This window comes from Calliphora vicina, chromosome 4 (assembly GCF_958450345.1).
Source record: "Calliphora vicina chromosome 4, idCalVici1.1, whole genome shotgun sequence".
NCBI classification, from domain to species: Eukaryota; Metazoa; Arthropoda; class Insecta; order Diptera; family Calliphoridae; genus Calliphora; species Calliphora vicina.
In genome coordinates, this window is record NC_088783.1 from 51,016,587 (window position 1) to 51,088,675 (window position 72,089).

General features: G+C 32.2%; 1 protein-coding gene, 1 long non-coding RNA gene and 3 other non-coding genes across 5 annotated transcripts; 1 reads left to right on the forward strand and 4 right to left on the reverse strand.

Annotated features, from left to right (window-relative positions):
- Positions 1–16,783: 16,783 nt before the first annotated feature.
- LOC135958955 (uncharacterized) lies at positions 16,784–17,646 on the reverse strand. Its single transcript, XR_010576482.1, has 2 exons — positions 17,453–17,646; positions 16,784–17,393 (listed from the first exon to the last, which is right to left on the reverse strand). It is a non-coding gene; the product is annotated as an uncharacterized LOC135958955 (long non-coding RNA).
- Positions 17,647–18,262: 616 nt separating this feature from the next.
- On the forward strand, positions 18,263–21,994 carry LOC135958426 (uncharacterized). Its single transcript, XM_065509331.1, has 2 exons — positions 18,263–19,618; positions 19,799–21,994. The coding sequence occupies exons 1-2, from the start codon at positions 18,263–18,265 to the stop codon at positions 21,992–21,994; spliced, it is 3,552 nt and encodes a 1,183-aa protein (XP_065365403.1).
- A 16,238-nt stretch (positions 21,995–38,232) lies between these two features.
- Positions 38,233–38,304, reverse strand: TRNAG-UCC (transfer RNA glycine (anticodon UCC)). Its single transcript has one exon. It is a non-coding gene; the product is annotated as a tRNA-Gly (tRNA).
- A 6,355-nt stretch (positions 38,305–44,659) lies between these two features.
- Positions 44,660–44,731, reverse strand: TRNAG-UCC (transfer RNA glycine (anticodon UCC)). The gene has a single exon. It is a non-coding gene; the product is annotated as a tRNA-Gly (tRNA).
- Positions 44,732–47,130: 2,399 nt separating this feature from the next.
- TRNAS-CGA (transfer RNA serine (anticodon CGA)) lies at positions 47,131–47,212 on the reverse strand. Its single transcript has one exon. It is a non-coding gene; the product is annotated as a tRNA-Ser (tRNA).
- Positions 47,213–72,089: the final 24,877 nt, after the last annotated feature.

The following is a 72,089-nucleotide window of genomic DNA, read 5'->3' on the forward strand; positions in this document are numbered from 1 at the left end:
ACAACCCCATTTTTAGTCAATAACGCATCAAAAATATCCCAATATCAGCATTTTTTTTCCACATTTTTTACTGAAACTTGACTTTACACTTCAATAAATTTCAGCCATTTTGTATGTACATTAGGCTGGACCTTATTTTGCTCTTTTTAGATTTTCAATGCTCAAAATATAATCGGCAAATATTTGCTCAAAAAGACGTAATCACTTTTCTTAGCACAAATTTGTTTGACGTGTTTACTCTTACAATTGTTTTGTAAGATCAAACAGCATCAAATAAAATAAAACTAAATTTTTTGTTTTGAATCATCCTAGTAAAATAAGTTTTTGAAATAAATAATAAAATTCAAATATATTTTATTTAGTGGTTACGTCTTTTCCGTCAAATATTTGTCATGTGACTCTACCTTAACGTTTGGAGGTTACACATAAAGTTTTGAGTATTGAGCCATATTCAATTTCAAAATTAAATGATGAAAAAAATTCCAACTAAACATTATTTTTATAATTCACAAATATAATTATTTACTGACATCCATAATGCATTATAATTTGATACCAACAAAAAAATCATAAAATTTCATGCTCATGTCAAATAAAAACAAGTATATTGGGTTGTGCCGAACCTTATATTTTAAATTAAATTTTTAAATATTTTTAGGTAAACAAAATTAAATTTTTTCAAAATTGTTTCTAAAATTTGTTTTTTTTTAATTTATTTTAAAAAAGTATTTTCCAATTTTTTTTAAATTTTTTTCAAAATTTTTTTTTTAAATATTTTTTTTTAATTTTATTGAATAAAAATTTATAACAAAAAATTTTTTTTTTGTTGAAAAAAATTCTGGATAAAAAATATTTTTCCCGATTTTGACACATTATACGTCCAACTTACTTGGACTTTGAAATATCTATCAATGGATATTCATATTGTCTATATTAATGACATAGTAATCCAGATATAGATCAAAAATAATCAAGGTTATACCGGGTTTTTCATTATATATCAGCCATTTGTGGGCCGATTTCGTCGATTTTAAATAGCAACCGGGCTGAAGAATTGCCCACATATTGATGTATGAATCATGTATGTAGGTTATTTGCGGGCTGCGGAAAGTTGATTTCAACATACAGACGGACAGAAGGACATGGCTATATCGACATCGCTATCTATAACATTCCAGAATATCGAGCCCTTAGCGCCAAATTATCGTAAGCGACATTTTCTAATTTTTTTTTTTATTACAAAAATTTAAATTTTATGGACCGACTGATGTTTTAGCGTTCTCAGAATATCAAAATTGTTAATAACTTCAAAATTATACGGGGTAAGATTTTATCGTAAGTCAATGTTTACATTTTACAGTAAACGAATTTTATCGTAAGCGACACATAGTGCTATAGAAAAAAAGAGGAAAATAAATCTGTAACTTCTAAATGGTTAGATTGGTTTGAATGAAATTTCACATGCGCAAAGAAGAAGTGTTCTCGAGTTTATGTTCTGAAGGTGGACTTCATTTGCCCACCAGGGCCGCGACCAAGGGTCCTCAAAGTAGGACACCTCGGGTATATTACATTTTTAAATTGATTCTATTTCTTCGTTTGTGTTCCGATTTCAAAAAAATTGCACACATAAAATCTTTTCATCGAGTGCTACAAAAGACCTATCAATTGTCTCTTATAGCTTAGGAGATATTCGCATTTGAAAATTAAATTTTTACCCAACCTACTCCAGTTTTTTGATAACAGCGTATCCAAATATTTTCCGATTTTCTCCAGTCCTTCATTGGACTAACATCATACGTATGTGTCAAATAAGAAAAGAACTATTTAAAACTAATGACTAAGTCCATAGTGATATGCATTTGAATTTAAAACATTTTCAAAAGCCGAAATTATAATATATCGCATCATAAAATTCTTAATTCTATGTATAAATTTCAAAATAATCGAAAAAACCTTCTCCTGTAAAATTTGCTCGCCAAATGCGACTTTGTGGGGTCGCAAATGAAAAATGTAGAAATTACAAATTTAATCACAAAAAAAAAAACTATCAAGTAAGAGTGTTATATTCTTGAATGTGTCAAATTTCGTACCAACAAAGCATCATTTGCGGGAAGTTTTGTTTTACTTCTTTAATTTAAAAAAAAGTGCAGCTGAAGCACCCCGATTGCTCACCAAAGCTTATGGTGAATGCGTTTCATCCGTTTCAGAAATAATGATTTTGCCACGGAAGACAAAAATCGCCCAGGCCAGCCAAAAAAGTTTAAAGACCAATAATTGGAGGCATTACTCCATGCAGATTATTGTAAAACTCAACAAGAGCTTGCAAAGTCATTGGGACCTACTCAAACAGCAATTTCAAAACGGTTGCAAGCAGCAGAATTCATTCAAAAGCAGAGAAATTGGGCACAATACGAATTGAATTCGAGGGACTTTGAAAGATTTTGAATGTCCGAAGTTAACGCTATAAAATAAAATCATTTTTGCACCGAATCATTATTTGTAATGAAAAATGGATCCCTTACGATAACCCGAAGCGTAAGTGAAGCCCGATCAATCAGCAGAATCGACACCAAAGCCAAATCTCCATGGCGCTAAGGTAATTATCTGTACTTCGTGGGAGCAAAAGGGTAATATCTATTATGAGCTGGTGAAATTTGAAAATCAAAAGGGAACCTGTAGCGAACGCAACTGATTCGTTTGAGACCGAAAACCCACATGTTGCATTACCTGTTAAAAAGCTTTATAGTCCAGACCGTGCCTCTTTGGAATACGCTTCACTTCAGAACAAAGTATACGAAATTGGCTTGATTCGTTCTTGAACTCAAAAGATGATCAGTTCTTTTGGCTCGGTATCCATATGTTGCCAGAAAGATGGGAAATGGTTATAGCTAACAATGGCCAATGCTTTGAATAAATTTATATAGTACAAATGTTTCTAAATAAAAACTAAAAATGTGAAACAACTCTGAGGTGTTAAATAGTTCAAGGGTGTGGAACATTGTTAACCTAACCAGAAATAGTTTGCAATTATTTTTAGGTTATGGAACTTGATATTCTATATACTTGGTGGGAGCAAAAGGGTAATATCTATTATGAGCTGGTGAAATTTGTCATCAAAGTGAACCTGTACCGAATGCAACTGATTCATTTCAGGCAAGCATTGTCCGAAAAACGCTCAGAATATGCGGCCAAACCTGAAACCGTAATATTCCACAATGGCAACGCATTGTGGAACACACAAATACAAAAACTGAAAATATAAAGAAAAAGTCACACACCAGTGCTCTTGCGTATTCCTAGTTTTTCTCGTTAAGTGGACAACGACAACTAAAATGTAAGAGCATAAGAATACGTGTGATTTGATTTTCCACAATTGTGGTATGGGCTGCGCATCATTGATTTAGAATGAAGTGGTAGGGATGTTTTACCTCATCCGCTTTATAGTCTAGACCGTCTCCCGTCCGTCTGCTAGATGTTTCGATCAATGTAGAACGTTCTCTGTGGGATACGCTTCACTTTGGAACAGAGTATCCGATATTGGCTTGAGTCGGTCTTGGTCTCAAAAGATGAGTAGTTCTTTTCGATCGGGCTCCATATGTTTCTAGAAAGATGGGGAAAAGGTCATAACAATGGCGATTACTTTGCATAAAACTTGTGCACAAAATACAAATAAGAATTATGAAGATATTACGATAAACTTTACCACATGTGTTAATTTCGGCCCTAGAACGAAGCCTATTGAAACTGGTAAAAATCGCTTCATTATTTCACCTAGGCCCCATACAAATGTCTTCTCAATATAGAACTTTATCGTCCATAAACGCTTGATTTATATAGAAATTTTAAAATGTATAGAATGTCGAACATTTTTTTCAACAAATAAAACGAAAAGATATCCGATTTTGATAAAATTTTCAGCAATTGATTTTTAGATGATGTAAAACTATTTCAGACCTTGGCAGCATAAATAAATCCAAACAATTCAAAATAAGAGTCACCCTAATGTATATACTTACTTGAAGTGTAAGTAGACGCAGCCGTGGGTTTAGTGCTAAACATTTTTCTACAAAATCTTCTCATCAATAATGTGTCCTTTCGACGAAGACATTTCATAATATTCCTACATTGCTTATACGGCTGGTAGTACCGAAAGCAAAAACCTAAAAACAACTTTAATGCGCCAGCCAGCAGGAAGTTCACACACAAATACACTCACACGAACCTACTCAAACACAAATATCCTGATGATAAAACTGCTGTAATAAACGTAATGCGTTACGCTGCATTTTTGATAGACAAAAAACAAAAACTTACAGGGATACAAAAACATCTTACATACATTTATAGTATAGTACACTCATAAAAAGTGGCTAAAAATATCATTTATAATGTAAAATGCCAACACAAATACCCGCACAAACATATTTATACTTAAGAACAAAGGAAGTTCTTTAGTTGTTGTGAACATGGCATAATATTGCATTGTAACAGCCGCCATCATCAACCTCTGCCTTCGTCGCCACTCCCCTTCATCAGCATTTCCATCATAGTTACATTATTATAAGGCGACCACTATTTCTGCCTCAGTTCTCTATCTTTAAAATACACATTCGATACGTTTATGTAGTTTTTCGTGTTGGGTAAGCGTGTGTTTCAGAATTTTTAGTATTGGTCTGGTTATTATAACAACAAGGAATTTCGTTGATGCCTTAAAAACAAAGAAATCCTAAGGATGAAAAACGTTGCTTACTCAGCAACAGTACAAAAAAAAGGCTTTTTACCAAAATGCAACAACACTAACACTAACAACAACAGCAGCAACATCTTCATCAACATCATCACTCATGGTAGATCCTACACATCCCTAAAACTGTTTGGCTATAAAAACATACCCACTGCACATCTGATATATTTCTGAAAGATTTTCTTTCTTTTTTTTTTGTTGTTGCACAATAACCCAGTGAGACTTTAAGAGGATTGTTGATTTTCTCTGGAAACATTCTAGATGGGACATATAAAGTTCCATAACCTGTACATAACCTGGGTGTACACATAGCGCTCTAGATAAATTCATCTCAGTACCCCAACATTTTAGTCTATGCTTCCAGTTTCCTCTATGTAACACCTCAGAGTTTTCTAGTTGAAGCATGACTTAAAAATGCTTTATTAATTCACATTTTTAGCTTTTATTTTGAAGCATTTGTACAATATCAATTTAATCAAAGCATTGGTCATTGTTAGCTATGACATCTTCTAATCTTTCTGGCAACATATGGATTCCGAGCCACGAATCAAGCCAATTTCGTATACTTTGATCTGAAGTGAAGCGTATTCCAGAGAGAGCGTTCTGCATATATGGTCAGACGGGGCACGATCTGGACTATAAAGCTTTTTAACAGGTAATGCAACATGTGGCCTAGCATTATCGTGATAGAATATGACGCTTTCATGTTCTGGGCGAATCAGTTGCGTTTCGTACAGGATCCCTGGCCCATCGGTCCCTCCAAATACAGATAATTAGCTTAGCGCCATGGATATTTGACTTTGCTGTTGATTCGTCTGGTTTGCTCAGCTTCACATAGCATCTCTAACGCTTCGGGTTATCGTAATGCATCTATATTTCTGAAGCAATCGATGCTTCAGCGGCACTTTTTTCAAATTAGAGAAGAAAAACAAATCTTTCCACAGATTTTTTGGTTCAAAATTCCACATTTTCGAAGCAAAAAAAACTTTGTTGTTTAATGATAATTAATATTTACTATATTCGACCAAGAGCCGGATACCAACATAAATAGAGTTCAAAGTTTCCGCTTTCTCCGAATGTCCTATTAATCCAACCTAATGATACCTATCAACCTTTTCGGTAGCTATCTGCTCAAATTCAGGATGCTCTCCATTGTATTTGAATAGTCTGCTCAATGGCAGATTGTAATTATTTGCCAATTCCATGTGTTAATTTTTCAACTTCAAGAAAGGTTTACCATTTTGAAGGTTGAATGTTTCCATGGTCAGTCTGCCTATGATCCCATGGTAAGTTAGGATGCAAATGATTTCTAGGTTGGAATAGTTATGTTGAGTAGGCATTTATTTCCTTCTTGTCATATTTTTGGATGCCAATATAAACCCCTAGACCAGTTCCGTCATTCATTCTCGAGTCATCGTTAGAAATGTTGGTTCCTGAATTGTATGATGTGAAAATTCTTAGTTCCCCTTGATCGTTTTCGGATTACCATAATTCACTCACAAGTTTCTATTACAAGATGTTTAATATTTATGGTAGAAACTTTAAAACAGGTCAGTAATCATGTCTTACCTGTATATCGATTTGTAAAGTTGAGAGAATTGACTCAACGGTCTTTGTTTAGTCAGTGTTCATTGTTCCTCTAATGCCTACAAAATATTGTCTTTGTATCTATTAACCCAGTTGTAAGATATGTCTATATAGGAATATTCATTCCTTTTATTAGTATCGCAACGACGGGTTTGAAACTTTCATTGGAAATGGTTGTGGTGGTGATAGTATGTCATCCTGCGATGTGCCCTGATATATGTTATTTGCGTCTTTTATATGTCTCCTCCTTAACATATCCAGGTTAAGGTCAAATTGTTTAAGGGAATAGTAACAAATACATTATTGACATTAAGATCTATTTTAAGCAATTGTTGAAGATCATTATTAGTCTGTCTTTTATTAGGTGTACATTCCCTCCTAGAAGAAGAGAAGGAAATATTCCGTCTGGTTCTGCTGCTTTATAACAAGTGAAACTATTTACAACTTCTTTCACAATCTTTGTGGTTATGTAGTTTTTGGTCCTTCTTCGATCTCAACACTACCCATTTGAGCGTACAAACACTATTCCAGAACTAGCTCCATTGTTCCCATCCTATGTTACTTTTATAATGTAATTTTATGGGTGCTAATTTACAACCTATTACTAACAAAAGCTATGGTTGGATATCCGCATTATGTTGTAATCAAACCTAACAAAGGACAATTATATTGACTAAAACAATGAAAAGATTAAAAGAATATGTTATCCACCTCAACTGCTGAAATCAATAGCAATAAATTGCAATGCATATGACAAATTCTCCAGATAAAAGCCTTGAGAGTAGGTTGACGAGTAACCAGTAATAGCTTTTAGTTGCTAATACATTCGTGAATGTGGAACTAGTTTCAAGGAAAGCAGGATTGCTACTATTTATAATGCTTCCCTTGGATTTGGCAAAGGAATTGGTAATGCGGAACTGGTTTCAAGGATTGTTCCTATTTATAATGTTTGCCTTGGTTTTGGCAAAGGAGTTGGGGAGTGCCTTGTTATAAACAGAAATGTCTGCATATTGTTTCAATAGAATCTCTAAATTCATTCGTTTCAATTATTCAAATACTCACGCACTAAGACTGTGAACAAATAATGGAAATTCGGAAAAAGAATTATGAACAATATCAATAGTGCAAAGTCTAACCTAATAATATTCAATGTCTTTTCGAATGTAAGTTGTCGGGTAGTGTTTAAATGTGCCACAATTTATTGTATTCTTAAAGTTGCTTTGACATTACTTTCTACATTTGGCTGACTTGTATGGTGTTAAATGAATCCTATGCCAAATCTACAGGATCTAAACTGAAGATCTTAGAGAAGTTCAAAGGAATTGAGGAGTGCCGTTTTATAAAGCAGATATGTCTGCATATTGTTTCAATAGAATCTCTAAATTCATTCGTTTCAATTATCCAAATACTCACGCTATAAGACCGTGGACAAATAAGATAAATTTTTAGACAAATTAAGAACAATAGCAAAGTCTAATCTAATAATATTCAAGGTTTCGTAAGTTGTTAAATGTGCCAAAATTTACTTTAGTCTTAAAGTATCATTGACATTTATTTCTACGATAGTCTGGGTTATACAGAGTTGTATACATCCTGTGCCAATCTACAGCATCTATACTGGTGATCTTGGTGGGATCTTTAGTAATCGATAACATTGAATTTTAGAATATTATGAGCTTTACAACGTATTACACAGTGCAACACGAGTAAATCAGAGAGTATATCAAAATTCCAAACGGTTTGCATGATATGGCCTGAGGAAATTATCACTTTTTTTGCAAAAATGACACCGAGAACCCAAATCTTTGGGAGCCCAGAAAAAAGTGCATGACTTTGGGCAAAACTGGGAGACACTGGTCTTTTTTTTATTGGTCTTTTATCACGTAGTGGTATCCGAATATGGTTATATTTCCATTACTTAAAAAATTACATACAGTGCACAGTGGTATGAGAATAAAAAAAGAGGGAAATAAATCTGTAACTTCTAAACCGTTACTCCGATTTGAATGAAATTTCACATGCGCAAAGAGGAAGTGTAGTCGAGTTTAAGTTTTGAATTTGGACCTCATGACCCCACCTGGTGCGGGACCAGGGGTTCCCAAAGTAGGACACCTCGGGTATGTTCAATTTTTAAAATGATCGTATTTCTTCGTTTGTGTTCCGATTTAAAAAAATTAATCACACATACAGAATCTCCTCGTCGAGATATTCGCATTTGAAAATTTAATTTTCAACATTTTTACCCACCCTACAACAGTTTTTTAATGACCGCGGTTCCAAATATTCTCCGATTTTATCCATTTTTCTTTTGTAGGATTAACAATAGATGTATATATCAAACAAAGAAAGAAGTGTTTAAAAATCGTGACTGAGTCCAAAGTCACATGCATTTGAATTTAAAAAAATTTAAAAAGGCGATTTTTCGCAATTTTTTGGGGAAAAAGTACTTTTATTCCTTTTAAGTTATCTAAAAAATTTCTAAGAGGATGTATAATGAATTTATACTTTTTGAAAAGCTAACTTTACGTCAAATATTTTAAATTAAAAAAAATGTATACTTTTTGATACCTAGGGTACCAGGTCCATTAAAAAAATGACTATTTTTTATGTAAAATTCAACATTAGGGCAAAAATTCTCAAATCGCATACTCGATATCAAAATATAGTAACCTATTTTAGATGGCCCAATAAGTTTTTAATTATCTTGTAAAGGGTTCCGATAACCCCGCCCGTGGTATGGATATTATAACCAAAAACCGAAAAAATATCATTTTTGGAATTTTTCAATACTTTTTTGGGAATTGCGGGATTCCTGATTATAAATTTCAAAATTTGTTTTTATTTTTCAATTTTCAATAAAAAAATCTATATAAGTGTAAAATTTCATTAAAAAATATTCATAAATCAAAGTTTTATTTCTATTTGAAAAATTTGTATCTATGCAAAAACTCGATAAAAAGCTTTTTTTGTCATATTTTTCAAAAAAGTATTCCATGAATTTTTTAATTGTCAAAAGTTATAAACATTTTTGAAAAGTAGACAAAATCCCCTATCCATTGATATATAACATGTCTACCTTGTGTTTTTTACGTGTCAAATAAATTAGGGAAAACTTAACAACTCGCCGAGAATTTACCTATCACTGTTATTTACATTCATAAATATGGTGTTATGTAGGCAACATGCTTTTTTATGAATTTCTATGTTAGGTAAATAATCTGCGAGTTGTTAAGTTTTCCCTAATTTATTTGGGGCTCATGAGGTCCAAATTCAAAACTTAAACTCGGCTACACTTCCTCTTTGCGCATGTGAAATTTCATTCAAATCGGAAGTTACAGATTTATTTCTTTCTTTTTTTATTCTCATACCACTGTGCACTGTGTTGATTATAGGAGACCCTGCTTGAGCAACATCCCATAATATAACAAAAGCTCATTAGGTCTAAGTATGTTGGACTCTGTACTGACAGCTACCAATACTTATCCTAAACTTCCTCTTCTACTACAGACTAGGACTACATTATGGAGACATATCTGTCTATGAATTCAATATACCGCTTCCAATTTGCTTACCAGCCAGAAAAATTCGATCTAAAATACATTTTAATATTTCATCCTAATGAACTCGTTGACCACCCTAATGGACAACATTACTCACAAATCTGTTTACAATCTGCTTTGTATTTCTAATATTCTAGACTTTACTGGGTTACATAAAGCTCTTTTTTCTGGTTAAATATCTAAGGACTTCAACTATGACAAAAATTAATGGAAAATATTTTTTAGACTTTTTTACACATTCCCTTACTTTGCACACACACACACAGAGACTTTTGAACGAAATCTCCAAAAAAAAACAACAGCAAATTGACGTAGAAAAACGGCTTAAAAATGAAACTTTATTGCGTTTAAGGACCTTGAGTAAATCCCGTTTTACTCTTTCCCTCTCTCACACAAACACACACATTTGTGCTCTGGAGGATTTATATTTTAATACATACAAATTTATACGATTTCCCATGCAAGTGTGTATCTGTATGTAAGTGTAAAAGCATCTTAACAAACGCACTGAGAAAAAAAAAACAACTACTCTATTCTCAGCCTGTGCACAAATGCAACAATAACAACAAAAACTTTATCAGGAATAACAATAACAACATCATACAAATTTAGTACGTAAGGATGTAAAGGATCAAAAGGGGGCCATTGTAGGAATTCTCATCATGTTTGTTACATCGGCAATTTCGCAGTTGATTGCAATTTCTATGAGGCGTCTTTGAGTAAGTGTGTGTGTGTGCCTTTGTGTGTATGTATTGTTATTATTATAGTTTTTGTATTTTTTTCTATTTTGTTTTGTAGACTATTGAAATTTGACAACAGAGCAAAATGCATTTTTCATTACGTGACTGTAGACTTTAAAAATTGGTTGAAGTTGTTTGTTAAAAAACAAAATTTTGAGGAAAAATATAATCGAGATAAAATCGCAACTAATTTAATGGAATTTTAAAAGAGGCATTAATGTGAAGTTTAAGTAAATGGGATTTTTTAATTTCTAAAATAAGGTAAATTTTCATCGAAGTTCATTTGCAAATTTACTAGACATACAATGGGCGGCTATTGGTCTGCGTATGTTGGACTTGTCTTTGATAACCATTTTTACTTAATCTATTTGCCCTCTTCAATCACATGCATGGTTAAACTTTCAGCACATATGGTTACGCCAAAAAGCTGATCATATCTGTGTTTAATGGTGACTTAACGATATCGGAAATGATAGGGCAGGATGTGGATCTAACCTCTAACGGATGTGAGTAGAGAGAGTTGAGAACTAACACAGCCAATACTAAGCGTTTGCCTAATAGATGCAGATCCCTATCAAGCTGATTCCGGACAGCTCTATTATTTAGTTCCCTCCAGAGTTCCAATATCTTAGGATAATTCCTGACAAGTCCTTGCATATAGAACTGACAAGTACTAAGTTCAATTGAGTATTTTATGCCAGCCAACGGCTCCAGGGTAGAACGATGAGTTTTATTTGAGTCCCACTTGGTCCCGTTGAAAGAAAAATATAAGAATAGGGAAACTGTATCATCAAATGAAAATGGAGAATATTCTATATGATGAACAGGCAGGTTTCCGGCCAAACAGGAGCCGCGTAGACCAGGCCAACACTCTACGCATTATAATGGAACGATCTCTAGAATGGCGTCCTCCCCTGTACCTACTGTTCGTAGATTTCAAGAAAGCCTTCGATACCATCAGACGGACTGCCATATGGAAAGCATTGAGAAGAAAAGGAGTACCCCGAGGATGCAGAACTATCAGCTCTTCACAACGGGAATATAAGTCAACCATTTCACACAAGCGCTGGGGTGAGACAAGGATGTCCCCTATCACCTCTGCTATTCACTATAGTGCTGGATGACATCATGAGCGAAGTCTGTTCAGAGAGAAGAGGAATAACATGGAGCCTCTCACGTCAACTCGAAGATTTGGATTATGCGGATGATATTTGTCTACTCTCGCATAAGATCTAAAACATGCAAGCAAGGATAGATGATTTGGAAAGATTAGCACGCAATGTTGGACTTGAGATAAATATCAAGAAAACCAAAGCTATGAGAATCAATAACGTTAGAACCGATAACATCATGCTACAAGGCCAACCAGTTGAATACGTAGAAAGCTACTGTTATCTAGGCAGTACAGTATCAACAAATGGCGGCGCTGAAACAGACGTAAATAACAGGCTCAGTAAAGCGAGGTCGGCATTAGGAAGACTACAACTAGTATGGAGAAACTCACAAATATCCAGACGTACCAAGCTTAGAATATTCAACGCATGTGTAAAGTGTACTCTGGTGTACGGAAGTGAAACTTGGTTAGTATCGAACACCATTCATTAACAAGTTCCTCAGAATCATATGCACAATATTCTGGCCTAACAACATCAGCAATACGGATCTCTGGAACCTCACCAACGAGGAACCCATACTAACACAAATAAAACGTAGGAAATGGAGTTGAATCGGCCATACTATCAGAAAGAATCCTAACAGTATAACAAGGATGGCACTAGAGTGGAACCCTCAAGGTTCAAGAAGCCGTGGTCGACCAAAGAATACATGGAGACGCACTATACTCCAAGATCTAGGACAATGCAATCTTACATGGGAAGATGCGAAAACAACTGCAACAAATCGTGTAAGATGGAGATGCTTTGTGGAAGCCATATGCTCCCAAGAGGAGTAATGGAAAAAAAATCAGCCCACGATCCAACAGTTGTGAGTCCTAACCAAAACATTAAGTAGCTCGAATGAGGAAATTCATCCTTTTGAAGTCTATATCGGACATATAAGCCATGCAATTTAAAGAGAAGCTACACAGCATCTCTAATCTGCGATTCTTTTGGGACGGACAGAGAAGCTTTCTCAAACTCCTCATTCTGATTACTTCACCTCAAATAAGTAACAATCCCGCCAAGTAGTCACTGAGGACAATATTGTCTGTGCGTAAGGCCGAGGCCACGCAATGAGCGGCGAGCGTCAGAGCGATGAGCGTCAACAAATTAAAACATATGAAATACTACCGCTTAGCCGCTCAGAAATGCCGTTCATTGCGTGGCCACTTCAGTAGTATTTCATATGTTTTAATTTTTTGACGCTCACCGCTCTAACGCTCGCCACTTAGCCGCTCATTGCGTGGCTTTGGCCTAAGCTAGGTGTCTTTCTTGACATTTACACCACTTGAGCGGTAATCCGACAGAATTATTTTATTTTCACTTCTAACTAGTCGCTCTATTCTGCATTGTATACGTGATGTGAATATTTGGTGCAGAGATCAATCATGGATCAACCATACCATCTCAAAGATCAATTTGAATTTCCTAGAAACATCTATGATATATTGCGTAGCTACAGATCCGAATATACTCTTTCGTTTTTACAAGAAAACCTTAGCCAATTATTCCTTCGGCATATTTTGGATCATTGTGTCAATAATATGTACTTAATTTATTTATTTGTAAGCATTTACGTTTCGAAGTGTGCTGATTAAAATGCTTAAATAAATAAAATTAAAAAAAAATATTAAAAGTGTTTAAAGATAAAAACAAAACAAGAGCTGAATGTGTTATGAATGAAATACAAGTGTTTTTATCGCAAGCTTCTAAAAACAAATATATGTATATAATATGAGCTTATTTATTATCACTTAATGGGTTTTGTATTAATTTATTGTTGAATGAATAATCAGTCGGAGATCGTCAACGGCTCCTAATAAAACATGTATAAATAGAATGAAATAAATGAGAAATATAATGAAATGTTAACAATTAAATAACATTGTAGCTATAAATATGCACAATACATAATAAGTTGCCTAGGCCTGCTATAAGTAGAAGGAATGCCAGATTATTTTGAGAGAAAATCGCAACATTTGAAAAGAAATTAAGATTACAATCAAAATATACCAAGTACTCCAACTCTCAATTTTTTTTCAAATTACTCTCCCACATATACGGGCATAGAGAAACATAGAGCGGAAACTAGAAAAAAATTCAAACAAAAAAATTACTCAAAATAAACACACATACGAGTGTTGTTTTTGTTTTCACATACTTTTTTCTACTAATACATTCTCACCACTTAGGTTTTTGACAACTAAGTTGGGTCTTTGACAGGAGAGTTTCCGCTCTATGTCTATTTTCTATGTATATCGGTACAGTGTGAGCTCAGAGAAATGTCTTGAAATTGTAACTTTTAATTTTTGATAAAATAACGTTTTTTACACATAATTTTATATTTTTCTAAAAAATTTTTAGCACACTTTCATTGTTAAAAAGTTTCTATTTTGCACAAATCAAGAAAAAAATATTTTTCGAAATTCTGACATGTAATTTTTTGTTATTGTAGAATTTAATCTATAGGACAGAGTTAAAATGTATTGAAAATTCATACAAACTCAAATTAAAAACATATTTATAAAACTCTGTTGCAGAGCTGTAAATGAATCATTCTTTTTTGATTTTAATTCATTATGAATTAGCTAAATTTTGAATTAATTCATTGAATTGGTAAAATGAATTGAATGAAATTTGAATCAATTCAAACGAATTAGGCAGAAATGAATTTCAATTCATTTCCAATTCAAATGAATTTGTAAAAATGAGTTGCAATACATTTACAATTCATTTGAATTAAATTGATTTTGAATTAATTCAAATGAATTAGAAAAAAGAATTAGCAATTCAAATGAATGATTCAAAAATGAGTTGCAATCAATCAAATTCAAGAGCAGATCTCTAGGGGGAATGAAAGATTTCTCCTACCAAAATGAAAATATCCAGTACAAAAATTGAAAAGCCTTGTCCTGTATACGCGCCTGATCAATGAACACATGGTGTTTGGAGTTTATTTCTTCAAGAAGAACTGATTTTTATTTTGAAATATGCTGAACGACAAAACATATTTAATATTCAAGAAGCAATTAATAATTTTTTAAATTTTGTGACCCACGACCACCCAACAACAAACTTTTTGCTAATATTTATTTCAAAAAAATAAAACTATCTTCCAAAAATAATCAAAAATCAGGAAAAATAATAAATATGTAGTTCAAAACACAATTGAGTTTCATAAATAAAATTAATTAGATTTAATTAGAATGCATCATTCACCTTAAACAACAATAGCTTTTCAAAATTATCATCTGAAAGAAATCCACGTTTACGGATGTTTAGAATAGAGGCGTACGAAAATAATCTTTCAACACCAGCAGACGATGGTAACGGCGCATTATATTTAAAGGAAGACTTTTTAACCATCGATTAATTATACTGCATACTTAATGACATTGAAGAATCTGCTAAATATGCTGCGAATTTCGCGTCGGAGTTGGAAATGAATTGCTAATTTTTTTTTGAATTAATTCAAAATCAATTCAATTCAAATGAATTGTAAATGAATTGAATTAATTCAAAATCAATTCATTTGAATTGGAAACGAATTGCAATTCATTTTTACCAAATTCATTTGAATTGACTCAAATTTCATTCAATTAATTTTTTTGTGTGAATGATTCGCGAATTAATTCAAAAATGAGTGATTCATTTACAGCTCTGCTCTGTTGCCTGTAGAAAATTTAAAAGTCACCAATACATGTGTAATTTTGTTACTCACACATGTTTAGAGTTAGGAACTGTTTTACTAACACATGTATAGAGTTAGGTACTGTTGTCAAAGAGTCGGACTACTTGTTATACTTTGATTACTGTTACCGCCACTGTCTATTTATATTTTTAAAAGTAATCGTTAACCTCTTTTGTATTATTGTTAACTTCACATTGTAAGAATTTTGTAAACGTCAAATTTATATACATATGTATTTGTTGAGTTAAATCTGTAAATTTGTGACATACTGTTTTTTTTATATATTGTAACTATTTAAAATTCCACGCGGTTAAAAATTACCTAAAGATTTCTACTATAAATAGAGTAATGGTGTCCATTTTTGGTGAGTTCGCAATTAGAAACAATAACCAAAAAACTGTTCTTGGCCACCATACCAAAAAGAATTTTAACATAAGAGTTTTTTAACAACAACGATTAAAAGATTAATAAATAAAATTAAATATTTTCTAAAACCTAAAAACTCTGTGTTTACAATCTATAGTGGAGACCAGGAGCTTATTCAACTTCAACAACTTTAAAATTCTTTTTGTTACGTGTTAAAACACCCCTTAATCTGGATTTGGTTTATCTCGAAGAACACCAACTGGCTGATATACCGTAAGTCCTAATAACATGGATTCTTCATCTTCCTTACAGGGTCAACCACCAAATCTTCTAAACTCAAACACAGAATTCTCCACCAACTGCAAAATTTGTAATGAACCATCAGACAATAGTAACGCCATATTCTGCGACAAATGTAAGTTTGCTTTTCATTTAAAATGCGCTAGCGTCGACAGTAACCAACTTCAGCGAACATGGCTTTGCCAGGACTGTTCTACACAGCAACCAACAACCATAGATTCACCTCGTTCCGTACGTAGCTGCATTTCAAACTCATCACATGCGTCTCGTTCCCGTCGACATGTTTTGGAATTTCAACGTTTGCAGGAAGAAACAAAACTTGAAAGAGAATTTATTCGCAAAAAATATCAAATTCTTGAACAAGCAAATGAGGACGAGATTGACATACAGTCAACAACAAATTCCGTACACGAATGGTTAAACAATCAACCGGATCACACAGAACAACAAACAACTGCTGAAGAACAAACTTTTAACGAAACAACATATTTTCCATTGCCTCAACAAACTGCCGTACCAACATTGCCCACCACATCTTCATCTAACCTGCCGGCATACAAAAATGTAAGTACAAATGTAGTTAACGCAACATCTACTCAGCCAAACTTTACAACAAATGTATTAAAACAAAACACAGCATCAATTATATCAACGTTTATTAATAATCCATCACAAAATAATTTATATTCAACAAAACAAGTCGAAAGTGACATTATAAACAATAATGCAAATGCAGAAATTAACACACAAACTCAAGTACCACAACCGCCAAATATTCCATATACTGGCCCAGTGTTTCCCATGCTGCCATCGTATACCTTTCGACCAAGCATGGACACATCACGGTACACTACAACAAATCCACAAACACAACCAGCTCCGCCGCTTGATTTTCGTTATAATGAACCTACGTTTTATATGCATCCCTCGTCTACATTAAGACCAAATGTATGCAATGTTCAAAATAACCTCACGCACCAACAAATAAACGCACGACAAACTGTGCCAAAAGATCTACCGACGTTTACAGGTATGCCTGAAGAATGGCCACTTTTTAGTTCAACATACGACTGGTCCACCAATATTTGTGGCTTAACTGATGCAGAAAACTTGGTCCGCCTACAAAGAGCATTACGTGGAGAAGCTATGCGATCAGTCCAGCACATTTTAATCCACCCCACTTGTGTACCAGCTGCTATGTCCACTTTAAAACTGCTTTACGGCCAACCAGAAAAAATATTAAGTTCACTAAAAAACAAAATCAAATTAATGCCTGTTGTAAACACAAGAAAATTACACACAATTACATCTTTCGCCGTTGAAGTAAAGGGTTTGGAAACTACAATTAAAGCTTGTGGTTTATTAGATGAACTTAATAACTCTTCCCTATTGCAGGAATTAATTATCAAAATGCCATCTTATTTTCAATTGAACTGGGGTTCACACAAAACAGAATTGATAAAAAATAATAAGAAAGTAAATTTAACAGAATTTGCAAATTGGATTTATGATGTTGGTATTTCAGCAAGCAGCGTTAATATTGAGAGTACAGCAGTACAACGACGTCAGCAGAGCTTCACTCAAACAAAATAAGAAATGTACATGTTAATACACACGAAGTACAGAACATAAAAAATTGTGTAGTCTGCTATGAACAGTGCAACAGTATTGAAAAGTGTAAAAAGTTCTTAGCCGCAGACAGAAATGAGAGATGGAATTTAGTGAGGAAGCTCAACCTCTGTAAACTTTGTTTACGTCGTCACTATGGTATATGTAATAGTAACATTGTGTGTGGACATAAAGACTGTCAAATAAAACACAATTCGCTGCTGCACAAAATATCAGCTGATCACAATGAAGCAAATGTAGTACAAGAAGTCGAAAATCAAAACAAAAATGTTAACGCCAATTTACACGCTTCACACAGTGGTAACATAAGTGACCAAATTCTGTTTAAAATTCTACCCATAACTATTTATGGTGCAAATAATAATTGCTTAAAAACATTTGCATTTATTGATGAGGGTTCATCAATCAGCCTAATTAATGAAAACATAATGAAAAACTTAAATTTAAAAGGTGATCCTGATCCATTATGTTTGAAATGGACAGGTAATATGGGGCGCAATGAAAACCATTCTCAGCGAGTAAATTTGCACATTTCTGGCCCAAATAAAATCAAATATACTTTACCAGTTCGCACGGTGAAACAACTATCTTTGCCCAGCCAAAGCATTAATTATAAAAATTTGTGTAACCAATATCCACATCTTAAAGGTTTACCTATAAATGATTTTACAAATGCTGAACCAAGTGTTTTATTAGGCATAAATAATTTGAAGTTTTGTATACCAACACGAGTAAAAGAAGGTAAAAATAATGAGCCCATTGCTATTCGTACACGCCTCGGGTGGCTTTTATGTGGTAACTCGAATATTGACCAAACAAAACAAATTGAATATAATTTTCATACATGTGAATGCGATTGCCAAAATGAAAATAAACTTAATTATTTAATAAAACAGTTTTATTCTCTTGAGATGGCTGGTATTACTAATACAACTTCTATGATTGGTAAAGATGACCAAAAAGCAATCGATTTATTAGAAAAACATACTAAACAAATATCCAATGGCCATTATGAAACAGCTTTACTGTGGCGATATAATAATGTCAAATTACCCCAAAGCTTTGATATGGCTAAGAAAAGATTACTGTGCCTTGAGAAATCTTTGAAAAACAATAGAGAATTATTTGATATATTTAAAAAAACAATTACAGAATATTTAAATAAAGGATATATAACAAAAGTCAAGCAAAACTATAATGATGAAAAAATAGATCAAAATGTGTGGTATTTGCCAATCTTTCCTGTGTTCAATAAAAATAAACCGAATAAAACCAGAATAGTATGGGACGCAGCAGCAAAATCGAATGGTGTTTCATTAAATAATTTTCTGCTCAAAGGTCCTGACATGTTGGCGTCGCTTCCATCTATTCTATTTCGATTCCGTCAAAGAAAAGTAGCTGTATGCGGTGATATAGAACAAATGTTTCATCAGATTTTTATTCGCAAAGAAGATCGTAATGTACAGCGGTTTTTGTGGCGCAGTTGTGATGAAAATAAAGAACCAGATGTGTACATTATGAATGTGTTGATTTTTGGAGCATCATGTGCACCTTGTATATCACAATACGTAAAAAACCTAAATGCGTCAAAATTTGAAAATAAATATCCTGAAGCCGCTGCTGCCATAAAAGATAATCACTATGTAGATGATTTTTTAGCTTCGACGGATAGTATAGAAGAAGCCAGTAAACTAGCAAAAGATGTTAGATACATCCATAGTCAAGCCGGTTTTAACATTAGAAATTGGTGTTCTAATAGCAACATTGTATTACAAGATTTAAATTCAAAGAAATCCACCAATAATATTTGCCTAAATATTAGCGATGGCCTTGATACAGAAAAAGTGCTTGGCGTATTCTGGGTTCCCGTTGACGATATGATAACATTTAAACTTTCATTATCAATTCTAAATAGTGACATTTTCCTCGGGAAAAAACAGCCAACAAAACGAGAAGTTTTAAGAATTTGAATGAGTATATACGACCCCCTAGGTCTAATTGGAAATGTTCTTATGTACTTAAAGATTGTTCTACAGGAAGTATGGAGAAGTGGTGTAGAATGGGATGAACCCATTTTAGAAGAGCAACACATTAAATGGAAAAACTGGATAACATTTTTACCACAATTAAACAAAATTAATATACCCCGTTGCTATCTTCAAGAATTACCAAATTACAACAACATTGACGTTCAGTTACACACATTCGTTGATGCTAGCGAAAATGGCTATGCTGCTGTGTCGTATTTTAGAATCTTTAATGGTAATAAAGTTGTCGTATCATTAATTGGGTCGAAAACTAGAGTCGCACCATTGAAAGTAGTTTCAATACCACGATTAGAACTGATGGCGGCTGTAATTGGTGCCCGATTTGCCAATACCATTATTCAAAATCATTCTGTCAATATTAATCGAAAGGTATTTTGGTCAGATTCGCAAACTGTCTTGAGTTGGATACGCTCAGACCACCGAAAATATCATCAGTTTGTTGCCGTACGAATAAGCGAGATTTTAGACAATTCCGAGATAAACGAATGGTTATGGATATCTGGGAAAAATAATGTGGCTGACGAAGCAACTAAGTGGGCGAAGAAACCAGATATATCAGATTCTAGTCGCTGGATTAATGGTCCAGAATTTCTTAAATTTCCTGAAAATAAATGGCAATTTAAAATTACAAATTTATTACAAACAGAACTGGAATTGAAACAACATAGTCTGCTTATACAAAGTGAAGAACTATTTATTAACGTTGAACGCTTTTCTCGCTGGTGTAGAGTTTTACGAACGACTGCATTTGTAATTCGCTTTTGTAATCGTCTGAAAACCAAACAAATAGCTGGAAATGATGCGGAGTTAACACAAGATGAATTATTCAAGGCCGAATTAATTTTATTGAAACAAGCTCAACAACAAACGTTTTGTAATGAAATAAAGTGTATTCAACAGAACAAAAATTTACCAAAAACTAGTTTTTTATATAAACTATCTCCATTTATTGATAATACTGGTGTACTTCGTGTGGCTGGAAGGATTGAAAATGCAGACATACCTGAAGAATTTAAGCATCCAGCTATTTTACCAAAATATTGTCGCATTACAAAACTACTAATATTGCACTACCATAATATTTACCATCACATTAACCACGAGACCGTCGTAAATGAAATACGGCAAAGATATTATATCCCAAAACTAAGAGTTGTTTGTAAACTTGTTGTACGACAATGCCAGATGTGTAAAGTGAAAAATGTTTTGCCAGTGTTTCCTCAAATGGCTAAGTTGCCCAGAGCTCGCCTTGGTGCCTTTCAGTCGCCTTTCACTTTTACGGGTCTGGATTTTTTTGGTCCCCTATATGTTACAGTGAATCGCCATAAGGAAAAAAGATATGGCGCTTTATTTACATGCCTGACAATTAGAGCTGTCCACATTGAAATTGTCCATACTCTCAACACAAGCTCATGTATTATGGCGATCCGTAATTTTACTGCACGTCGAGGACAACCAAGAGAATTTTTCAGCGATAATGGGACAAACTTTGTGGGGGCTGATCGTGAATTACAGGAAGCATTCAAGGAGGTGAACAAAAATGAATTGGTTCGTAACTTTACCAATTCAATTACAAAGTGGAATTTTAACCCACCATCTGCCCCCCATATGGGCGGGGCCTGGGAACGTTTGGTCCGTTCTGTAAAAACGGTCCTTTACAAAATAAAACATGAAAGGTGCCCATGTGATGAAACGTTAAAAAGTATGATGGCTGAGGTGGAAACCATTATTAACTCCCGACCATTAACTTATGTTCCAGTTGAAAGCGAAAATGGAGAAGCCATAACACCTAATCACTTTCTTTTGGGAAGTTCAAATGGCATTAAGCCTCTTGCTACATATGATGATGACGGTGTTGTTTTGCGAGAATGTTGGTTACGTTGTCAGCAGTATGCAGATATATTTTGGAGAAGATGGGTGACCGAATATTTGCCAACATTAACTTGCAGATCGAAGTGGTTCGAGAAAGCTAAACCATTAGCTATTGGCGAATTGGTGGTAGTGGTTGACCCTGCAAATCCAAGGAATGTGTGGCCCAAAGGACGAATCATAGAAGTATACAAGTCTGCAGATGGTCAAGTACGTAAAGCTAAAGTCATGACGACGTCTGGTATTTTAGAGAGACCTGCAGCTAAACTGGCAGTTTTGAACGTGGCTCAGCAAATGGAGTAAGTCTTCAACATAATTTTCGTCTTACTGGGGAGGGGTGTTACCGCCACTGTCTATTTATATTTTTAAAAGTAATCGTTAACCTCTTTTGTATTATTGTTAACTTCACATTGTAAGAATTTTGTAAACGTCAAATTTATATACATATGTATTTGTTGAGTTAAATCTGTAAATTTGTGACATACTGTTTTTTTTATATATTGTAACTATTTAAAATTCCACGCGGTTAAAAATTACCTAAAGATTTCTACTATAAATAGAGTAATGGTGTCCATTTTTGGTGAGTTCGCAATTAGAAACAATAACCAAAAAACTGTTCTTGGCCACCATACCAAAAAGAATTTTAACATAAGAGTTTTTTAACAACAACGATTAAAAGATTAATAAATAAAATTAAATATTTTCTAAAACCTAAAAACTCTGTGTTTACAATCTATAGTGGAGACCAGGAGCTTATTCATAATATTAATTTCATGGCTGTGTAAATTGTATCTATGGTCTATTCAGTGATTAATGTGCTGTTTTTCTATAGCGATGAGTACTTTGAGTGGATATTTAACATGTGTTTTGTTAGTTTAACAGAAACAAAATACATGTAAAACTTCCTCCCAAAGCACTCGTTCGCTATAGAAAAACAGTACTTAAGCTCTATTGAAAATTACTCAAATCACACTCTAATTTTGAGTGCATGAATGCTTTTTTCAAAAATAATTGACTAAGACATTTCTCATTTTAGATCTAAAACTCTAAACTTACGATTCATTTTCAAATCTGGCAGCTTTGACAAACAGAACTGATGCGATTAACAATTGTTTATTATACCCTTCACCTTCGTGAGAAGGTATATATAAGTTTGTCATTCCGTTTGTAATTTCTACATTTTTCATTTCCGACCCTATAAAGTATATATATTCTGGATCCTTATAGATAGCGGAGTCGATTAAGCCATGTCCGTCTGTCTGTTGAAATCAATTTTCTGAAGACCCCAGATATCTTCGGGATCCAAATCTTCAAAAATTCTGTCAGACATGCTTTCGAGAATTTTGCTATTTAAAATCAGCAAAATCGGTCCACAAATGGCTGAGATATGAGGAAAAAAACCAGGACAACCTCGATTTTTTACCTATATCTGGATTACTAAGACATTAACATAGACAATATGGATATCTAATGAAAGATATTTCGAAGACATTTGTAACGACGTATATAAGACCATAGTAAGTTGGACCTACAATGGGTCAAAATCACAAAAAAAAATTTTAAATTTAAAAAAATTTAAAATAACAATTAGAAAAATTTTTTTTTTCCAAAAAATTAAAAAAACATTTGGAAAAAAATAAATTTTGTTTACCTGAAAATATTTAAAATTTTTATTTTGAAGTATAATTTGGTGAAGGGTATATAAGATTCGGCACAGCCGAATATAGCACTCTTACTTGTTTATACTCTATTTCTTCACTTGAGGTTAAAAGGGAAAAGTGTTAATCCAAACGTATTAACTAATTAATAAGTATATAAATTGTTAAATTTCATACGTTCTAATAGGAATTTCAGTTATAAATAGTTTGAAATAAAATATCTTCTGAGTACACTACTAGTCTTTCTAACTATTGTTATATTATTTCAATTGATATACCATCATATTTAGGTGGAGGGTATTTAAGATTCGGCACGGCCGAATATAGTACTCTACTTGTTTTTTTTTAAATTATTGTTGTTCATTTTGTTGCTATTCACTTAGGGGGAGAACTAGTTACATAAGCAAGAGGTAAATTGATAATTTTTTGATTACAATAAGACTGTCTGATAGATGGTCCAAAGTTGCCAACTCATTATTTAAAGTGACTACACACTAGATTACTTAGAGATACTTAAGTGACAATTGTCTTAACACTAGATTACCTGGGATGTATAAAGTAACCAAATGACACCTATCTGTACTACAAAGAGCAAATGTCAAATGACCAAAAATATATAAATTTGTGTCAGCCAAGTGATGAGACATAGAGGGATACATTGACTACTTGCTAACTGCTGGGACATGTATGATTATTTGTATGTATATCTTTATTAATTGGCGTCTTGGAGAGCACCATTTGTTTGTTAAATTTCCCAGTGGAAAAAAAGGCTAGGTCTTCACTATTTAGGCCTTCTAAAAGATATTGATGTTTGACGTTCGCGTAAAGTTGTCTACACAGAAAAAACTATATTTCAATTCAAACATTTATCACATATTGAACTGGTTTCAATAATTTCATAATTGAATCAAGTATTCATGTTCTCAAAATCAAAATTTTCTGATATTTTCTATTGAATTTTGAGTTTTTAATTTGATAATTTTGACAATTGAATATACAATTTTCGTTATTGGTTGAACCATAGGGTACAACTAGAGGCGCAACTGAGAGTAAGCTGAGAGTAACAATAATTCCTCTCTTCACACGTACTTGTGATATGTGAATTCAACATACTTGTGAGAGAAATTAACACATCAAAATACTTGAAATTTTACCTTTGATTTTCCGACTAAATACAGACCGAACCACTTTATTACACTTCTATACACTATTTTATGTTTTTTTTAACAATTTACAGCACATTATATTTCCGAAACACGTTAATTTTGCTCAAACGAAAAAAATATTTTTTATTAATTTTTGGTATTGAAAATAGAAGAAAATTTACATAAATTAAAATTTTAAAATTTTTTTACAACTCAGTGTGTCTGGTGAAAATTAAAAAGGCACCAACACAATCTCAAAACTTTGTACTAATACATTCTCACGACATAGGTTTTTGACAACAGACTTAGGTTTTTTCCCTCTCAGTAACGTTTCTATGGATATATTATTCTATGAGTTGAACTTTAAATACAAAAATTATTGAATAGATAGGCCGACTTCATAAACGCAGTAATGCAAAGCAATTACTAGGCAAAGCAATACTTTGTGACATTCATGAACGCATAAATGTTTTGTAAAGAATCATAAATAAAAACAGTTCACAAATTTGACAGATGCTGCGGCTGGACAAGCATTGCCATGCAATAATGAACTTGCGACATTGCCAAAACAAAATCTATTGCGTTTATGAACACTATGCATTGCAGTGTTGCTTTGCAAAATGCGTTTATGAAGTCAGCCATAATTTTTGTAATTGAAAACACATTTTTGTTATTTTTTGTGTTTTCAATTAAAAAAATTATCTATTCAATAATTTTTGTATTTAAAATTCAACCAATAACGTAAATTGTATAGTCAATTGTCAAAATTATCAAATTCAAAACTCAAAATTCAATAGAAAATATCAGAAAATTTTGATTTTGAGCACATGAATACTTGATTCAATTATGAAATTATTGAAAACAGTTCAATATGAGACAAATATTTGAATTGAAACGGTTTAAGAAATAGTTTTTTTCTGTGTATGTTTTAAGCCGGTTTTAAGCCGAAATCATTGAGAATATTTTCCTTACTAACACTCTATAATGGCTTGCTTCAGCAAACCTTTTTTAATAGCAGCTCCTATGTAGACATTGTATGAAGCATTGCAGGCCTTCAATGGAACCCCTTCTAATATACCTTCTTAAGAAGTTCTTCTATCAGCTCAAGGCCTTTGGGAAGGCCTATTTACTGCATCTTTTTCCCGCCAAGTTGTAAAGACTTATTTATTGTTTGTTCTATTTATTGTTAAATGTTGAAAACGATAAGAAAAATGTATAATTGGAAGATAGTATAATTGGAACAAGTACCTAGATCAAGTGACTAATAGATCACAATGTGTTTACAGAAGTTAAATAGCTAGTAAATAGCTGTTTATTTATTGCTACGGAAGTGATGGCTTAATAGGCAAATAAAAGTATATACTTATGTATAATTTTTAAAACAATACTTTAATCAGTAATTCAAATTGAATAAAAAGTAAATGATCGTTAAAAATGTATTTCAGCTAGTATAGTTGTACATGTAATCATCAGTTAAATTATTGTAAACTTATTTGTGATAAATTGTATCATGGTTTTTTTATATCTAACATTTTTAAAATTTTTATAGCTATTTTCATTAGTAGATTGGCTATGAGCAACTAAGATCGGCTATGGGCTGTTTCTCCCAGAATTTTTTAAGCTCAGTTTTGATAACATCGGTTGTGGTATGATCAATTTCCTTAAAACTTGCTTAAGCGATTTCAGTTTATATCGTAAAATTAACACTGAATTTTATCTCAATACCACATATAACAAAATTGTAGGATCGTTGAAGGGAATTTTTGGAACTATGCTCTATTGTAAACGGAACATCTCTGTGCTAAATTTAATGATGATTAAGGGCCGCTGAAGCATACGGATTGCTCAACAAAGGTTATAGTGAATGTGTTCCATCAGTTTCAACGTGCGAGAGATGGTTTGTGCGATTCAGAAGTGGTGACTTTTACACGGAAAACAAAGATCGCACAGGCCAGCCAATTGGAGGCACTACTCCATGAATATTGATGTAGAACTCAACAAGAGATTGCAAAATTATTAGGAGCTACTCAAGAAGCAATTTCAAAATGTTTGAGAGCAGTTGGATTCATTTAAAAACAGGGAAATTGGGTACCATACGAATTAAAGCCGAGAGATATTGTAAAACGATTTTGCATTTCTGAAATTATGCTTGAACGCTATAAAAAAATATAATTTTTGCATCGAATCATTACTTGCGATGAAAAATATATGCATTACAATAACCCGAAGCGTAAGAGATCGTATGTGAAGCACAGCCAACCAGCCGAATCGATATCAAAGCCAAATATCCATATTTGGTGAGATCTGCTGAAATCTGACCAGACCATCTCAGGGAACCTGTACCGAACGCAACTGATTCGTTTGAAGTGAGCATTGCACAGTGGTTTAAAAACTTTTTTTTTTTTGGAAATAATTCGGTATCTTGGGAACTATTGGAGATATTGTTACGAAATTTCACATGGTATGAGCTGAGGTGTTGTCGAGTTGATTTACGTTTGTTCAGCTTCCTTGGGCCAATGGGGGCAAATACGTCACACCTCAAAGTTGGTCACCTCGGGTCTCAAATTTTTTAAAAAATCGCCAAAAATCCATTTATGATCCGAATGAGCTGAAATTTTGAATAAAAATTGTCCTTCAGAAGACCATGGCCCCTTTGAAAAATTTGTACGTTTCTTCATATATTTCATGCAAAATGTTAACATATCAAATGTAAATTTTGAATTCAAACACATACTGACTTAACAGAAATTTTTGCGTAACAGATTTTGGACTCATTATATGAAAAAACGTAAAAACTTGTCAAATAGGGCAAGGTTTGTGGAACTTATGAGGAGTAAATAATGGCTTTTAATATAAATATTTGATATTGTTGAAAACACTATGACTTGAGGATTGATATTTTAGTAAAATTAAATAATTTTATAAAATTTTGGGACTACATTTACCTTAAATACTAAAAAAAAATCATATGGTGATTTTCCACGAATAAAAATATAAAATTTGAATTAATGTAAAATTTTTACAATTAAAGATAACATAACAAAATTTTAAACCAATATAGACTCAAATGGCCTTAAATCAATGGCAATACAATTTTTTAAATTTTTTATTTTCAAATACTGAAATTCCTAAAACGGGGAAAATGTGTTCCAAAAACTGAGTTTTTTTTAGAAAAGTGCTTACTGTGAAGTTATTTACTGTATGATAGTAAAAATACTTAGTAAGTATTTAAGAAACATATAGGGTTATATAAATATGAAGCTTTTTCGTGGATCGGTGCTTTGCCTTTTTAGACTTTTTTACTCAAACCAAAATTTTTCTTTCAAAATTGGCCAAGTTTGGATAGGACTGGGGGGTGGTATGTCCGCTTAAGTAAGCCAAATTTTTCTTTACACGCTTTTGCATTAAGATATCTTTTCGGATCATATAAAAATTATATATAGTCCCGAAGAAATTTTTTTTCTACAAAAGAAAAAATATATGGGATTTTTTGGGAAAAAACATGAAAAAATACGGCCCTTTTTACAAGTTCCAACTTTGGATGCGTATAACTTTTTAAAGCGAAAAGATAACTGTTAGAAAGTTTAAAAGTTATCGACAATATAGCTGATATTTTAAAAATAAATTTCGACCCTCCGTAGGCCCGCCATATCTAAAAAACCATAAAATGATCGAGCAAAATTAAAAAAAAAAACAAATCAATAAACCTGAATATCTCTTCAATTAATAGAGATAACCTACACTTGTAAGCGTAAGTTTTGTAGATCTTCTGAAGGACTATTTATATTCAAAATTTCAGCTCATTCGGATCATATATGGATTTTTGGCGATTTTTTTTAAAAATTTGAGACCCGAGGTGACCAACTTTGAGGTGCGACGTACTTGCCCCCATTGGCCCAAGGAAGCTGAACAAGCGAAAACACCTCAGCTCATATCATGTGAAATTTCGTAACAATATCTGCAATAGTTCCCAAGATTCCGAATTATTTCCAAAAAAAAAAAGTTTTTAAACCACTGTGCATTGGCCGATGAACGCCCTGATATGAAACCGTAATATTTCGTCATGACAACGTTCGGCCACATATTGCAATACCTGCTAAAAAGTATTTAGAAAGAAGTGGTTGAGAAGTTGCCTCATCCGCTTTATACAATTTATTTCGATCGATGCAGAAAGCTCTCTCTGGGATACACAGAAAAAACTATATTTCAATTCAAATATTTATCACATATTGAACTGGTTTGAATTATTTCATAATTGAATCAAGTATTCATGTGCTCAAAAACAAAATTTTTTAACAAAATATTCAATAATTTTTGTATTTAAATTTCAACCAATAACGAAAATTGTATATTCAATTGTCAAAATTATCAAATTCAAAACTCAAAATTCAATAGAAAATATCAGAAAATTCAGTTTTTGAGCACATGAATACTTGACTCAATTATGAAATAATTCAAACCAGTTCAATATGTGATAAATATTTGAATTGAAACGGTTTTTAGAAATAGTTTCTTCACGTTTTTGACTTCAAAAGGTGAGCAGTTCTTTTGGCTGGGAATCTATATGTTGCCAGGAAGATGGGAAAAGCTCATAGCTAACAATGGCTAATACTTGGGACCGCAACCCAAATACCCTCTTCTTGGCTGATTTTGGTTTTTTCGCCTTTAGGAAACTATATATTGGCTCAGAGAAGCTAACCAATTTAGCTAGGTATCCAAAAGTTTGGTATGGCTGGTGAAGCAGTGACTGTTACTGATAACAGAGTTAATTCTGTCTAAATTAGACGACATGTTGTTTCAGCACGACAGTTCGACATCTCAAAAATCCCGTGAAACAATTCAATTACAGCGGTGATCAGAATTGGTCTCCTACATCATTTGATTTATTTCTAAGGGGTTATTTGAAGTCAAAGTTCTATACCAACAAGCTCACAACATTTATGGGGGCACATACGCCACCAAAGCTTTGTTAATCATTTAGCCGATGCACAGTGGTATGAGAATAAAAAAAGAGGGAAATAAATCTGTAACTTCTAAACCCTTACGCCGATTTGAATGAAATTTCACATGCACAAAGAGGAAGTGTAGTCGAGTTTAAGTTTTGAATTTGGACATCATGACCTCACCAGGAGCGGGACCAGGGGTTCCCAAAGTAGGACACCTCAAAATGATCCTATTTCTTCGTTTGTGTTCCAATTTAAAAAAAATTCAAGTCCATTCAAAAAATGCCTATTTTTTATGTAAAATTCAACTTTAGGGAAAAAAATCTCAAATCGCATACTCGATTTCAAAATATAGTAACCAATTTTAGATGTCCCAATAAGTTCTTAATTATTTTGTAAAGGGTTCCGATAACCCCGCCCCTATTATGGATATTATAGCCAATAAACGAAAAAAACCCATTTTTGCGATTTTACAAAATTTTTTGGGGAATTGCGGGATACTTGATAACAAATTTCAAAATTTGTTTTTATTTTTGCATTTTAAATAGAAAAATCTACATAACTGTGAAATTTCATTAAAAAATATTCATAAATAAAAATTTAATTTCAATTTGAAAAATTTGTATCTATGCAAAATTCAATAAAAAGCATTTTATGTCATATTTTTCAAAAAAGTATTCCATGAATTTTTTAATTGTCAAAAGAAATATAAATTTTTGAAAAGTAGACAAAATCCTTTATCCATTGATATATAACATGTCTACCTTGTGTTTTTTTACGTGTCAAATAAATTAGGGAAAACTAAACAACTCGCTGAGAATTTAAAAATAGACTGTCTGTCAATCTATACATTAATAAAATGATAAGCAATCTAATCGCCTAATTGTTAGCTGATTTCAACACTTAAATATCGTTGTAATTCTATTAAAAATCGTTATACATATGATAGTCTGGTGGATGTGGTAGACTCTAAAAATAGACTGTCTTTCAATCTATACATTAATAAAATGATAAGCAATCTAATCGTCTAATTGTTAGCTAATTTCAACACTTAAATATCGTTTAAATTCCATTAAAAATCGCTGACATTCTATTGAATAATTAAATATCAATCAGGTGAGAGAGGCGTATCAATCAGGTGAGAGCATCTCGGCAACAAAGACAATATTTTTTAATTGTCAAACGACTGACTATGTCAAAATATGTTGTAGACCATGAAAACAAACAAACAAAAAAATTAAGTTATGTTGGTCATCCATTGGACTTTTGAGAATTTAATTTCACTGCTACTCACCCGATTTTAATATTTTCTGTATTTCCTTGCATTTTTTTACACATTTATTTGTTTGAAAAACAATTTTCAAAATTTGAAATTTTTTCAAATATTTTCTATTTACAATTGGGGGATTCAAACGGTCTCCTATTAGGTCGTATTGTCATAATGTCATAAAATATGTTTTTAGTTTAAACAAATTTTGACAGACAATTTCCAAAATTTGAAATTTTTTAATATTTTCTATTTACAATTGGGGGATTCAAACGGTCTCCTATTAGGTCGTATTGTCATAATGTCATAAAATATATTTTTAATTTAAACAAATTTTTGTTGGGTTTAAAACAAAAAAGTTATAAACTAATCAGACTTTTTGAGCTATGCTTATTAGTTTGTCATAAAATAACACTTTTTTATTTGCAAAACAACAAGAATTTGTTTAAATTAAAAAAATATTTTACGACAATACGACCTAATAGCATTTTTTTCAATAACAAAAAATATAAAGAAAATTTGACAAAATCAAACTCAACATAAACAAACAATAATCAGCTGTGCTCGTAACTTCATCTTATTAATACACCTTGCATGTTGCCATTATCATTTAAAAGCTAAACAATATTTAAATTATTGCGGCTTATAAAACTTGGAAAATGAATCGCAAAATAAAAGTATTTGCAATAGATTTGATTAAAAGACTAGATATAGGTTTGTAATAAAGCTTTATCAATAAGTCATGCATAAATATTTATATATTTACTATCTTAATATTTCTGTGTTTATTGTGTAAAAATCTCTTTAGTTCTTTTTTTCCCTTTTTTTGTTAAACATTTCATTATTTTGTTTGTGGCAGTTATAAATTTCTACTTAAAACAAACATTGATGTTGTGCTGCTGGCATTATGTGTCCTAGTGTGAATGGGTCTGTTTGGATAGTGGTCGTGACCACCATCTATTTTTCATCATGCTGTGACAAGTCATATATACCACAAGTGACATTATAAATTTTCAACACACAAATCCATTCGTACATGTTCTATTTTGTTCTGTAATACCGCCAAATGTACGGGGGTTAGAACTATAATAAATACAACAATAAAAATGCAACCTATACTAACAGTTATTGCATCCTTTTTTTTGATATCCTAGTATGATTCAAACGAAAAAGAAATAAAGATTTGGGTACAAATCAATTGGATGATACAAATAGATTTTAGTTTTATAAGGAAATATGGTATTTTAAGGACCTTTACAGCTTCAGCTGTTGGGACAGTATAAAAATATTAAAGGTGGTCTAGGACCCCCAAGAATTACGAGGTCCAAAGGAGACTTTAAATATGTCGATTTTATATTTTTTGTGACTTCTGAGTTCTGTTAACGAATTAGAGAGTGAGTGGCACTTACAAGGGACTAAATTAAGCTTCTTATTCGTTGAACGCTTATTTGTTTCCATTTAATCCGCAATATTACAGCTGGTCTAGGACCCCCAGGACTATACCAGGTCCAGAGGAGTCATTAAATAGAGCGATTTTAAATTTTTAGAGTTTTTTTTTGTGACGAACGCTTCTTTGTTTCCATTTAATCCGCAATATTACAGGTGGTCTAGGACCCCCAAGGAGTACCAGGTCCAGAGGAGTCATTAAATATTACAATTTTATATTTTCCGAGACTTCAGAGTTCTATTAACGATTTAGAGCAAGAGTGGAACTTACAACAGCTTAAATTAAGCTTCTTATTTCAACTCTTAATTGTTTCCATTTAATCCCCAATACGAGTATCCCTAATAAATAGTCCTGCACTAAAACTAACTCTCGCATGTGTGTGTTTTAGAGTTTTTTTATGACGAACGCTTCTTTGTTTCCATTTAATCCCCAATAATAAAGGTAGTCTAGGACCCCCAAGGAGTACCAGGTCCAGAGGAGTCATTAAATATTACAATTTTATATTTTCCGAGACTTCTGAGTTCTATTAACGATTTAGAGAAAGAGTGGCACTTACGACAGCTTAATTTAAGCTTCTTATTTCAACTCTTGTTTCCATTTAATCCCCAATACGAGTGTCCCTAATAAATAGTCCTGCACTAAAACTAACTCTCGCATGTGTGTGTATCCTACAACCATTCATTCATTTTAAAATCCTCACTTGACATGTTGGGCGCGTTGTCATGTCATTTTTTTTAATTTCTACAAAAAAAATAGCAGAAAAAATATTTTCATTCTTTTTCATTACACAAACAACTTTTTTTCAACTTTTTTGCAAACTTTTAGTAGATGTTTTCTTCCATACATTTTTTTCCACGCTGGCATTTCTTTACGCCCCAAACAACACATTCGTCATGTGATGAATTGCAATGGGAGTGACGTTTTTATTTCGTCAGTGATGGACGACAGGACACTACAGAGCAGAACAGAACGCAAAACACAAACAGACATGTGAGCATGGCTGCAGATGACCATGTAAGGAGACAAAAATGGCAAAGGATTGGCTTTCCAAAGGACACTAAAGATGCCCCCGAAAAAATTTAAAACTTTTTATGCCGGATGCTGTTACAACAAAATAAAAACCCCCAAAAAAATACATACATAGCTTTCCTTTCGATTTTTTTTTTCCTTTATCAGTTTCCGTTTTATACGAACAACTAATAAATGTACAAGAACAAACAAACATGGAATGATCGAGAGATGAATCCACCAACCCTCAAACCCCAAACCAAACTTCTTCATTGAACAAACAATTGCACTTTGTCACGTTATAATTCTCATGGGCATTTTTAACAATAAAATAAAAAGCTTCCATGTCATTCCAAAAGATGAAAACTGGAAAAAAATGTTAAAGTATCTGTATGTAGCTGTAGTGATAAAAAAAGGATGTACATTAAAAACAAAATGCAATAGAGCACGATATGAAGAACAACAATGGCAAACGAGAGCAAGTGCAAAAAAAAAAAAAAAAACAAAGAAGAAGTTATAAATGACTACTTTGGCTGCTGACTGCCAGGAGTAATAAAATGTTGCCATTTTAGATTCCAAAACTAAAAATGAAACTCAAACAACAAAAGTTTATTTCTTAATTTATGTTCTTGCAACAATTGCTGTTAATAATAATGCTTTAGGTTTAACTATTTTTTTGCTTCTGGATTGTGCCTTGAGCCGCATTTCGCCCCAAAATGACTGACAAGTGTCCACTAAGTAGTAAAAGCGAAATAACAGCAAATGTTAATTGAACTCGTTGATTGCTTTTTATTGTTAGTCAACATTTTTTGTTTTCTCAAAAAATATTTATTGCATTTTGTTGTAAAGAAGTTTAACTTCCAGTTTTGAGAGTAAACTACATAACAGGAAACGAGTCTAGTTTCCTTTTTTAAAATATATTGAATGATTTTATTCGCTAATATGTTGGTTATTCCATTAGTAACATTACGAAATAATAATTTTAAAAACAATTTCATTCAATGTCATAAATCTGAAATTCTGGCGATAGGCAAATATAACTGTTTACGAGGAATTCATATTAGGCATATCACCAAAGGATTATTGCCACAATACAAACATTTCGGAAAAAATTCTTCTAAGTATTCCGTCAATAGTATAAGGAGAATCTTACTACATCCATTAAAAAGACATTTAGCTAAGACACAATAAGCAGGAAAGCGAAGACACACTCTGTGTTGCATAGAATATTTTCGACCTGATTTGATGCAACTCAAATAGTTTGAAGCGTTTTGCTCAAGTGTACAATGTTTCTAATATCATGTAGCACTTCAAGTATCACTTAGGAAAATTCATTATTAATTCACAAGTACTTGAGGAGAACCCAATCTACTCCGATTAGGAAACAGTTTCTCTATATTACAGATAAAAGTCGACCAATTATTCTGCGATAAATGTTGAGGATGTTGTTATGAAAGTGATATCAACAACAGATGTCTTGTTGTAAAGGGTTTGTCAGGTCGTATATTTCTAAAAGCATCAAAATTATAGAGGTATTCGAAGAGAATTCTTCAAAGATTAAACCATAGGGTAACATAGAGACGAGACGTAATTGTCAAAAACCTAAGTCTGTTGTCAAAAACCTATCTCTTGCAATCAGACATATGTATCAGACATATGATTTGTTGTATTTTTGTTTGACAATTCGGAGTGTCTCGTCTCTATGTTAATTCTCTATGGATTAAACAATAAAAATAATTTACAATCCTTGTTTTATATCGTTGGTTCAGGAAATAGTTTCAAATTCTTTCAGTAAAAATATCAGATTTTTGTGCTAGCAACGATTTGTTTCCATGCATGATAACACTGGCACCACCATTTCAAGGCTTGCAAATTTTAACATACATATTTGATATGATTTCGAAATCAGTGTTAGTGTTACTATTGAAAATAGTTCCAATTCTGAGAATATAAAATTTTTCTGTGGCTACTATTTCCTATTGAACGTGTGGACATTCCTCCATGAAAGGAGATTTTTAAAATTTTTAAAGATTCTTCTGAAATAGAACCTGAACGAGAACCTGAACTAGAATTAGAACCTGAACTAGAACATGAACTAAAAACTGAACTAGAACTTGAACCTGAACTAGAAATTAAACTGTAACCTGAACTAGAACCTGAACTAGAAACTGAACTAGAACTTGAACTAGAACCTGAACTAGAACTAGAACCTGAACTAGAACATGAACTAAAAACTGAACTAGAACTTGAACCTGAACTAGAAATTTAACTGGAACCTAAACTAGAACCTGAACTAGAACCTGAACTAGAACCTAAACTAGAACCTGAACTAGAGCCTGAACTAGAACCTGAACTAGAACCTGAACTAGAACCTGAACTAGAACCTGAACTAGAACCTGAACTAGAACCTGAAGTAGAACCTGAACTAGAACCTGAACCACAACCTGAACTAGGGCCTGATCTATAACTATAACTAGAACTTGAACTAAAACCTGAACTAGAACCTGAACTAGAACCTGAACTACAACTAAACTACAACTAAACTATAACTAAACTAGAACTGAACTAGAACCTGAACTAGAACTGAACTAGAGCCTGAACTAGAACCTGAACTAGAACCTGAACTACAACTAAACTAGAACTAGAACTGAACTATAACCTGAACTAGAACCTGAACTACAACTAAACTACAACTAAACTAGAACTGAACTAGAACTGAACTAGAACCTGAACTAGAACTGAACTAGAGACTGAACTAGAACCTGAACTAGAACCTGAACTACAACTAAACTAGAACTGAACTAGAACCTGAACTACAATCTGAACTAGAACTTGAACTAGAACCAGAACTAAAACCTGAACTAGAACCTGAACTAGAACCTGAACTAAAACCTGAACTAGAACTGAACTAGAACCTGAACTAGAACCTGAACTAGAACCTGAACTAGAACTTGAACTAGAACCTGAACTACAATCTGAACTAGAACCTGAACTAGAACCTGAACTAGAACCTGAACCTGAACTAAAACCTGAACTAGAACTGAACTAGAACCTGAACTAGAACTGAACTAGAGCCTGAACTACAACCTGAACTACAACTAAACTAGAACTGAACTAGAACCTGAACTAGAACATGAACTAGAACGTGAACTAGAACCTGAACTTGAACTAGAACCTGAACTAGAGTCTGAACTAGAACCTAATCTAGAACCTCAACTGGAGCCTTAACTAGAACCTGAACTAGAACTTTACCAGAACTGAACTGGAACCTGAACTGGAACTGAACTAGAACCTGAACTATAATCTGAACTAGAACTTTAACTAGAACTTTAACTAGAACCTGAACTAGAACCTGAACTAAAACCTGAACTAGAACTTGTACTAGAACTGTACCAGAACTGGAACTGAACTAGAACCTCAACTAGAAACTTAACTAGAACCTGAACTAGAGCCTGAACTAGAACCTGAACTAGAACTGAACTAAAGACTGAAATTTAACCTGAACTAGAATCTCTACTAGAACCTGAACTAGAATCGGAACTAGAACCTGAACTAGAAAGAATTAACCCAGTTAATTTAGTTGTGCATGATTTTTTGGAGTAATTTATTAAATGTTGCTATATTTGTTTTTTTACATTAAACATTTAAAATCTCGTAACTTTAAAAATACTACATATTATATACAGAAACAGAATTAAGAAGGAAAACTAGACAATGATATTTTTAACCAATTTAAATAAAACTATTTTACTAACAACACATATTTAAGCAATAGAAATAAATTTGTGTATATAAGTCATAAAGTGAAAGTAAAATTTTTATTATATTCATATTATATAGATGCTATATACTAAAGCTAAATACATACAATCAAACATACATTCACATGTAGTATATAAGCAGTAAATACTATATTTATGTATAACAAACTTTTCATATGTTTAACAGTTAGTTTTGAATTCCGTTCTTAGTTCTTGTGCTCCTTTTTTTTTTTTGCTAGTTATTTTATTTTATTAAATAAAAACTTTTTTCAAGACCAACCAACAACAGCAGCAGCAGCATATAAAGTCAAAGTGGCTGAATGCACATCTCTGTACCAGAGTGAAGGAATGAAAAAAAAGAACGAAACCCAACCATGTACCAGAAGCACCACGACAAGCCATCCAGCCACAAGGATAAAAGAGGTTTTGAGATTTTTTCAGTAGTAGTTGCTGGTATTCTTCTCACATTTTTTTATTATTATTTTTTTTTTTTTTGCAAACAAATGCAGTAGACAATGAGCAGACATAAACGCAGACAGACGGACGGACAGGCAGACAGACAAAAGATGGAGAAAGTATAACAGTTTTGTTGCAACAACTTTGATATTAAAATGTAGTGCACCACCAAACAACCAACTAAGTTAACTTATTGTTGAAAACTTTTAATATACATATAATATAACTATTTGTACAAGTATATAAGTACAAACATATACGAGAATATATGTAGATTTGTGTGTTACTGGATGTATATGTCTGCTATGAAGTACATAAAGTACAGTGATGCTTAAAACTGAAGCATTTGTCTGCTTAATCAGAAGAGGTCTTGTCAAGCAAGGCGGGTTTTGTCAAGCAATATATAGTGTGGAAATAATTTCAATATTGCCAAAACCTTTAAATCAAAAGCCACTAATACAAATTCATACCTACATTTATGCCCATAACTGCTGGCAAAACTATGCACAAGTTTTAGCATTCACAACTTGGTTTACAGCAAACAATAAGAGCGAGTTCACAAAGCTCTAGCAAATTTAGCAGCAAGAAAATGTAAGAAGGAGCTGCAGTCAAAACAGCAACAAAATTTTATTATCCTTGTTTAAAAACTTTGCAAACTTATTATTTTTATTTGTTTACAACGACAACGTAATTGTAGACAAAAACTCTTAAATTCTAAAGAACAAAAAAACTCAAAACTTAAGCACTCTTTAACATGATGTGGCAATAGTTTGCTAATAATTAGCATAACAATTTTAAGTAGAGAAACTATTCTATTATAACAAATATCATTTTGTAAGATATAAAAAAAATAGTGTGCGTTGGCCGGGAATCGAACCCGGATCAACTGCTTGGAAGGCAACTATGCTGACCATTACACCACCAACGCCCTATTAAGTCTTGTGACAAAATTTGCTTTTGTGTAATTTCAGTGGCAAAGGTGTGCAAAATTTGACAAATCCAGTTATAAAGGTTGAAATGCGAAAATATTTTTGGCATAAATTAAACAATAGCCCAGACAAGTAAGGATTAAAACTCAATTAAAGATACCTTCCACTTGATGTTCTTAGCCAACTAAAATAAATTCTTATTTACCGGAGATATTTAAGGTCAAAAGTCACAAAAATACTTAGACTACACATAGGCTGTTCAATTGATAAACCAATGTCAATTTTACTGCATGGTCCAGAGAATCCAACATATTTCCCACACCCGGGCACACAACTACATGAAAACACAGTTTCCTGATGAAATTATTAGTTTTTCCACCAGCTATAGCATCCAAAAGACAACTATCTGTTTCAAAATTCAAAGACAGAAAATCCCTTGAACTGGACGGCACACAGAGGGATTTTGGTGTCAAGAAGTAAATTTTTCAAACACTCAATTTTAAAAATCAAATGATGCTGTTTTGTAGAGAAATGTTTAAAGATAAAGATAAAATGTTAAAACATTTATTTTGATAGATATCCCACTCGCATCCCACTAAGGGACTAAAAATATCTTAAAGGAATGGACCTAGGCTTTCTTTTGAGCAAAAAAAAAAATTAAAAAAGGGCCCATATTGGAAAAAAATTTTGATTTTGCAAAAAAAAATTAAAAAATTGTATGTCTTGCGTTACAAAATATTTATTTTGATAGATATCCCACTCGCATCCCACTAAGGGACTAAAAATATCTTAAAGGAATGGACCTAAGCTTTCTTTTGACTACAAAAAAAATTTAAAAAAAAGGGCCCATTTGGAAAAAAAATCGTATTTGCAAAAAAAAAAGTCAAAAATTGTAATTGTCTTGAGTTAAAAAATATTTATTTTGATAGATATCCCACTCGCATCCCACTAAGCGACCAAAAGGGTCTTCAAGGATAATATCTAAGCTTTTGTTTGACCTAAAAAAAAAGATTAAAAAAGGGTCCATTTTGAAAAAAAAAAGTCAACAAAGTTTTTGATTTTGCAAAAAAAGTCAAAAATTTTATGTTTTGAGTTACAAAATATTTATTTTGATAGATATCCCACTCGCATCCCACTAAGCGACCAAGTAGGTGTTCAAGGAAAATATCTAAACTTTATTTTAAGAAAAAAAAAAAAAAAAAAAAAGAGAAAAAATTTAAAAAAAAAGTCAAAAAAGTTTTTGATTTCGGAAAAAAAATATTAAAAATTTTTTATTTTTTTTTTTAAATATTTTTTTTTCGAAAGATCGAAGAAATAGCTATCTATACTATTTGGGACACATTTTGCTAAGAACAATAGGTAATAAGTTACATGGATAAGAAAAAACCCCTGTTTGACCAAATTGTCAAAATTTTACCCCCTATAACTCAGAGAGTTCTCGACCGATGTTGTTGAAAAATTGTGTCTGAGTTACTATCCAATAGAGCTAACCTTGGTGCAAATTTCATCCCGATCGGAAGACATCGATTTCAAAAGTTGGTTCACTTGACATGAAATGCCCCATATATATAATTTTCCTAATGATACCATTTACCTTTAACTTATTGAAAAATATAACATTTCTCCATAAATAAAAAAAAATTATGGGGATATCATAAATCGTTAAGAAGATATGCCCAAATCTATAAGTCTCTAAAAATTATTTTATTTTTGATTTTCCATGGAGAAAAAAATTGTAGCCCCACTTTCCCCCAAGCTGTTTCTTTAATATAATGAAAGTTGGGAGTGTCTTATTTCGATTCAAAGAAAATATAGTTTTCGGAACAGGATGAAAACTTAAAATTTTTTGTCGAATAATAAACAAAATATGAAAAAAATTCTTGATTTTATTGAAACTCGGCTTACGTTCTTCTTTTGTTTCAAAAAATATATGTACCAAATTTCTAGACTTTTACTTGGATAGGAAAAATTGTATGCGAAAAAATATATTTGGATTGTGGTCGATTCTGATAAAATTTTATTTTTTTCTTAATTTAGTCCATATAATTCTCTACGACCATTGCTTATAATCAGGGCAACCAAAAATATGCTCTAACAAAAGTGTTTTATGCGCAGAAAATATGCACTTAAAAACGAAAAATATGCTCTTAAAATACAAAAAATATGCACTTAAAAATAGTTGGGTATTGTTTTATTAAAAATAATATAAGAAGTAAATAAAAATTTGTTTAGTAATTAGTTGCACAATATTGTAGGGAGAGGATATCAAGAATTTCTCAAAATGTTTCTATTCTACATAAAGCTTTAAAATCTACTTTTTTTATCATTTGAATTATGTTTCGAAATCACTATAGAGAGCGTTTATAATTGTTTGGTAAAAAATAGCAGTGGATTTTGGTGCATTCATCATATATGAAGATTAATATCTAAATTTGACTTCCAAAATTTAAACAGAATTATCAAAAAGCCTTACAATGAAATAATTTGTTTTCTTTAAAACTGCGGAAAAATAAAAAAATCTTTTTTGTATTTTTATTAATGGAACTCAAATTTCCTAATATGTTTCTTCCTTTCCCAGCAATTGATTGTTTCTTAATGATTTCCTAATTTACAATTTGTGTAAATCTATCAACGTGCTTTGAACGTGATATTTTCTATGGATCATAATATTCTGAACATTTACTGAAAAGTTGTTTAATTTTGCATTAGTGGTAAACTGTAATGCCCAACCATAACTGTCTCAAGCTACCTTAATTTCCCATTTTCTTTTCTTTTAATTTTTTATGTATTTTTTACTATTTGTTAAATTTTGATATTTGTGTGTGAATATTTTTAATTTAATTCAAATATATGGAAACTAAGATCCCAGAAGTCAATGAAAAAATGAAGATAAGTCGATTATGGGTACTCTAATTTTTCTTTAAGTAGCTTAGGCAAATTATCATTGGACCTTAACAAAATTGTGAAATATAGAAATGAAAACTTACAATACAAGCAATAAAATTATATTTAGAAAACAAAATAATGAAAATAAAGAAAATATGCAACAAAAATATGAAGTTATGAGTTAAATATGCAAAAATATGCTATAAAACGCAAAATATGCAAAAATATGCAGTAAAGAGCAAAATATGCAAAAATATGCACTAACAAATCGATGCCAAAATTCTTATAATTGTCTGAAACGGATAAATAACTAACTCATATGTTTATACGACGCACAGCAAAAAATATGATATTGCATATTTTTGGTTGCCCTGCTTATCACAGAACGGAGTTTGGCTGAAAATAAGCGGGATTGGATTAGTGGACGTGGCACCTATCATACAAAGTAAATAGTTATTTTCGAATGTCTGGAGTACTATAATTGTGAATATTTTAAACTTTATATGAATCAATTTTATATTACGGCTTGAAATTTAACTAAAAATGGGATAGATCGGAACAGGGGGTGATCACATAACATACAAAGAAAACTGTTATTTCTAAATATCATGAGAATTCATTTGCGATCCCATAAAGTATATATATTCTGAATCGTTCTAGATAACGGAGTCGATATAGCCATGTCCGTCTGTATATTGAAATCGACTTTCCGTAGACCCAAATATTCAAATTTTATATTCACCTATAGACCCGGTTCGGTTAATATTTAAAATGGAGAAAATCGGGCCATAAATGACCCGGTTCGGTTAACATTTAAAATGGAGAAAATCGGCCCTTAAATAAGGAAAAAACCAGGACACCTCGATTTTTGACCTATTTTTAATCTATATCTGGATTACTAAGTCATTAATATAGACAATATGGATATCTAATGATATATATTTCAAAGATCTTTGCCGTATATAACGCTATATTAAGTCCGACCTACAATGGGTCAAAACTGGAAAAAATATTTTGTAACCCAAATTTTTTTTTAAACAAACACATTTTTTAGTCATCCCAAATAACTTACATACATGATTCATACATCAATATATCGGGAATTCTCCCGGCTCGATTGCTATTTAAAGTCGACAAAATCGGCCCATAAATAGCTGAGATATAAGGAAAAAACCGGGACAACCTCGATTTTTGACCTATTTTTAATCTATAACTGGATTACTAAGTCATTAATACAGACAATATGGATATCTAATGATAGATATTTCAAAGTCCATTGCAACGATATATATAAGGCTATAGCAAGTTGGATCTACAGTGGGTCAAAATTGGGAAAAATATTTTTTAACCCGATTTTTTTATTTTGTCATAAATTTTTTTCTAAAAAAAATTTGGAAAAAACTTTTTTTTAAAAAAATAAAAAAACTACATATGCCGAAGAAAAAAAAAATTTTGTTTACCTAGAAATATTTATTTTAAAGTATAACTTGGTGAACGTTATATAAGATTCGATACAGCCGAATATAGTTATCATACTTGTTTAGACTTTAATTTTTTAACCAGCATTTTTTTTCATAAATTTTTTTTGTCATAAATTCTTTTTCTAAAAAAAAAAAATTTTAAGTTTAAAAAAAAAATTTTAAGTTTAAAAAAAAAAATTTTAAAAAAACTTTTTTTAAAAAAATTAAAAAACTACATATTTCGAAAAAAAATTAATTTTGTTTACCTAAAAATATTTATTTTAAAGTATAACTTGGTGAACGTAATATAAGATTCGATACAGACGAATATAGCTCTCATACTTGTTTAGACTTTCAATGGCATAAGCTGGAAATAAAATTAAAAACTAAAAAACAAATTTCGGTTTTAATTATATTCATTTAATTTTTAATAAAATCCTTTTACATTTTGTATTTTACTACGATAAAGGTAGCGAGGCGCAAAGGGTTAAGCTAGTTATCATAGAGAAAATATACTTACAGCGGAAACTCTCCTGTCAAAGGCCTAACTCAGTTGTCAAAAACCTAAGTGATGAGAATGTATTAGTAAAAAAACTTTGTATGTGAAAACTAAAACAACACTCGTTTGAGTTTTTTTCCAGTCTCCGCTCTATGTATATTTTCTCTATGCTATTTATCATATTGCTGAAAATTTGCCCTTTAAATCCCCGTTCATCAATATGATAAATAGCATAGAGAAAATATACATAGAGCGGAGACTAGAAAAAAACTCAAACGAGTGTTGTTTTATGGGCTAGCATGGGTACTAGGGATGCCAAACGGGACTGGGTTTTACAAATCCCGGGATTCGGGATTTTAGAAATGTAAATCCCGGGGTCCCGGGATTTTTCGGGACCCCGGGATTTTTCGGGATTTCGGGATTTTTCGGGACTTCGGGATTTTAGTTAAACGTCAAAAACATCAAATTCAACAATAAAAACTATTGATTTCATTAATATATTTAAGTAAAAATATAACAAATCAAAAACTAATGCATTAAATTAAAATACATGGTCCATGATTTCCCCTAGCTCCATACAATTGCCCCACGGAGTACTGTTTGTATACTGTAAATATCTTGATTATGCGGCAATCCTTACAAAATTTTGGGATTCGGGAAATCCCGATCCCGAAAAATCGCGGGATTTTCGGGATCGGGATTTCGGGATTGGCATCCCTAATGGGTACCGATTTGAAATTGGTAAATTTCAAGGAAATTTATTTTTTTTCTCAAATTTGTTAAAAAATCTTTTCGTAGACTATTTGCTCTAATATTTAATTGCAGATGAATAATTTGGGTTGCTTAAATTTCAGATTATTATTAACCCTTTAATATCTGGTGTCAAATTTGTCCAAGACAGCAAAGTCTAAAAATTATAAAAAAAAATAAATTTTAATTTACATATTGTCAATTTGACATTGTTCTTATTTTTAAATATCACAATTTTATAGAGAAATTTTTAAGCCGAGAAGTCAAAACTGCTGTTCAAAGACTTGAATTTTAGGTGACGGGGAACAATTTTAAACCTTTGGAGCATTGAAAATCAAAAAGGCCCTATTAGTTCATATCGCCAATTATACATAGGCCCATTAACAATTAGAACTTAACTTAATGTTAGCACTAACTATAGGTCTTAATATTGAAAATGTCTATTGCAATATGTCACCTAATTTTAGCTACTGCTAAGTTATACATAAAATTTTTAATTCACAATTTTTAAAACTGTAGTTTGTGCTAACTTTAAGTTAAATATTTATTGTCATTTTTGTAAGAACTAAACCTTAGAATTCATATTTTTAACTTCCAAATTCTTTAACAAATTTAATTTTCTCAAATCATTTACTACTGAAATTTACTACAAATAACTCAGAAGAATCGCATTAATTAACCTAAAGTTTTTAAAAATTAATAGTTTGCAAAAATAAAATTTATTAAAAATATTAAAAATAAATAAAAAAAAAAATAGTGTGCGTCGGCCGGGAATCGAACCCGGATCAACTGCTTGGAAGGCAACTATGCTGACCATTACACCACCGACGCCCTGATGTAATTTAGAGCTTATAGGTTATGTCAATGAGGGTATAATTAAGCTTGTATAAGGTTAAAAATATTGTATGTGCAAATATTGTATAACACTGGCAATTCCGCAAAATAAAGAAGAAAGAAAAATTTATAAATAAAACTAGTTCTTATATAGTTGAATTGTAAAACGTTTATTGATAACAGAAACAAAAGTATGATTCATATATTTATACGAAGCAAGCAGTATATTTGACTTAATGGCTTATCTAAAAAAATTGTATTTTTACAATTTAAGTTGTTTTAAGAAAAATGTGAATTCCCTCAATATTAGACAACTGGTGATAAAAGGTGCTTACGATATCGTATGCCGAATTTAAAATACCGTCCACCTAAATATGATGGTATAACAACTGAAATAATATAACAATTGTTAGAAAGACTAGTTTACGCAGAAGATTAAAATATCTAAATATATAAAAAAAATGTACAAAAAATTGTATCTAATTCAGCAATTTATAACTGAAATTCCTATTAGAACGTATGAAATTTAACAATTTATATACTTAATAATTAGTTAATACGTTTGGATCAACATTTTTCCCTTTTAACCTCAAGTGAAGAAACAGAGTATAAACAAGTAAGAGAGCTATATTCGGCTGTGCCGAATCTTATTAATTTTTTTTGAAAAAGAATTTATGACAAAAAAAAATTTTTTGATGAAAAAAAAATTCGGGTTAAAAAATATTTTTTTCCGATTTTAACCTATTGTATGTCCAACTTACTATGTTCTTATTTACGTCGTTGCAAAGGTCTTTGAAATGTCTATCATTAGATATCCATATTTTTTTTTTATTCGTTTATTGAATGCTAAAAATCTTATATTTAAACTACAATAAACAATAGTAATGAACAGGGAAACCAAAATATGCAAATGCATGTTTTTTCTGGTGAGTCTAATGAGCACATGGATAAGATATTTACACGTTTCAGAACTATTTAAGAATTTTGGCATCGATTTGTTAGTGCATATTTTTGCATATTTTACCCTTAAATGCATTTTTTGCATATATTTGTTTAAATAGCATATTTATGTCATATTTTGCGTTTTTAGAGCATATTTTACTGTTTAATAGCATATTTTGACTTTATCAAAAACAAATTTTGTCTTACTTATTTTTCGCTGTTGTGTTACAGGTTTTTACTTCCTTTGTTTAAAATTCAAAATTGAAAAATAAATGGTTTTTTTTTAATATAAAATAAACACTATTTTAATAATAGCGCCATCCAAATATGAAATTTTAGTTCTAATTCAAACTTAACCGTTCTAAATTTGCTCCTATAACATCAGTTGATGTCGAAAGAACATTTTCTATGTATAAATATGTTTTCAGATCTATAGACATCGATTCTTATTTGAAAATTTAAGTCAATATTTTGTAATTTATTGCAATAATAACCTTAATTGAAGAAGTGACTTTATATTTATAAAAAATATCATCAAAAAATAGCTTAAGTTCCTATTATTTTTATGTTGTATTTATTTTTTGTTATACTTGTTTTAGTTCATGTTATTTTTGTTTATTTTATGTTACTTTACCTTTTTAGAAATTAATTGTATTAATTTTTTTAAATAAAAGTATATTTTTTGGTTAAAAATTATGTAAAAGTTTGTTTTTTAAGAGCATATTTTTAAATTTTAAGAGCATATTTTAAAGTTTTTATTGCATATTTAAAGCGCTTAAAACGCTTTTTTTAGAGCATATTTCCGGTTTCCCTGGTGATAAGAAATTGATTCATAGTTCTTTAGATATTCGAAATTAACAATTTACATTGTATTTGGAGGTGCCACGCCCACTTATATAATACCGCGCATTCTCACCTAACAATAAGGGTGATATTAGGCAAAATTTTAAGACTTCTACAATTATTGTTCTCCAGATATTATAAAATAATTATTTACTTTGAATGGGAGGTGCCACGCCCATTTATGCAATCATGTACATTTTCAGCCAACCTGCACACGATTCCAAAATTTCTAGAGGATCGGTCCAGAGGATTGGGCTCCGTATTTTGTGGCTCATAATTTAGTTAAGTCAAGTTTGTTAAGTTTTCATAAACATTATAACAGTGGACATTATGACACACCACCACAGGAGGAACGGAGGGAGAATATTTAATTATTGATCGATCTTTACAGAATTTTTAAATGAAACTTAAGAAATCAAGCTGTCAATACGAGGTCTTACTTAAGCTCTTTCAGTTTTATACGAATTTTATATGAAAACCTCAGATGTTTACTTGAGGAGATTTCGTATTCTTTCGAACACAAAAAATACGGAACAGTTTTTAGCTGCAAACATTTATAAAAATATTCAATGATAGTTTTAAAATTTAAAATTAAAAAAAAAACAAATTCTCGCAGCCGGTAGGATTCGAACCTACGCTCCCAGAGGGAATCTGATTTCGAGTCAGACGCCTTAACCACTCGGCCACGACTGCTTGTAGTCAAAATGTGTTAAACTCGCAATATAATACCCAGGGAGAATAAATATATCCTGCAACAAACAGCAACCCTTAAATCTGCCACTGTGGTAGGCACCACAAAATTATTAAGGGTGGAAAAATAACCAAAAAATATTTATGTGATTTTAATAGCGAAAAAAAAAACATTTTCAAAAAGAAATTGTCTTCTACAATTTAATTTAAAAATAAATTTTCAGCAAAAAAAAATTTTAGTTTTCCTTTTTTTCCAATTATTTTCGGTTTTTATGTCTGTTTTAGATTTTTGTTGTTGTTGTGTTGCTGTTTTTCTTTTAACTTTGACTGTTGTTGTGTTTTTGGTTTGTTTCTCTTGTGTTGATTGTTGCTAAAATTTTCTCATAAATCTTGCCTCAAGTCATGTTATGCCGCCGTTAATTGACACCGACACACACATTCATTTTTATACGATTTAATGTTTATTTCGTTGGTTCCAATATTTTTTATTTCTTCTTTCTAGCTACCACATCTTGTTGCAGTTGTTGTTGCACTTAATGTTGCGGCTGCAACTGCTGCTTGCTGTTGGTCGTTTTTAACTAGTTATCACCAATTGTCGCATTGTATTAGCGAGAGCAGCAGCAACAGTAGCAATTGCTGGGTAGTAATAGTGGCTGCTACTGCAGCAGCATCTAAATGTTGCAGCTAAAGTACGACGAGTAAAAGAAGACAGAAAAAAAAGTAGAGTTTTATAAGAAAAACAAAGTTGACAATTGAATGGCTTTTGAGCACTCAATACAATCGTTAACGATGATGACGACGACTTATAATAGAAGTCGATGTTGCTGTTGTTGGTTGCATCTTCTATTATAAACCAGCGATAACATCAAATGCTATTTTATTTTTTTCCAACTTTAGTTTTATTTTATTTTTTTGGAGCCTGATTATCTAGGCTTTGCGATTTTGTTTTTTGTTTGTTGTTTTTTATAAGTAGAGGCGATGTTAAAGATAAAGTTTACCTACCACTGCGTAAAAAGACAGATCTTAAGAAAAAGACCAGTCAGCCACAAGTCAGTAGTAAGTGTGTATTAATGGTTGGTTGTCTGTGGCCAAACAAAAAAAAAAACAATGTGGGTAATTGGAAGATTTTTTAAAAGTTATATAAGAATAAGAACCATATAAGAATCCATATGTAAGTATTAAAAAGGGTCGCTGTCTTTTTTTATTTGTTAGTTATAGAAAATTTTTTGAAACTTTGTTTAGGACTCATGCATAGAACTCATAGCTTATGGAATAATTCTTTGCTTTTAGAATTAGAATTGGTTTAAAAAGTTGTATGGTTTTTTTTAACCATCAGCAAAACCGTTTGCAGTTTTATTTATAAATTTTTTAAAAAAAATTTAAATTTAAAAAAAGACAAAATTTACTATAGTGTTGATACGAGACGTTTGTTGTCAAAAAAAACTAAATCTTGCAACAAGTTTTGTTTGACAATACAGAGTATCTCGTCTCTATATATAATTCTCTATGCAATTTACTCTGATATACAATAGGATGGCCCTTATTTTGCCTTTTATGATTTTCGAAATTCTATTTTGATACCCTTCACCATGAGTGGCAAGGTTCATTCCGTTTGTAATTTCTACATTTTCCATTTGCGACCTCATAAAGTATATATATTCTGGATCGTTATAGATAGTGGAGTCGATATAGCCATATCCGTCTATATGTCGAAATCAACTTTCATACATAATTAATACATCAATATATCCGCTATAGTCCAACTTAGGATGCTATTTAAAATCGATAAAACCGACCTACATGGCTGAGATATTAGCAAAATCGCGACTACCTCGATTTTTTTTATCAAAATTTATTTATCCAACAATTTTTTCTCTAATTCTTTTTCATATAAATTTTTTTCACCAAAATTTTTCTTTCAACTAATTTTTTTTTTAACCAAAAATAGGTTTTAATATTTATATTAAAGCATACATGGGTGAATGTTAGAGAATCCGCACAGCCGAATATAGTACTCTTACTTGTTAATTTTATAAAAAGTTTATAAAACCATCACAAAATTCGCTAGATAATCCTGTAATAAATTTAAAAATTTGATTATGAAGACTTTAGGTACAACTTCACGAATAGAAAACATGATGAAAATCAGAATGAAAAAAAATGTGATGAAAGTCGGTTGACTGTAAATTTCTGCAATATGATGACAGCCACTGTCAACATTTTCATATGTCAATTTCATATGAGGGGCTTAGAGCACAAGGGGTTCAAGTGCCTTTTTTTCTAAAATTGAGTTAACGTATGAAGTTAGTAGGTGAAGTTCATAGAAGTTCAGAGCACAAGAGTTGAATGTGGGATACCGATCTATTAGCGAGATATGGCGACAAATTCTAGCAGTTGTCATTAAAATACATGTTTGGCTTGGAGCACAAGGGGTACATGAGCACTTAAACCCTTTGTGCTCTAAGCAAATATTAAAATTTTTCACATGGACTGTGTGAGTGAACTCAGATAAGTGCTGAGCTAAAATCTAGCGAGTAATTCCATCACTCGTTATGAAAACACCTGTTTCGAAATACCTTACCGCATTATGTGGATTATTTGCCAAAAAAAGAAAAATTAGAATAAAATAATGCAATCGAGTATATTAATAACTGCTGATTATTAACCATTATAAATTAGTGAATCTGGAATTAATATTGACGAATTCTTCAAGATCACAAGTTGCAATCTTCTTTTCTGAGCTCCGAAATCTGCTCCATTTAAAGTGGAATGAAAGTCAAGCTTCTCGTGGCTGCTTAGAAATTAGTTTTAGTCTGTTGAAATTTATTAAATCTTTGCCTCAGAATGCTTATAGCGACAACTGAAGTAGCCAGAATAAGAAAAGATGAAAATTCCGGACAGAATCGACTCAAGCTGAGGATGTAGATGAGTCCGAGAATATCATGGAATCGGATTATGGTGACAAAAAAATGAAACAAAGAACCATAAAAGTTTTTCTTAATAAAATGGTTTTTAAACAATTTAGACTATGTGGTTTCTTATTCATCTATTTAGAAATTTAAAAACTAAAATAAATTACAAGGGGTATAAGTGCGACTTTCCTTATTTCAATGGTCTTTTTTGGGTATTTTTGTATGTAAACGATGCTATTTTTTTTACCTTGTTAGATTAAAATATATCTCAGGATCTCTATTAATTAAAAAATAATGTTCCAGATCGCATCTAACATTTTGTATTGTAAATTAACTTTAGTCTCTTTTTTCTCATTATTAAACATTAGTCACCTTATGCTTTAAGCCTCTCATATGATTCCATTACAAATTACGTTTAGACGATCCCATTCATACTTTTCTACATAAAAATTTTACAGATCATATTTCTTGTTGCGGATTTCGAGGTTGCACGTTTTATTTGAATTTTCGAGTTTTGGGTCATTTTGCAAAACAAATTTCTAAATAAATATGTATTGAAAAACATTCGATTAAACATATTTTTTGTATACAATTTCAAGTGGGCGTGGCATTTCTCATACAAAGTAAATAGTTATTATAGAATATACACGCAGAGAAAAAATATAATTGGGCATGGTTACTGTAACAATTTAAATAGTGTTACAAGATTTTTAACTATATTATAGTCACAGTAACCATGTACATGATTGTGGTAACCATAATATGGTTAATTTATGATTCACATGATTGTATCAACCATATATATGGTTACAGTAAACAAATATTTGTTTGTGGCAACCATATACATATATGATGAATAATTTTATCATAATATGTTGTTCTCAGATTATGATAAGCTTTAAGCCGAGAGCAACATAATATGATAAGTCCTTCATCATATGAATGGTTGTCACAAACATATATTTGTTTACTGTAACCATATATATGGTTGATACAATCATGTGAATCATAAATTAACCATATTATGGTTACCACAATCATGTAAATGGTTACTGTGACTATAATATAGTTAAAAAACTTGTAACAATATTTAAATGGTTACAGTAACCATGCCCAACTATATTTTTTCTCTGCGTGTAGGGTGAACTATAACTGTGAAAGCCGCAAAACTTCCATTTGCGCATTTTGGATGAAAATGGGCGAAATAGGATAAATGGGCGTGGCATAATCCATACAATGTAAATAGCGATTTTCGTATATAAGCAGACATATATTTGTTACAGTGACACCTCCAATACAAAGTAAATAGTTGTTTTAGAATATCTGGAGAACTATAATCGTAAAATCATCTAAACTTTGTATAAATCAATTTCTTATCATTGTAAGGAGTTTGACTGAAACTTAACGGGATTGGATTAGTGGGCGTGGCACCTATCATACAAAGTAAATTGTTATTTTCGAATATTTGAAGTACTATAATTGTGAATGTTTTCAAACTTTAGATGAATCAATTTCATATCACTACATGAAGTTTAACCTAAAATGGGAGAGTCGGAACAGGCTGTGAGTCATCACCACCCATACAAAGTAAATAGTTATTTCAAAATAACATGAGACTTAAATGACTTAAAAGTGCGGGATTTACAATAGATGGCGTATTTCTTGAACGCGGTTATTTGATTTCAATAATGTATTTGTCATTTTGATGGGTTCATATTTGTCATTTTTTCTCACTTAGTTATTGAACATTATAGTGTAAACAACAAAGTTTTTTTTTTGATTCGAAAAACACAATTTTTGTAGCATCAAAGCGCCATTTGCGGGAGATATTGCTTTAATTAATGTGTTAATAGTTGTGTTCGCGTACTTGATAATTTGTAATAATTTGTACAAATTATCACTGGAAGTTACGGGAATCCGTTGGTTTACTTTTAAAAACTTGTAACGAGAGAGGAAGAGAGTGTTAAAAGTGAGTTCGTAGATAGAGAACATGATATTTTTTATTGGACATTTTTTGTCCAGTAAAAAATATCAACATAAAAAACGTTAAATCATATGGTTGCAAATGCAAACAAAACTAAAAAGTTGAAAATTAATACAATTTACAAGTTTTGCAAAGAAAAGAAGTAAAATAGCCCAAAACAAACGATTTAATTTAATTTACAATAAAATACAACTTATTTTTACAAATAGTTGTTCGCGTACTTTTTTTTGTTACTTTTCAGATTGAGAGTAATTTATTTTTACTCTCTAAAATAAAGTTACTGGGTATTTTTTACTGGAAAGTACACGAATACACCTAATGTGTTCCATCGGTTTCAATGTGAGAGAAATGATTTGTGAGGATCAAAAGTACTGATTTTGACACGGAAGACAAAGATCGCCTAGGCCAGCCAAAAAACTTTGAAGACCAATGATTGGAGGAATTACTCCATGCAGATTGTTGTAAAACTCAACATGAGCTTGCAAAATAATTGGTAGCTGCTCAGCAATTTCAAAACGTTTGCGAGCAGCAGGATTCATCCAAAAGCAGGATAAAAAGACGATTTTGTATGTCCGAAATGATGCTTGATAGCTATAAAAAAAAAAAATTTGCACTGAATCATTACTTTCGATGAAAAATGGATACTATGTGATGCCCAGATAACCAGCCGAATCGATTTGGTGGGAGCCAAATCTATTATGAGTTGTTGAAATCTGACCATACCATCACAGGGATCTTGTACCGAACTCAACTGATTTGTATGAAACAAGCATTGGCCGAAAAACGCGCTGAATATACGGCCAGAGATGACATTTCATCATGACAACGTTCGGCCACATGTTGCAATACCTGTTAAAATGTATTTAGAATGAAGTGGTTGGGAAGTTTTCCGTCTTGTGGTTTATAGTCCAGACCTTGCCCCGTCCTACTACTATTTGTTTCGATCGATGCAGAACGCTCTCTCTGGGATACGTTTCACTTTGGAATAGAGCATCCGATTCGTTTTTGGCCTCAAAAACATTTTGCAACTCGGACTTATTATGGGGAGGAAATGATGTTTAATCAGGGCAACATTTTTTTATGAGCCGATCTAATGTATAATTATTGTATGTATATCTATACCTTGATGAACATATAAATATATTTTTTGTTCGATATAAAAACACTTCCATTTTTTTTCCTTACTTTATAATAAAAACACGCAAAGTTAATGTTGTTGCTGGTTAAAAACTAAAGAATAACACAGTTTGTTCATTGAGCAGGAGATTAGTAGTGATTAAAAGTGTAATTTACTTGTAACAGAAACTGCAAAAAAAAAACAACAAACTAAAAATTAAAATATCTTAACAAAAACCTACAAATATTCTGTGATTAAAATGAATCATTACAAAATAACATTTGTAGAAAAATGTACGTATACAAAATGCATTCTTTATTTCATTGTTTCCAGATAGATACAAACTTTTGCAAAAAGTAAAAAAGGTTTTTGTTAGAAAAAGATTAATTGAAGAAGTACCTAACTAAACATATCTAAAGTAACATGCAACAAATATTACATTAACATACAACAAAATATGTGCAATTTTTTTAGATAGATGTTGAGAATAAATTTGTTGAAACTACTAGAAAATGTGATATTAAGTTGGGGAACATTTCTTATCTGTAAAATAAACTATCTTTATATGAATTATTCCTATGAGTTTTATAGATTTTTTTTAATGATTTCCACACCCAGATTGACACTTTTATTCTTTATTTTCTTGTTAAATTAATAGGTGTAAGCAAATATGAGCAACAGTGGCTTATGGTCCCCCCATAATATATGTTTGTTTCTTTCTGATTTAACAATTTAATTTTGTGTTTAAATCATGAACAAATGAAAGCAAGCGGCTTGAAATTTAATTACAAACAATAACATTTCTCTATTCTCTTAATATCCGCCTAAATGTTTAAATTATTTAAATTTTATACAATGTTTCTAATTACCTAAATTAACACAAGGCAACAAACCCAAAAAAAAGAAACCAAGAAAAAAAACAAGGATTGTTTAAAGAAAACAATTACATTAATTTATTATTTAATGACCATTTAAAACGTCATATTTTGTGTAAAAGAAACTAAAAAGAGAGGCCGTTGCCATAAACAATTTTTATTTTGAATAATTTATTATTACATATACGAGTATTTATGTACATATGTATGTGTACAAATGTGGCAAGTACATGTTGCAACAACTATATAAGGTCTTATATAAATTCTATGTTTTTGTGTGTGAGTATACATAACAGCGTATTTATTGTATTTATTGCATGCTTTTTTGCATGTGTCAAAATTTTGACATCTTTAAATGACATTCCTGTAAAACTAAGTGAATATGTCAGTAAGTTAAAAATAATAACTGAACACAGTAGCAGCCAGCAGCAGCGTTTCAACTAAGTTAACCGCAAATGTTAATAAACTTTCTGCAAAAAAAAAAAATTAAAAGAAATGACAACAAAATATCGCTTATTTTTTTTTTTGCTTGCTTAACATATTTAAAGAAAATTTTATTTTTATGCATTATTTGGAAAATTGAAGGCACTGGCAACAAAATTTCAATGAAAGTTTTACAAAATGTCGTTGGTAATTTAGTTTGCTGTCAAAATGTGTTCTTTTGATTTAATAAACTTTATAATAATTTAATGACGTTTATTAGACTTTGAATTGGTTAAAAGGGGATTATGCGCCACTTTTTATTTGAAGTCTCCTAGTTTGTAAAACAGTGAATTTTTAGCTATTTATTGTTTTATCTAGAAACTTATAAGTATTAGGGTGGGTCAAATATTCTTCGACAAAGGCGCATCGCGATTCTTGTTTTATGGGTCATTCCAAGAAAATTTAAAGAATAGCTCAAAAATGTATTTTGAACCCCTGGATTTTTCAAAATATTCAAGAATCGAGGCAAAAGAAAATGATTTTTCTTCTTGCTAAATGGTTATATGGGGGTTTTATTTTTGATTTAAGAGGGCACTTTCGTAAATTTTGTTTGGCTTTTATTGGCTTTTTTTGAGGAAAATTTACAAAATTCATGTTAAAATTTACGAAGATTTGTCTTTCTCATAATGAAATCCGGGGGCTCGAAATTCACTTTTGAAGTCAGGTTTCTTGTAATGAACAATAAAACAAGAATCGCCTTTATACAATTTTACCCACCCTAGCAAGTATGTATCCACACTTGCTCTTAGGGTTTCAATTACCATTAAGAATTCAATCTTACAAACATGCTTACAAAAGGCATGACTTGGAAGCATTAACATTACGCGGTATAGCGATGCTCGTCAGTTCGTCTGTTTGTTGAAATCGAGTTTCCGTAGATTCAAAATAACTTACGAACATTAATGATATATCATTTTATCGAGTATGATGAGGTACGAGTATAAAGGTATAAATTTGAGTTTCCTTATGTAATTTTTAATTTCGCGACCCTTCCAAGAATATATATCCGTGTGTCCATTTGTTGGTACATTCAGACCCATGTGGTAGTATCAATATATCAGACTTATTCGTGAGAATTATGATATGGAAAATCAATAAAATCGGTGAATAAATCTCTGAGATATAAACACAAATCTACGACTAACTCGATATTTTAAACACAATTTATACACAATCAATTAATTTTAGGAAGCTCCTAGATAACGAAAACTTATTTAAAAAAAAACCCAGTTTCTGTTATTAATTTCGAGTTTCAAAAATTTTTGTAATTTTAATTCTGTATATAGAACTAAAAGTGCTGAAGACAATTGTCTTTATTATTCCGGATCGGATATCACCAATTGTTGAAGCTTGCCTACGTAAGCAACAAGCTGGATTTAGACGCAACCGATCATGTATAGACCACATCAAGTCTTGGAGAATAATTGTGGAACAGTCAATCGATTGGAACACACTATTGTATATAATTTGAGTCGACGCAATAAAGCTATCTGGAAATGTCTTCGTAATGCGGGCATTCCAGACAAGATATACTGCGACGCTAAATATGAAGACCGTGGATAGTGGATAGTGATGGTTTCTATATTAATTCTATTTTTACTAGTACTGGATATGGTAATGTCGAAGACAAAAACCGAAGCATCGGATGACATCCAATGGAATCTTAATCAACACCTACATGTCGTTGACTATGCTGACGATCTGTGTTTAATGTCACATACACTTGTTGGCATTCAGGATAAGATGAACAAATTATATGAAAATGGCCATTAGACTTACATAAGACAAATTTGGCAAAAATTGGCCTTGCTAAACGGAAGTGAAACCTGGAAGGTTACAAACTCAATTTCCAAGAGATTACAAGTATTTGTGAACAAATGTTTAAGGCGAATCCTAAAAATATTCTGGTCGCGGCGTATAAGTAACCAAGTTCTGCTCCAAAGATTAAAGTCAATGCCAATAGAAACAGATATCCCTCGAAGATAATGGCAGTGGATTGGTCACACCCTAAGAAAGTACAACATGGTTATAGCAAAATCAAGTTTACAGTGAAATATGGTGGAATCGTGGTCGTCCAAGAATAACCAGATCGGTGGAAGAAGAGTTTAGAAACAAGGGGTTCTCATGGGCAAAACCTAGACATCTTGCCCAAAATAGGACAAGATTTAGAAGTTTTATTCAAACACTATAAAAGCTCCAATAGGAGAGGCGTATTTATTTATAGAATAAATGCGTTATATAAAATAGTAATATAAAAAATGTGTATATAAAATGAAAGATATTTTAAAGACCTTTCAACGAAATATAATGCAACGATGGATCTAGAAGAATAAAGAGCAGAGCGTTGTGCAATTACGCCATGTAAGGAAAACATCATTCCTTTTCATGCGATCAGTCAGTTTTCGATAAACTTTTTGAACTACTGATTTCTAAGGAGTTTATAGAAAGTATTTATAAGATAGTTGTGCTCTCAGGAGATCGTAGATCTAGGTCTACTGAGGCAATACAGAGGATTTACATCAAAGAATATGTTTTAAGGATACATTATTTAACTTTTTTTAAGTGGTCAACTCCGAATCAAAGCGTTTGGACAGTCATCGCTAAATTACTCAATTTCATTATGATGACTAGGGGGCGGATTTATATGCAAATGCATGTTTTTTCTCGAAAGTCCAAATACAATGTCGACTAATTATCTATCCGAATCACACATTTTGCTGTAAAATGGCATCGATTTGTTAGTGCATATTTTTGCATATTTTATTGATAATGCATATTTTGTTATATTCAACTTCAAAATGCATATTTATATGCATATTATCCCAATTTTTAATAAAAATAGAATTTTTTGTTGTCAACACATTGTTTCAACAAAATTTTTTTTTTTCGAATTTGTTATAGAAATAGCATCTTTCGACATCGAGAATTTGGCAGTAGTAAGTCTTCTTCATTTCTCTATCAGCAGTTAAAATTATAATTTCAAAATTTTTCATCAAAAAACATTTATATTTGTTTCATTGTAATTTCGATTTAAGAGATTTCGTTTCCGAAAGATTTAGTAACTTCACATCAGACATGGCAAAGTTGGTACAATTGTACTTTTTTTGGTACAATACGATCTTGAAAAGTACAATGGTATACCAATATCTCATGTGGTAAAATTTTTAAATTTATTTCACAGTTAATATATTGAAACAAATTTAGTAAATGCCGTTCATCATGCTCTTTTAAATTTTATAAAATTATGTTGAAAAAATTGCAACAATAACATTTAACCAAATAATTGGTTAACAAGGTCTCTTATCATGTCATATTTGTCATAATGTCCTAATATTTCACAATGGTTTTTATTGTTTTTCAAGCAAAAAATGTGCTAAAATAATACTACTTTGTATGATATGTTTATTGGGATTTTTTGATGAAAAAAAAATTCGGGTTAAAAAATATTTTTCCCAATTTTGACCCATTGTAGGTCCAACTTACTATAGCCTTATCTACATCGTTGCAATGGACTCTGAAATATCTATCATTAGATATCCATATTGTCTATATTAATGACTTAGTAATCCAGATATAGATCAAAAATAGGTCAAAAATAGAGGTTGTCCCGGTTTTTTGCTCATATCTCCGTTATTTATGGACCGATTTTGTTGATTTTGCCGATTTTTCTAGTTAAATAAGTACAAAAACCCTAAATTATTTATATTATGCATATTGAAAGATCTATAGTTAAGTATTATATGTTTCTGCACAAATATATAAGTGCATATTTTTTATATTTTTAGATTATATTTTTATTTTTTTGAAGCATATTTTAGGCGCATATTTTCCAATAATAAATGCATGAAAATCCGCCCCCTAATGATGACATTAGGACAGACTATTTGACTTCTCAAATCTGTTGAAAACTAGGAAATCAAAAATAATAACATGACTCAAAGAAGAGAATGACAAAGTAATCATATGTCAGTTCTCTGAACCCCAAGGTAATTTTGACGATTAAAAATGTCATCAAAGTAATAAAGTTATTTATCGCTTTGGATGGTTTTATATGATAATAAGGCCTATCATAGCTATATTAGACATTTTATGGTCATCCCCTGTCATAGACAGCTACAGGTCCTCAACGAACAAGATTTAATGAAGTTTTAATGGGTATCAGGCCAAATTAACACGAGTTGGAGCTCAAAACCAAACTTGACTCAACTCTTTGATTAGGAATACATTCAACTTGTAGGGATTCTAATGAACTGTGAGATAATTCAAAGGTACTACTGAAATATAAAGACATCAAGGCGTTAAATATATTTTTGGATATAGAGAAATACGAACTGGAGCAGTAATTACTGCTGAACTGGACTAAGATTAGGGAAACACTTTAACGAACTTATGATATGTATTTGCGGGTGCAATAATTTTATTTTCACTGATTCTCGAAAATATCGAGAAAATAACACCGATACTACTTTAATATGGAACTCCTAATGAGAAATTAGAAATGGGCCCAACATGAAAATAAAGTACCTTTGAAAATATGTGAATCTAAAATTATTTTTTTTCCAAAGGCAAATTTAAACGCTAAAACCCCACCAACCATACTGTAATAGCCAAAAGAATAATATTGCTTTTCCCAAACTTTTATACAAAAATGATATATTGACAATCACAATGTTTTTTACCTCATACATTTAAAAACTAAATGACAACTATAAAATCCTCTTCCTTCTTTTTAATAAGCGAATGTACATATGGATTACGTACATACCTCCACTATATGGTTGGTATCAACCACTATCACTTCGGCTCCTTAAAAGTACGAAATGCATGATGCTAACATTTGGAAAAATATGAATGGTCATACATTTGCTGCCAATTCAATGGGTGTAATCGATTTTAAATTGAACACCTTAAATGTCATAAACAAATGGCATGGATGGAAGGAAGGAAAGAAGGGGGAGAGAAAACTCGCAACTCCGAAGAATGATTACAATAAAATCATAATATGAAAAGTAATAAATAAATCTAAAAATAATACGATACCATTAAATTACGCGCAAATAATAAAAATAAAAAAAATGGTCACAAACAAAAATTGTAAATCTTTAAGAAAAACACCGCTCAAATGGACTGACTGACGGACTAACCGGCTGGCTGGTTGGTTGGTTTGCTAAAAGGGTGTGTGTAGTAAGTAAGTAGACAGACAGACAGTCGGAAAAGAAAAACTAGTAGCTAAAGTGGAAAAATCAAAATATAGCAGAGAAGCAAACACCCATGAACAGCAACAACAGAACAAAAAAAATCTAAAAATGAAATGAGATCAATATCATGTTACATTCTTGTGTTTTTTCTTTTGCGATTTCTGCTATTCTGCTAAAGATTAAAAACTATAAAATGACAAAGACTGCTACGTACACAACATACAATAAATAAATAAATAAAAATAAGCAACTTGCAACAAACAAACACACACATGGCACACACTATTGAAATGGCAAGTGCAACGCACAAGTAGTTACTACTCGTATTATATCACTACTTGAAATGTCCAATAACAATAACTACAACTCCAACTTCGTAGTAATAAGATATGGATGATGTGCTGCTTTTTCTGCTATTGCAACCAGAACAACATTTGCCAATATGTGCTGGTGTCATTGTGTTTTTCTGTTTGTGCTCCCTGGAGTCTCATTTGTGCGGTCTTATGATCGTTTGCAGTTAATGGTGTGTGAGTAACTGCATGATCATTGGTATAAACACAGAAACTCTTCATTTCATGCCTGATTGTTTTGGTCAGTGCCAGATAGGACCACCACTCCATGCTGGGGACACGTGCTACACATTAAAGTGGGGGATTTATTTCGATTGCTGGGCAGAAGAGTTAAATGCTCTCTTGGGCGAATATTCATTACTTAGAAGTAAATGTTTAGTTTTAATTACTAGAATTTAAGTACCTGGTTGGTTGGTATAATTACTTTCGAATCCACCCAATAGAAATGTTTCTCACAAGTTTTTAAAATTAGCTTTTGGACACCTGAAGACATCATTGTAATCCAGAATCCAAAACACATTTCATATTTCTTTTAACTGGTTATATTCGAAGCATGCATTCGAATTGCATTCCCCCTTAAAATCTTAATTAATTACGTCAGTCCACATGAAGCTGAAATTGACTAAATATCTCCAACAAGAGATTTGATCATAGAATCACCAAATTGGGGCTGAATCACCATTCAAGGTGAATTAATTTTAGGACTTTATTAGTGGATTGCTTCTGGTGTCGGTAATAACTTCTCTCGATTTTTTAACGAACTTTCTCAGAGATCGCACAATAATCGCATCAAACGAATTCAAGAGCAATTCATGGATACCGCAAGGCTCCGTCCTTTCTCCTACTCTATTTATTATCTTTCTAAACCACCTTCTACGTGAAGCTTCCAACCCTATCTACTCTTTTGCAGATCACAGCAACATTTGCCATTCATATTCATTCAATTACACAGTGCAACAGTGAAAAAAACACACGATCATGACTATATAGGTTCGACTCTACTACCAAAGGGTAGTAAAACCCTATACTCAGTTTGTCCATTTTGGTGACCTATTTTTTTTATGGGCCCCCAAAGTGTCTGAAAATCAGTTGGGTTTCTAAAAAAGGTGTCATCAGTCATCATACGTCCGAAAAAACACAAAATTTATTCATTTCACTAAAATGTCAATCTCCAAGTCATAAGGTTTCCATCGATATCAAAAACTTATATAAAAAGCTTATATTTACTCTTCAGAAGCTCCACAAACCTTGCCCACTTTCAAAAATTTTGACGTTTTTTCATATCTTGCATCAAGCCGGTCTTGCGTGATCAAGATTAGATAAAGTGATGCGCCCGGATCATACCGATAATGATTTGCCCATTCTTCGGTATTCCAGCACAATAGAGAAGTATACACTCGAACATACATTTTTAACAAACAATTTTTGTTTAGAGTCAAACAAATTTTAAGCTACAAAGTGATTTTTAACAGCTATTTAGAATGCCTAGATATGTTCGGATTGCATTGATATGTTCACAATAGTTATTCAGATTAGGAGTCCCTGGAAGTTATTCTAAAAAAAGTAAAAAAAAAATGTTCTTCCTATATTTTTTCAACAAAAGTGCACGAAAAAGCTATTTTTTGGAAACAAATTTTAACAAAATTTATTTGGCGGACTCTTAGCTGTATTATTGCCATATAAAGTTAAGCCGTATCACAAAGTCTGAATTAGCTGTTAAAAAAAACTGATGACACCATTTTTGGGAGGCCCCACTGATTTTCAGAAACTTTGGGGGCCCATAAAAAAAAATCGGTCACCAAAATGGACAAACTGGGTATAGGGTTTTACTACCCTTTGGTAGTATAGTCGAACCTATACTGGGATGATCTTGTGTTTTTCCAAAAGTCTTCATTTGTTGCATAGTGTTATAGACCAAGCCTGCCAGAGATTGGGGCAATGAGTCAAAACATGAATGACACGCTTAACCAAGATGCACGCAAGACTCAATGGTGTATGATAACACACAAACGCACAACAGATCATGTTGCTCGATCTGCTTTTATGGGTGGTCTAAGTATTAAGGAATCAGAAGCTCTTGATGTTCTAGGCATGAGTATTTAGTGCGAAGTCCGCTGGACAAGTCTCGAAAGAAGCATACAAGTGCTTTGGTTTTGCAAAACGGTGTAGGAAATACTTCACTCCATTTGATCTCCTTACTACCCAAAATGGAAGACAACTCTCATGTGTGGGCCGGTGCTTCGAAGTCTATTTTGAGTTACTCGACCACGTACAGGAGAGGGCGAAGGTGCCTATCGGTGATAATAGGGTATTCAGCTCTATTGATTCACTGGAACATCGTCGCAATGTAGGTTGTGTTTCACTATTCTACCGATACTACAATGGTATGTGCTCTGCTAAAATTCGGAAAGGGCTCATCAATTCTTTGTCGACTGGATAGTGGATCGCTCAACACATTACAAGGAAAATTCGTTCTTTAGCCGTACATACGGACGTATGTGGAATAAGCTTCCTCCTTAAGTCTTTCCTGTCACTTTCAATATAGGAAAATTCAAATCAAATGTCCTCAAACACTACTCCCTCCTTCCTCCATACCACAACCTATGTTCGTAGTTCCAAAACAATGCTTTGCATGGGTAGGGGCCATCCCCCGAATGCTGGTCAAAAAATTTTTAAAGCAGCCAGTTTAGGGTTAGTAATTCGTCAAAACCCAAAGCGGGTAGAGGATTGGTTTAATGGCTGATGTTTGACCTTTATGGCAAATTTCGGACAACAAAATCCTACTAGATGCTGTTGCTAAACACTACAGAGTCATGTAGTAGTAATGCTGGTTGGCTTGGTTGGGGAAATGTACTGCATTGGGACAGGGCATGGCCCCCGTTCGTTGTTAATGGTGTGTTATAGGGGCGCACCTTTACAATAACGGCTTGGGGATTATAGGTCGCTAGTCGTGTTGTCGCTGGCCTTAACCACAGCCTGCGTTGCTCAACTCTGCCAATTCTCTCCTATCTTGTTGACTAGCTGAGCTATGAGATGGCAGGCATTAGACAACCAGAGCTCTCGAGCAAGGAGCTTGTTCATTGATCCGTGCAGTCAATGTAAGAAAAGTTGCAAATTGTGTGTACATTACATTATCCGGTGTTAGGAGCACCGTGCGATTAGGCCTTCAGGAAGGTACACACGTTAATCTTGAAAACACTTGTGGAGCTTCCTCCACCTTGACTTACATAGGCTGGGGGTCGCAGATCGCATGTCGGACTGGATTACCATAATAATTGTCCCGAATGGTATGGAACATTCGATAATTGTCCCAGGCTTTGCTGATTGACTAGCTACCGGTTAACCGAAAAACCGGTTTTTCTTCGAAATCTCGGTTTTTTGCGAACCGGTTAATTTAAAATGTTGATTTTCGGTTAACCGGTTTATCCGGTTTTTATCACTGGGTTAACCGGTTTTTAAAATTTAGGTTTAAAATTAAGAAATCTCATGGTTTTGTGCATTTTTTATATTCATTGTACAAACATTATTGGTCTGATTTGAAACCTAAACTGCTGATTTACAATATAAACCTATTTAGATTGATATTTTTAAGAATTAAAATGATTCTAAATAGTAGAAAAATTAAATTCCGCAGAATTCTAGAAGTTAAGCAAAATCTTAATATTGATTCATTATAAACTTAGTGATGATTTTACCAAACGTCAAGTTGAATTTGATGTGCATACCTTCTTTCAATCAATTTGACTTCATTAGAGTGTTTTGTTCTTAAAATTTTATTTTATTATTTATTTCGTTAGCTTAGCGTACAAAGTACTTTTCAGAAATAACAACGTTCCAAAATCCATAATTTGAAATATTTTGAAATCTGATAATGGAGTTTTATTAATTATTTGGTATGATTTATAATGACAAATAATCACAGCTAAGAAGAAGTGCGTTTGCATCTTATAGGTCCTTTTTTGGGACTTGCTACATTTTCTGTTCCATATCAGAAAAATTTAATGAATAAACCAATAATTAAAACAAGTATATTATATATTTAGTAACATATTTATACTCAATTCCATTTGACTGATACTACGTTTATACGTAGCCTATTCGCAAATAAAAATGATTTGCAATTAACTAACTCACTGTTTATATGTCACATTAGTTACGGAAAATTCTTGTTTTTATGAGATGCCGGATGGTAAAATGTAATTATTTGGTAGCTCTTTTATTGAATAAAATATGATACATTTTTTATTTTTTTAAATGTAAAAATTATAGAATCAAAAATTCTTGTCCGTCTTGTCAATCCAATTAATTCAAAAACGCAATGAAATATTTAAAAAACGTCTTAATAAACTAAAAGCGTTAAAACATATGGCAATGCTTAATATCTTATTTGCAAATAGTGTCGTTAATCAGGAATTGTTTTCGTGAGTTAGCTATTCGCAAATAAAAAATTAATTCACTGTTTATGCGGCAATTTTTTCTAATTGCAATATTTTTATTTGCGAATAAGCCGTGCGTATAAACGTAGTATGAGATAATAATTTTGAAATTATTACAAAATAAAATGGACTTAGGTATTTAATATTAACCATTCCTGACTACTAAAAACTACAAATTTTAAAGCTGTATATACTTTATTGGACATTTTATGTTTTCTACATATATATGACGGTTAACCGGTTTAACCGGTTTTTTCGATGTCGGTTAACCGAAAAACCGGTTTTCTAAAAAAGCCCAATTTTCGGTTAACCGACAAACCGGTTTTTTAAAAAGTCGGTTTTTTATAAACACTAGCAAGGTGCTTGTACATTGATCTATGCTGTCAATTGTGTGTTCCTTGCAGTGGTAGATGTATTGTCTCTATCCAGAGACAATGAAGCTCCATCACGAATGAATCCAAGTAAGTTCGTCATACTTGCTTTAATATTTATAGCACTACGCAAAATCGCTTTGGATATCAATAAAAACTTAGATCAAATCTATTCTTGAATGTACAAATCTCATTGCCTAGGTTGGGTGTTGAATTCTATTTCACTAATCTGTATGAGTTTAGAAGTCAAGAATGAAAAGGAAAACTTATAATATTCAATAATCAAGCTCGTGGTCTTTTTGATACATTTTCTTATATTTAGCTTCATTAAAACAATGGCTAGATCTTTATTTGGAACAGAGAATAAGATGTGTCAGACTAGAAAAAATTATTTAGCAAGTGTATTCCAAATACGTATAAATAAAGAACGATTATTACCCAAAAGTGTTCAGGTAAAAGGAATAAGTTTACTGATCTCCTTCTCCCTTCCACATGGTCGGGTCACTCGTTGCATTTCCCTAGAAAAATTCCAACGGCCATCCAGAACATAACGATCGCTTGAGCTTATATAAAAAGTAATCCTTAAATTTGGAGTTATTTTAACAAATCATCTGTTTAACCCATTTTAATAGCGGCCCCCTCTAATTGAACGATTGGCCTTAACATTAATATGCGATCATTTTTAAATCCCCTTAGAATACGATTTATATAAAACAAAAACCGAAGATGAATAAAAAAAACAGAAAGCTGTAAATCGACACTTTAGTTTAAAGCGGCGTCTATAAGCAGCCTTGCTTTAGTTTATAGCATATATTTTTTTTGCACTGGCTGTCTTTTCAAGACGGCTGGCTGGCAGCAGGAAAAAAAGAACTGTTTCGATCTTTAACCAGATGTTTAAAATGAGAGACGACGACGATATATTAAATGGCATTAAATAAGAAGGTGTGTGTTGTACTAAAGCTGGCGATGTTCGATTCTTTTTTTTTTTTTTTGTTTGGTTTTTTGTAAATTTTGTACAATTGATGTTTTGCACACACAATTGTATACGCAGCTTAAAACATGTAGCAACAACGCGTTTAACTTGGCCAACATGTTGTAATCGTACAACATTGTCGGACGTCAATTTTAAAGTTTGTAGTACTCATAGTACGCAATTTAAATGGAATTTTTTTTCGGTTGCTTTCTGTTTTTTTTTGTTATTTGCGGGCAACATACATATGAAAATGCGTTGAAGTGGCCGCCAATAAACATTTAAGAATCTGAATTTTATGAAAATAAATGGAAAAAAAATCTTCCTCGTCAGCATTTGGAGCAGCTACAGCTACAGTAGGTATGTAACAAAACATGTGCAGTGGCAGCAGGAGCAGCTACAAGTAGTTTTCAAAGCAATAAATAATCGATCTCTTGGCACTTTGCCACCGTACTCGCCAGACTGTATCAGCTTATAACAGCAAATAAGTTTAAGTTTTTTTTTTTTCTTCTTTGCTGTCTTTAAGTGATCATGATCACCAAAAGTTTATGTAGGAAAGTTGTCTTAAGAGGAGGGTTAATGTGTGTGTGTGTGTGCAAGTGAAGAGAACATTGTAACAAGTATTTATACAGGATGTTAAGGAGTGTTATTGATGTTGTGACTTGTTACTATTTTCAATGATCCCTTTCTGGACTCTGGTAGCTCTCGAAGAAAGGCTTGATTAGCCCTCAAGCCTTTCAATGTCCAACGTTTAACTCGACTCTAACGAGAATTTTTAGCGATTAGTTGCGAAATTTTGGGTTGATGACTGGATGTTGAATATCTCCACTATTATTGTACAGTCATGGCAAGGAGTAGCTTACATATATTGTGAAGTTCCCTCATAAACTAGCGGGCGGATCTATCGTATTATTGTTCAGTCATGGCAGGGAGAAGCTTCCATATATTGTGAAGCTCCCTCATGAACTATCGGTTCTATAGGCTAAACGCCTTTTCTCCTGCCACAAATTGGTCTTAAGATAGCAGGAATTTAAAAAGATTCTTTCTGGCTTAAGTATTTGCTGACTCTTTTATATGATATCATAACGGGACCTACGGGTTTATCTGTGTTGATAACATTATGCTAAATCGCTTTGGAAAGAATTAAAAACATATACAAAATTTCTTCTTGTCATTGGTCTATATATTGATGCCTATGGTACCAAGGTGCAACAAAGGGCCACTACAAAGTTTTTCCATTGTGATCTATTCCGTGCTATCAGCTTCACTTCGGCCCAAGACTTTCCACTTAAGTTTGTTTCAGTCTCGATTTATCTCCTCCAGGTATTAGCGGGTCTGCTTCTTCTTCTACTGCCTTGGGGGTTCCATTCAATTTCCATTTTAGCTACGTTGTCGTTGATGTGTCTGAGAATATGGCTAATCTAACTCAACTTACGACTGATTATCTGGAATACCTGCAAGGATTGCAAGTCGCTAGCTGTGGTCTTCCAGGATTCACAGTCATACAACAGGAAGGAACGCACGTTAGATGAGAAGAGGTGGAGCTTGATCTTCAGATGAATTTGGGGTGATTACCATACTTTTTGGAGTGTCCCAAATACTTGAATCCAGGTATAAGGCATGGATTAGATCAATCAATTCATGTGAAACGCTTTTAGACTGTAGCGCTTGCCAAATAGCCAGTTAGTGAAGTGTATCAAAGGCTTTAGCAAAGTCTATAAATATGCATTATAGATGGGATCACCATTCCACCGATTGTTCGACAATAATACGGAGGCTATTCACGTGATGTGCCCTCAAACCAGCCTGCTCAGGTCGAAGTTGAGAAGACAGTGATGAGGATAATCTGTCATGAAGGATATGCGCTGTTACCTTGTCAATCATTGGCAATAAGGTCATTGGTCTATGGATTGTGGAAAATCTCAAAGAGAATATCCTGGATGTGTAGGAGACAGGAATTGAACAGTGATTGGAATTTCCATGAGCTTTCATAGCAAGCGTAGCGTGAAATATGATTTAGTATATTTACTAGTTATAGAATGATGTTGTGTATAGCGAATACCTCAAGATATATGCCTTCTGAATTTCTATTGATTGAATGATGAAACCAATAGGAATTCTGAACATTGAAATTAAATAATAAAACTCACAAGAATTCTCAATATGGAGTCGATATGTAAGTTAAAGTGGTTGTTTCAGCATGGGTGAGATCAAGGCCAAGATGTCACTTCGACTCCATAGATCTTCAGGACGGCTTGAGGTGAGATTGAGGAGGGCGCTAATCTTCACCGAAGACTGGGCACGATTCAACTTCATAGATCTTCAGGACCGAGTGAGGTGAGGTTGGCCAATCAGTCACATAGGTGAATACTAAAGTCTGGGCATATGTTGGGGACAGTATTTAGCCAGATCTCAGTTGTGTCAGAATTTGTATTCCGCTGCAGTATTTGTTCAGTTTCTGAAGATCCAATGTATCGATGATCTTTCTGACATGCGTAGGGGCAGTTAGACTCTGTTACCTGGAAGTTGGGGTGGTACATCCGCTGACACTCTACAAGAAATTAGAGTGAAATTATGCTGCTGTGTTTCTTGACCGGTGAAATCTTTGTTTGTTTCGAGGATATCGGTATTTGTTTCGAGAATATAATCTTGATCAGTCAAAGATTACTAACATTGCATATGTATTGAATACTTTTGTGTACATATTCGAATTTTGAAAAAGGATGGCTTCAGGTTCACAAACGGGTATAGTAATCTTCAGCCTGAGATATTGGTTATAAAAAGGCAGCTAATTGGCTTTTATGTGATGGAATATCAGGAAGCAATACTAGTTATACCGCTATAAATTCCCCGATCGGTGTATACATAAAATCGAGTTTAATCCCAGAAGAAATTCGACAGTTATTACCCCGTGGGTACTTGGATAGGCAATTGTGTTAAGTTGACTTTACAAAAACAGGTATTATAATATCCGTCGGGTATATATATTTTCTATGTGATGCTATGAACTCCCTGAGATAAGGTGGAAAAGTAAACCTACTTAGATCCCTTTCACACTAGGCAATTCATGCTAAATTTTCTTCTCCTCAACCAGATATTATCTCTACAAACACAAGAGACTTGCGCAACTAAATTCCCTAGTGTGAAAGGGATCTAAGTAGGTTTACTTTTCCACTTTATCCCAGGGAGTTCATAGTGAGCATAACAAGGTTGATATGGTCTAAAATGGAGAGACTATAACTGAACCGCGCAGTGAAAATTGAGTATTTATGGTAAATTACATACAATGACTTCTGTAGGATTTGTCAGAATAAGGAAGAGGATGACACTGTTTATCATCCTCTCTGTCATTGCCATCTACTAGAAGATCGTCGTACTATGTTTTAGGAACATCACCGCTCTACCTGAAGCAACGAGTATAAGGTTTGGACGGCATAAATGCTATGTTCGCAATAGTTCCTGGTTTAAGATTGAAACCTTTAAATTGCACAATTGGGTGTGTTTTAAGCCGTCGAATGACGGAAAAGAAGTCTTAAATTACCTTACCTCTGTAGGAGTTTGTCAAAAGGAAAAATAATTTGTTGGAATTCATTGACGCCTAAGTAGGAATATTTACTTCAATTTTTTAGGTAAGATGGAGTGATAAAGTGCAGAGTGTACCCAAGAGATCTTTACCAATAAGTGGATAGCTGTTAGACTAAATTAAAAGACATTAGTTATGGCAGCTAATGTATTATGATATTGTGTTCCTTATCTGGTTTCATTTTATAATTTAAATATGACATCAAAACCCATTAGTTCCTACTATTTATTACATTTAATGTCCACCACATCAGAATATATTCTTTCAAAGAACTGGCTAAGCTAAACAAGAACAAAACTATGTGTATGTTTAGTTGTTTGGGTTGCTTCTGTGACCAAAAACGATCGATGATCGTGCGATAAGGTAATTGGACTATTATGTCAAAAAGTATTTGGCATATAAGAAATATGGGCTGACATGTGACATTTCGGCAAACATTTTTTTATTTTTATTTAATGTTTTGTTGTAGTTATTGTCATTTTACGAGAAAGAGAGATAGAAACCAATACAAAACCAACCATTTAAGAGTGAGTAAATGTTTAAGAACATTGAGAACAGGGCGTTTAAATAAGTGTAAGTAATATTTTTAAATACGAATCTATAGGTACAATGTATGATACTTTTTAAATTAGTTTTTAATTAATATTCCACGCCCTTTAAAAACCATCACCATCATCATCAACATACATAAATATAAATTTCAGTGTTTTTTTATTGCAAATTTTCTTGTTGAATGAGAATGAATTTTGGTAAACATGCAGCACTCTTAGTGCAGGCAGGTAAATTGCATTAAAATGCAACCTTTATTAACTGCACGCCATTTTGATGTCACTTTTTTGTTCGGTCTCTTCATCTTGCAACACACTCTCATATGGACTCGCACATCACATCATCATCGTCTTTGTTGGCGTCGTCATTATGATTGGTTAATGGGTTTGTTGAATGTTGTCGTAAACATTGTATACAAACTTGTAACCCTCTTAGTACTCGTATTACAACTTAATACCTTTAGTTTCTATGTCTGTTCCAGAATTAAAATAAATATTTAAACAAAAAATACAAAAAAAGAAAACATATTGTCTTCCTCATTGTTGTTTGTTCTTCTTTACATTTGGTTTAGTTTGGTTTGGTTCTTTAGCTCAAAATGAGACGCATAAATTATGTTTCCACTTTTCAACAACGTGTTGAAAAGTCTTTAAAAGTCATTGTTGAGGTAATCATAAATTAAAAGTGGTCTCTGGTTTCTTTACTGTGTAACTATTCGTATGTGAGTGAGACTGAATTCTATGCCTGGGCCACCTTTATTTTGCACCCATTTTTTATTTATTTTTTTTTTAAATAATGATGGCGTGTTTGTTTTTCATTTAGTGTCAAAAAACAATTCATCTTTTTCAGTTCGGTTTGGTTTTCATTCATTTACTCAGTCTTGATCATGACACACATGATGCATTTTAACATCAACTCTTTTTTTGTATTCTTTTGGGTTTTCATTAAGTTTAATGGTTGTGTTTTTGCGTAAAAAATGTAGTCAAGGTAAAGTGTTTACGAAATTGTGTAATAACTTTTAAAGGAAACAGTTCCCTACTGATTAATGCCAGAAAGTGTTTCAATGATTTGGCAACTTTCGTAATACAAACACAAGCAATTGGCCTAAGTGTTTTTCATAGATTGTTTTAGATTTCCATAACAATTATATATTCTTTGGGATAAACAAGTTTTTTTGGTTTGGATTAACTGGGTGAAACTCAAAGTGTCGATATACTTGATATAACTTCCGGTAAAAAGCTCATTCATGGAATTTTGTGATTCAATACGATTCCGATTTCAGGTGTGATTATCGTCAATCGATTATATAACTCTTTAAGACGAGCGAATTCCAAAAACAGTTATTTGCAAAGGAAACTCTTTAAAGCTATTGACAGTCTATTTATTTGGATAATTTGGAGACAACATCATCATTTGTTAATTTGCCAGAAATATTTGGGAAAATATGTTCTCATAGGTCCGCTCAAACAAAGCAATTGATGCGTTGTAGATTCAGTTTTCTTGGACTTCGTTTTCTTACTGCCCATCAAGGATATTTGCGTGACTAATGCATGAAGTACAAAATTTCTTGCTCGATATCGAATTCCATAATCTCAAATAAGAAAATTACGATCAATTTTACTCGAAATCGAATGAGGTAATTCGGCACCAGGAGCCGAATTGCCGCAGCTATTGTATCGAAAAATTATTTCGATATCGAAATTATAATAAAATACACCAAATTTCTTGCTCGATATCGAATGCCATTATCTTGAATAGAAAAATTACGATCAGTTTATCGAATGCGATAATTCGGCCGCAATAATCTCAGTTCAATGTTGATTTTATCTGTCGGAATAACCAGTATAGTCTTACAATTTCTTAAATGAAATAAGAATAGTTCGAAGAGAGTGGTTTTTGATGGAGATTGCTTGATTTAGCTTTGAAAGAAATAATGTGAATTGTGGGTATGATCAATTCCCTCATTTTGTGCAGTAAAGTGTTGCCAATAAAAAACAGTTTAGTTAGTTTAACAGACGGCCGACCATTCGTACAGCTTACTTGGGTTGGTCCCTT

What these genes read in the sequence shown, in the direction of transcription:
- LOC135958426 (XM_065509331.1), top strand. Translation starts at nt 18,263, where the DNA reads ATGGGGCGCAATGAAAACCATTCTCAGCGAGTAAATTTGCACATTTCT. An exon ending in ATGGCCTTGATACAGAAAAA is followed by an intron (nt 19,619 to 19,798) that starts GTGCTTGGCGTA and finishes ATGTACTTAAAG; the next exon opens with ATTGTTCTACAGGAAGTATG.